At 52.2% G+C, this 71,304-nt stretch overlaps 4 protein-coding genes across 4 annotated transcripts; 1 reads left to right on the top strand and 3 right to left on the bottom strand.

The window, feature by feature from the left end:
* Nucleotides 1-9,721: 9,721 nt before the first annotated feature.
* LOC133348321 (formyl peptide receptor-related sequence 4-like) lies at nt 9,722-14,924 on the bottom strand. The gene is made up of 2 exons (XM_061561064.1): nt 14,791-14,924; nt 9,722-13,170 (listed from the first exon to the last, which is right to left on the bottom strand). Exon 2 carries the CDS (start codon nt 13,139-13,141, stop codon nt 11,903-11,905), a length of 1,239 nt encoding a protein of 412 aa, XP_061417048.1. The 5' UTR covers nt 13,142-13,170; nt 14,791-14,924; the 3' UTR covers nt 9,722-11,902.
* Nucleotides 14,925-19,790: 4,866 nt separating this feature from the next.
* On the top strand, nt 19,791-30,888 carry LOC133348328 (NADH dehydrogenase [ubiquinone] flavoprotein 1, mitochondrial-like). The gene is made up of 11 exons (XM_061561070.1): nt 19,791-19,968; nt 21,579-21,688; nt 22,206-22,288; nt 23,226-23,396; nt 24,002-24,185; nt 26,210-26,399; nt 26,923-27,135; nt 28,465-28,631; nt 29,150-29,231; nt 29,664-29,805; nt 30,040-30,888. The coding sequence occupies exons 2-11, from the start codon at nt 21,584-21,586 to the stop codon at nt 30,131-30,133; spliced, it is 1,431 nt and encodes a 476-aa protein (XP_061417054.1). The 5' UTR covers nt 19,791-19,968; nt 21,579-21,583; the 3' UTR covers nt 30,134-30,888.
* Nucleotides 30,889-55,261: 24,373 nt separating this feature from the next.
* Nucleotides 55,262-58,566, bottom strand: LOC133348319 (apelin receptor A-like). The gene has a single exon (XM_061561062.1). The coding sequence runs from the start codon at nt 57,970-57,972 to the stop codon at nt 56,674-56,676; it is 1,299 nt and encodes a 432-aa protein (XP_061417046.1). The 5' UTR covers nt 57,973-58,566; the 3' UTR covers nt 55,262-56,673.
* A 5,048-nt stretch (nt 58,567-63,614) lies between these two features.
* Nucleotides 63,615-67,061, bottom strand: LOC133348318 (apelin receptor A-like). Its single transcript, XM_061561061.1, has one exon. It carries the CDS (start codon nt 66,742-66,744, stop codon nt 65,197-65,199), a length of 1,548 nt encoding a protein of 515 aa, XP_061417045.1. The 5' UTR covers nt 66,745-67,061; the 3' UTR covers nt 63,615-65,196.
* Between the last annotated feature and the right edge of the window lie 4,243 nt (nt 67,062-71,304).

The following is a 71,304-nucleotide window of genomic DNA, read 5'->3' on the forward strand; positions in this document are numbered from 1 at the left end:
TCCCCGTGGTCGTGTGGAGTCTTTCTCCGGGTTCTTCCTCCACGTTTAGAAAACTAATTTCTTTGACGCTGCTTTTTGAGTGTTAGTTTGTTGTATTTCCCCCGCACCGCCGATTCGCATGGTTGGCTACGTACGGTGCGAAAGAAGTTCAACAAATCATTTGTGGACAGGGCGCTTCTGAAAAAAAGCTATGTAGCTGAGTGGGCCTTCCCTGGTAAAATAATCTAGTTTTTTGTTTGTTGCAATACTATACAAGTAATAGCCCCTTTATTACATAGCGCATACAATCAAATAATTTAATCGGCTATGATTTAGTTTTACACTGATTTTGTGTATTTGCAAACATCATGTTTACGTGCATTGTCTGAAACGTTCCCTGTTCTATATACATCCGTTCATGGCCAGAGTCTTACACACACGGTGCAATGTCTATCTCCCCCCCCCCCCGTCACAGGTGAGCCGCAACCTCCCACCTGCAGAACCTCGAGACAACCTTGACTCTTCTGATCCAGTGGTGGAAATTCCACATTCCTATGGCGGGGACAACCGCGGTTTACTCGGCCGGCTACGACAACAATGCCCTTTATCCAGCAAAAGCCTCAGTGAGTCTCAGTAATCATTTTTTACGAGAGGGATAGCAACTCAAAAGCTCCGCACAGATTGACTCAAGAATCCCACTCCTGGGCACCTCGCATCCCACCGAAGTTTTGTAGTTTCGCTCAACCTCCACGTGATCCACCACCCCCCCCCCCCCCCCCCATTGCCTCCGAAGTTCTGCATCGCAGACCAGTCGCGATCAGTTGCGACCGGTCGGGTATAGGACTCCAACGCAGACCTGAAATCCGCGGCCATGTGGGATGATGGCGGGGGTATGGGGGGGGGTGTGGGCGACTTCCACGGATTTCCATTGCACTGTACCCGCAGTAACCGGAGCGTGCAGGGGAATGCGCTCTGGCCGTCAGAGACCACAAGCTTCCCATGACCGCTTCTCAGAAAGTACTTTACGTCTCTCGCTTCCATTTTTTATTATATTTGTCCCCCCCCCTCTCTCTCTTTTTAACCGCTCCTTGTTTGGCATTTCTGGCTGACCTCCCACCGCCCACGTGTACTCACTCACCTGTCTGCTCTGTCCAACCGCGGGGCGCCACGGTGCCGAGATGTTAACTACCTCGCCTGGTACGCAGGAAGTCGTGGGTTCGATCCCGATTCTGACGCCTGCTGCTGTATTTTCGGAGTTTGCGTGTCTCTCTCTCTCTCTTTTTTTCTCCGTGGATTATTCTCCGGGTCATCCGGTTTTTCCTTCCACATTGAGAAACGACATTGCGCGTTTAGAGTGTTTGGCTGCTGTGATTTCCCAACACGACAAGCCACTTTCGTTGAGCTGTCATTTGTAGCCAGGTCGCTTCTGAAAAAAAATCTGTATAGCTCAGTGGGGCCGTAACCTGGTAAAATAAAACAATAGTTGAGCTTTTCGGATTGTCGGCCATGAACCTTGCGGCTTTTTCCATCATCTTCGTCATCTTTGCTGCTGTCATTGTATCGGTCATCATTGCTGCTGAAGTCATCATCGCCATCATCATCATCAACCACTGCTAACACTCTTAATTATTAGCAGCACGTACCCCCATGCCGTCACCCTTCATCATCCATGATCATCCACCCCGCCACTCGCATCCATAATTTATACATCAACCCACAGCTGCACGACGCATCATCGTCATCCACCTCCTTCACCATTATTTGTTTTGATCAGCATCAGCATCATCATCAGCAGCAGCAGCAGCATCACATCTATCACGACCCGTCACAATCACCATCATCATCAACCACCATCATAATTTCCATCATCAACCACCGCCATAATCACCATCATCATAATTATCCTCCTATCCACCACTACCAGCACCACCACCACCACCACGCATCAATCATCTCGTCACAAATATATCAACCCACATCCATCATCATCATCATCCCCACCCATCGCCACCATCGCCCCCTCATCCACTTCCTCGTTTGGACTCTCGCGTGCAAACACAAAACGCACGCGATTGCAAAGAGGAGGAACGCGATCGCTGGGGACGTTGACAAAGTCACGAACCCCGACTCAGGGCGATTGCGTGACTCGGTGAGCCAGGCCACGGCACGCACTCTCAAGTGAGCCAGACCACGGCACGCACTCTCAAGTGAGCCAGGCCACGGCACGCACTCTCAAGGAGGAGTAGACTAAGACACTCACACTCGGCACACACGTTAATCGTACAGAAAAAGTTTGTTTGGCTGGCTGGCTGCAAATGACTTTGCCCGCCCAGAGGAGTAATAACAATAGACGCGCTGGAGATGGGGGTCTTCCATTGGTGCAGAATTCAAGAGAGAGATGCGATGCAAAGGAACGTGGCGATGCAAGAGAGGCCTTTATCCAGCAGTGGAGAGATCATGACTGATGATGATGACGATTTTGGAATGGACAGCTGTATTATATACTATATATATACGTGGCGTGATATCAATTCCTGGTCGGAGGTCAACCAACTCATCCAATCCACCAGCAACATCATCATCATCCCCTCTAAAATCGTCGGTAAAACGAGTCCACTTCGTGGTGAAGGCCAAAACGGTGCGGTTCGTCCTATGGAGGGACTTGTTCCCGGTCAGGGGAACGTGGAATGTCCACGAAGGTCTTAACACTCCACCGAGAGCGACGGGTGCACGTGACTCACTCGCAAATGCAACATCTAAAACTTGCTCGACGGGAGGAGGAGCCGTGCATCACGTGATCACTACCTGGGATCTTGGGGGGGGGGGCAGGGGGGGTTAGGGGGGCGGGGGGAGGTAGGGGACGGGGGGATAGGGGTGTCTACGGATTCGCCCGGTTGTAGACTGGGAACCCAAATGGTTGGTGACCCCACATTGTACATTGAGAAGCAGCGTGCGTTCAGAGTATTTGGCTGCTATACATTTCCACAGGATGATAAGCCACTTCGTTGGGCTATCATATGTGGCCAGGGTCGCTTCTTAAAAAGAACAGCGATATAATAGCTCAGAGGGCATTACCTGGTAAAATAAAATAAATTGTCCAGTTTATTATCGAACAATACGACGAGCTTGCTGTACGATGGTGCAGAATGATACAAACCCGCATGGCCGTGTCTTCTCTCAACTCTCTGCTCTCTTGCCTCTTCTGCTGCTGCTGCTGCCCTCTGCCGCAGCAACACAGGTGGAAAGCACCACCCCAGTCGCCTTTGTCTCCCCAGTGGCGACACTTACACGTCCCACCAGGTACTCATTTTAGGTTTGAGTCGACCTAGGGGAAGCCCAGGACCGGCTCAAATAGTCGTCACTGGTGTTGGCCGCGAGCGGGAATCCAACATCGGGTGGGCGGGTTCGTAGCGCAGTGCGCTAACCGCTACGCCACCGCTGCCCACATCATCACCATCACCAACATCACCACGAACATCACCATCACCACCACCAACATCACCACGATCATCGCCACCAACATCACCACGAACATCGCCAACACTGTCCTCGCGTTGTGCCATCGTCGGCAGCGCAGTCCCTGGGTGGTGGTGGTGGTGGTGGCGATGTTTGTGTTCTCCTGGCCACGCCGGGGTTTGTCGTCACTGGCTGCTTTGGTTACAATCTGCGATTGTAAAGCGCGTAGTTGTGATTTTGAGATTTGTTTTCGTCTGGGGTTTGTAGCGATGATGGTACGAGCAAACGGAAAACAACACAAAATGAAAATGCGACGAGCCAGCATTTCATTGTGACTGGAGGTCAAACGTGAATGGCATTTTGCTCCCACCTTTATTTATCCAACCACGGGGTTGGTTTTTTTTTCAGTCGAGATCCGTCCATTCAAGCCGGCGAGAACCAGTCGGAGATAACGAGACAGGCATTTATCGCACGTTCGTAGCGACAATGGAAACGCCGCCTGATGACGACTCAGCACTTGAATCATCCCCGCCGTGAATTATTATACTTTGATGAAACTCACCGGTCCATTAATTATCTCCCTTTCTCTCTGCCCCGCTCTCAACGCCATCTCAACCCAGGCAGGTCTCTGCTACTCACCTCTGTAATCTCTCACAGAGGCCTTGCGTCCTCTCTTCAACTCCCCATCGTTAGTCGAACCAAACCCATTAAGCGGTCAACCATCAACTCTATCACGAGCGCAGCTGACGTCTGTACGCGACGTGAGGGTATCCGACAAGGATTGTTGCTGTGAATTATTTAGATGAATGTAAATATACAGAAACTCCTCTACTTACCAACATTTGAATTTTCAGAGATACGAACAAACCTGGTCCGTATGTCCAGTTGCCTGTTCGGACCGAGAGTCGTAAGTTCAACCGCCGCGCAATAGATGGCGGTGGTGGCACCTACATCTGCAAAACGTGAAGAACCAGTTGCATCTACAGAACATGAAGAACCAGTGGCATCTACATCTACAGGAGATTACACAACGTTTAACGCCATGCCCGTGTTGAGTGTACATACCATATAACATGTTTGGAATCGACAGGAGTAAAGTTGGACTTACGAACAAATCGACTTACGAACAGACCTCTAGAACCAAGGTCGTTCGTAAGTAGAGGCGTCTCTGTAGGTGCAGTTTTTTTTTTCTTTCATTCAAGAAGTGCCCCTTGCTCGTTACGTAAGCGTAACTAAAACAACATAATTGCGATCGTTAAACGCGCACCATTCTGGGCCAGTTAGTAGAACCCGTCGCTGGAGGGGGGCATCGATGGCTCAGAGGCAGCCACGGGAGGGAACGCGCTCGAGACTGCAGGCGCTGCGTGGAGATGGAGCGCGTGACATCAGCTCGTGTGCCGGTGCTGGCTGGACGATGTATGTTATATGTGGAACTTCTTTCGCACCGTGCGTAGCCAACCGCGCTAGTCGGAGGTGCTGGGGGAGGAAAACAAACTGAACGGTAGAAAGCTGTTCAAAATTTTTTTTAAAATATAGATTTTTTTAAATCAATGAGAGATCAGTTCACTTGCAGCAGTGAGATGGATCGTTCCATCGCGGTGTGGGGTGGTCTCTATCCAGCAGTGGGTAGAACATGGCTGATGATGATTCGTAATATTTCTTCAGATTTTTTCGTACGGCTGCTGCTGTAGATGGAGAGCAACAGCTACAATGTCACACGCACGTCGCCAAGCCCAGGCAGGTAACCAGCGGGGTCGTTCATCATCGCGGTGATGTCCACTTCGTAGCTGTGGATCGGGCATTGCGTCATTTACACGTCGTATGGTGTCTGTTCTGGATGAGCGCACACGACGACTGTAGAGTTTTTACGTCTCTACGAGCGAGTCAGATATCCGCATCTGCTGCCATGGCTCGTGCAGTGGATGCGATTCAGTGTGGACCACGAGCTTCTTGGAAGATCGTAATTTTGATGGATTGTCATGAAGATTGGTTTAACACGTAGCAGGCTTTCGCGACCAGTATTATTCGTAATGACGTTTTTTGGGTTAAATCGCGTAAGTATAAATGTGTCGCTACCCTCCACCACCCGACACGGCCAATCAGTAAAAAAATGTGTCACGTTAACAAAACGCGAATTAGTTACTTAGCGCAGCCTGGAAGCGTATTATGAAGTAATACAAAAAAACATTACAATTCCTTATAGAGGAATCACATACTGATTAACTGATTGCTAATCGATTATATAATTACAATATCCCCCACCTCCGCCTCTGATCTCGAAACCTGATGGGGTTCAATGATGACGTCATCCTGCTGCTCTATTTAACACCGGAAGCAGGTGGATGGCTTCACTGTTCTGGCAAATCGCCCGAAGATGCTGGATGCAATTACCAGCGAAACGTCGGACTACTCAAATTCTAAATGTTGTGGATTCACTCTTCAAACACACCGGTGGGCTGAAGAAGTAACTAAGTGGCGTTTTGTCAACGTGACACATTTTTTACCGATTGGCCGATTGGCCGTGTCGGGTGGTGGAGGGTTGCGACGCATTTATACTTACGCGATATAACCCAAAAACATTTATTATGTGATGAAAATAATTTATCGATTTACAAATTATTGATAATGAAGGTGACGAGTATGTTTGATGATGATGATGATCCAGCGTTTGGCTTGCTCAATAAAAATGACAGATGCTTCTTCGCTCGCAAAACTGGAATTTGTCAACAGTCTCAAGAGGTCAAATAGCTTCAAGTTCGCCTTCGCACTTCACGATTTGGCGTCGCTCAGACCACAACGTTGCACAATGGGGGTTGTGAGATCTGTGGGTTGGTTAGCGAAGGGGTGTTACATCTGATACGGTGACGTCGAAATGCGAGCCCCCACTCCCCCAAGCGCGGGGCCCGGGGCAGTCACCCCCAATTCGCCGTGCACCCTACGGACGGCTCTGAACACACCCCTCACCCTTTATCTTCCTCCCCCCTTCCATCTTGAACACCCCCCCCCCTCCTGTGTGACCCCCCACGAGTTTAAATATAAGTAAGTCCGACCTTGTAAATTCCCAATAATAGATTCCAATGCCAACACAACTCATGATAAAATAGATTTTTATTTTTATTTCACGAGGCAAGGCCCCACTGAGTGAACTACGTAGCTCTTATTCAGCAGCGAACTGGCCACAAATGATCGCCTAAACGAAGTTGGTTTATCGCGTGGAAATTTATAGCAGCCGAATACCCTAAAGGCGCGATGTTGACTCTCAATGTGGAGGGAAAAACCGGAGGACCCGGAGAAAAATCGACGCGACCACGGGGGGAGAGAGACGCACGCAAATTTCACAAACACGGGCGAGTAACGATAACTATTGTTGTAAATGAACCATATTTTTGGAGAAAGAAAGTAATCAAGGAGATTTGCTAACAACAACAAAAACTAAACGGTACAACCGTGAAAACCTACACAGTAGTAAAAAAATAATAATAATCACTTTTTATAACAAAATAATCTTCAACCCAGGTGGAGGATTTGCTGAACTAACCGTTCCGTGTGGGGGGGGGGGGGGGACCCCCCTAAGTTCGGTGGCATAGAATTCGCAGCTGTTTCGTTACTGCCACCGCTCTCTGCGCTGAGTCACTTCACCAGGTGGAGCACCGCACGGACACGGCGGCCAGTGATGACGGTGACGATGAGTCACCGTGGCAGATTTGGCAATGCCAACATCAACACGAGAAGCGACGGCTTGGGCAGAGTATTGGGACGAGGCTATATGGGTTGGATAGGAGACGCGAAGAAGAAGACCATCGTAGCAGCAGCAGCACCAGTCTCGTAGCAACGCTCTCAATATTTAGCCCAAGTCAACGTCGCCTCGCCTTCCTGGCCCAAACGAGTCTCGTCTGGCGGTGGCACTTCCACATTGCTATGGCGGGGTCAGTATATACACACACACACACGTATGTACGCTGAACTCTTTTCGTGCCGTGCGTAGCCGACCGCGCTAATCGCAGGCGCAATTGGACCCGCCTGTTTCGTCCATTTGTTGGCAGCAAATGCTCTCGGAAATGTTGAATTCACAAATCGCTGTCACCCGTCACGTGCGCTCCGCAGACTCCATGAGGTTCGAATTCATCTCAGACCTCTTGGCAGGCATCCGATCGGGTATTGACGTTTAGCTCCATTAAGGCGCGATGCTTATTGCGATGTCCATCGCTTCTTGGGCTCTCTCAGCACAGAACTATTCTCTTGCTATCTCGCCTGTACTTTGCGTTTTCCAGAAATCACGGGAGTTTGCCCAACACTTTTGGTCACATATTGATCGGAAAATGTGCGCACTTATTGGGGATGATATCCACGCTGCTATTTAACAAACAAACAAACAAACCCGTGCCTCGAGTTTTCTGGCTGGCTATCGGCTGCGCCACCTCTCCACCCCGACGATGACCTCTGTTGTTGTGAGTGGCTGCTGCGGGCTCTTGTCACAGAAACTAGCTGGGTAACTGGCTGCACGGGATTTCCCGTGTAACAAATAAACATTGCGCCGACTTCAAACGGTGCAAGGAGCTCGGGAGTAGATGGACAATGACGAGAGTTGTGCGGACAACGAAGACAGAAGACCGGCCGCGGTGCATTTGAAATCATCCTCAGTAACAGCGAAGGGGAGTTCACCCAGATCTGGGGCCCCCTCGTGAACGCCACCCCAGAGACCCTGAGTTTACTTGACTGAACTTGAAATGAAACTCCCCCCCCCCTTCCTTCCCCGAATAAAAAGGATGCATCGCGCACCACAGAACGCTACGATCCTGGACGTTCTCGTTGGTTGCCTGTCCGAGCCGCGTAACCCGCTATGCACCACCCGCCTATCGCGGAAGTTGGACACCCCCCCCCCCACCCCGTGGAATGGATCAATAAAAATTATTTACAAAATTTACAAAATATTCTTGAAATCCGAAAGAAATATTGACGTTGTTATTAAACCCACATCACAATACATATTATCTTCACATTTTATTATTACATTTACAAAGATGATTACTGTACCATGTGTGTATGTATGTAGAACTTCTTTCGCACCGTACATTGCCAACCGTGCTTGTCGGAGGTGCGGGGACAGCACCCTGGGTACAGGGGGGTTGTGGGAAGAGCCACGAGCAATGACAGCCGTCTCTCATTACGAATTCTCTCCTCGCCCCAATATTAGGAATGATCCCAGGGTTACCTCTTCATTATATTCTACAGGATCGGCCTCCGATACTCATCTGTGAGCATCCGCCTGCAACGTCTGTCGCCTAGGCTCGTAGTTTGCCCATTTTTGATGACCCAGGTAAGGTCCCGTATAAAGAGAAAATAATACTAGTAGTATACTTAGAAATGTAATGTAATGTTGACTGTTATGTTATCCGACTCTCTGTTGTATTACATTACATTTCTAAGTATACTAGATTTGTGTTTCTATTTCATTTATACCTGATAATGATTGCTTGTGTTGCAATCGAAACGTCGTATGCTAGTATTTAATTTATTATTTTCTCTTCATACGTGACTTTACCGAAAAAACCAAAGAGTAATTCCTGCAGTCACGAAAGCTCCAAATTAAGTATGACCCAGCCTCTTCACGTTCTCATCCAGTTGCGAAAATAACCTCGACTTGTATGGATCGTTTGATTGATCGAGATGATCTATCGTAAAAGGTTCGCCGCTATAACGTGCTACTTTCACTTTGCTTCGTACGTACGGTACGAATGTTGACCTTTTTTAGTCGCGCCGCGCTAATCCGAGGTGCTTTCTGCCGTGAGCACGACTCCGCGTTGTGTTGTGTGTGCGCGTGTGCTTGCGTGCGTGCGCGTGTGCATGCGTGCGTGTCGTGCGTGTGTGCGTGTGTGTCGTGCGTGCGTGTGTGCGTGCGTGTGTGCGTGTGTGTCGTGCGTGCGTGCGTGTCGTGCGTGCGTGTGTGCGTGCGTGCGTGTGTGTCGTGCGTGCGTGTGTGCGTGTGTATTCGCGTTGTCGCACGGCGGTCGCAAAGGCAACGCACACAATCAGTATTCGCGAGATACCACGTGAAATGCGTGGGGGGGGGGGATAAACAATCGTCGCTGTTTCAACCTACTCAGGACCACGTGGAACGTCGAGGCAACGTTGGTCCAACGGTTCCAACCACATGCCAACGTTGTCATGTTTTCCCCAAACCCTTGCATGTTTCGGTGGTATATAGTCTCTTTGGGTACCATTTGTTTATGGAACACCGCAGTGTCTCTTGGGTACACTGTGGTTTTTGATTACCCCAACCCTTTCCTTTTTCCTATGTGACAACAACGCCCCCCTGAGGTGGAACAACGTTGGCTAAGGACGTTGGTTAACCACGTTGGCTAACCACGTTGGCTAACATCCTTTCTGCTCGCATCTCCCGGGTCTTCACGGCACCCAGGCCTGGTCTCCGCTTCTCCCTTTGGCCATGATACCGATTATAACCCTAAAGTTGACCCTGTTCTCTCCAGTAAACATGAAAAGTGGTCCAACGTTGCTCCAATGTTGTTGCAACTTCGGTGGAACATTGCTGCAACATTGGTCCAACGTATCCAACCACCGCAACGTGTCCATGTAAACCGGCGTATTACAGGGACTCCTCTACTTACGAACGGGTTAAGTCCCAGAGGTACTGTTCGTATGAGTTGATTTGTCACGAGAAAAACTTTACTCCTGTCGATTCCAAACATGTTGTACGGCGTGCACACGAAACACGGCTTTAAAAGTTGTATATTCTCCTGTAGATGTAGATGCCATTGGTTCTTCACGTTCTGCAGATGTAGATGCCACTGGTTCTTTGCGTTCTGCAGATGTAGATGCAGCTGGTTCTTCATATTCTGCAGAAGTAGATGCCACTGGTTCTTCACGTTCTGTAGCTGTAGATGCCACTGGTTCTTCATGTTCTGCATATGTAAATGCCGCTGGTTATTCATGTTCTGCAGATGTAGATGTCACTGGTTCTTCACGTTCTGCAGATGTAGATGCCGCTGGTTATTCATGTTCTGTCGATGTAGATGTCACTGGTTGTTCACGTTCTGCAGGTGTTGATGCCGCTGGTTCTTCACGTTCTGCAGATGTAGATGCCGCTGATTCTTCATGTTCTGCAGATGTAGATGCCACTGGTTCTTCACGTTCTACAGATGTAGATGACGCTGGCTCTTCATGTTCTGCAGATGTAGATGTCGCTGGTTCTTTATGTTCTGCAGATTTAGATGCCACTGCTTCTTCACGTTCTACAGATGTAGATGCCGCTTGCTCTTCATGTTCTGCAGATGTAGATGTCGCTGGTTCTTCATGTTCTGCAGATTTAGATGCCACTGCTTCTTCACGTTCTTGCAGATCTAAATGTCACTGGTTCTTCATGTTCTACATACAGTATTTAGATACCACTGGTTTCTTCACGTTCTATAGATGTAGATGCCGCTGTCTTTTCACGTTCTGCAAATGTAGATGCCGCTGGTTCTTCATGTTCTGCAGATGTAGATGCCACTGGTTCTTCATTTTCTGCATATTTAGATGCCGCTGATTCTGCAAGTTCTGCAGAGGCAGATTCCACTAAGTAGATGCCACTGGTTCTTCATTTTCTGTAGATGTCGATGCCGCTGGTTCTTCAACATCTGCAGGTGTAGATGCCACTGGTTCTTCATGTTCTGCAGATGCTACTGGTTCTTCATGTTATGCAGATGTAGATGCCACTGGTTCTTCACGTTCTGCAGATGCCACTGGTTCTTCACGTTCTACAGATGTAGATGCCACTGGTTCTTCACATTCTACAGATGTAGATGCCACTGGTTCTTCACGTTCTGCAGATGTAGATGCCACTGGTTCTTAATTTTCTACAGATGTAGATGCCACTGGTTCTTCACGTTCTGCAGATGTAGATGCCACTGGTTTTTCACGTTCTGCAGATGTAGATGCCACTGGTTCTTCACGTTCTGCAGATGTAGATGCCACCACCGCCATCTATTGCACGGCAGTTGAACTTACGACTCTCGGTCCTCACAGGCAACTGGACATTTGGACCAGGTTTGTTCATATCTCTGAAAATTCGTAAGTCAAATGTTGATAAGTAGAAGAGTCTCTCGATACCTCAAATCATAACCCTAAACCGTAACATTGTTTTTATCATCACCACCATCATGGCCGCCACCACCACCTCAATAATCCTCAATCATGGTGTGTGTCATCATCATTGTCACTATCACCACTACCACCGTCATCATCATTATCACGACCATCGTCATTTTTATCAACGTCACTATCACCATGACCACCGTAATCATCATCATCACTACCATCATCATCAATCATCATCACCACTAATTGCAGCAGCAATCCTTCATATCATTCAGTAGAAGCGAGCTTGTCAAACAAACAACACCCAGGGGTGTCGATTTGATATGAAAACAAATGGAATTCTCGTGGCGCAGATCCCTCAAGGTGGCCACCCCTAAACCCGTTCCTCCTGCACCAAGGCAACCCGCGTCCCGTCAACGCGGCCGCCCTCCGCATTACCATTGGAGTCACTGCTGATGTTGGTGCTGATCACGTCGGTGCTGACCATGGCGATGTCGACGAGGTCCCGCGACTGCGCCGTGTGTCCGCTCCTGCTGTCCTGCCCCGAATCCAACGGCTCGTGGTCTCTGAACGCGTTCTCGATGGCGGCGACGAGCGAGCGCCTGAAACGGGCTTTGAGATCCGAGCCGCTGAACACGTAGAGGATCGGGTTGATGCAGCTGTTGATGAACGCGAATCCCCAGATCACGGGGTCTGCCCATTCTGCCGCCGTCAACAAGCTCTCGTCGTCCTGAACGTAGGAGGCGGCCTCCATCAGTCCGATGGCGTGGTACGGCGCCCAGCAGACGGAGAACGCCACCACCACGACCACGATGATTCTGAGCGAGTTGCCGCGACGCGTCTTGTCTACGCGCCGCAGCCTCGCCCCGATGCGACAGTAGCAGAAGATCATGACGGCGTACGGAACGGCGAAGCTCGCCACGAAGGAAATCCCGATGGCGGTCAGCATGTGCCGCGTGTGCTCGTGGACATCGTCGCTGTAACCGCTGCAGCAGTAGACGAGGCCTTCGTCCGACGCGTCCAGGTTGGAGAAGATGAGAGGCGGCAGACTCAGCAGCAGGGCGAGGAGCCACACGGCCAGGCAGAGCCGCCGGGCCACGCGCAGATGACGCAGGGGCAGCGAGGACACGGGGTGCAGCAGAGCGGCGTAGCGGTCGACGCTGATGAGCGTCAGGAAGTAGACGCTGGCGTTCTTGTTCACGGCAAGGGTGAACCACACGAGTTTGCACGCGACCGCCCCAAGCACCCACTGCGCTTCCATGTAGACGGTGACAATGACCAGGGGGATCTGCAGGACCAAGATGAAGTCGGCGATGGACAGGTGCAAGAAGAAGAGGGTCACCACCGTGCGCTTCATCTTGAAGCCCAGGATCCAGATGACCAAGAAGTTGCCGATGCTGCCCAGGACGAAGACGATGGTCAAGATGGTTATGGCCGCGTATATTAAGGTGGCAGTGCTGGTGGAGGTTTCCGGCGTCTTGTCTGTGCTTTTGGAGAGCCGGGTCACGATGGTTTGGGAGGTGTTCCAGGCGACGTAGTTCCAGACAGTGGTCGTGTTGAACTGCAGTGTCGGGGAGAAAGAGGAGCTCGGGAGATGGGTGGTTGTGGCCATCCTGATGGGATGAGCGATTGTGTGGTGCTCTGCAGGAAGACATTAACAACATCATCATCAATCATAGCAATCACCAGACAGATGCAGAACTTTGAGTCAGATCATTCTCATCATTAGTATTTTCTTCATCTCAATGTACCCGTACAGCCCTTTTGTCAAACCACGGCTGAATGCGGGGACCTGCCCATGTGCTTGCTGGTCGTGGCGGGTCTTGCCACCATACTTCACCAAGCTGGTCAATGTGGGTTGGTGACTATGGTGAGCATAGATGTGGAAGCTTAGAAATTGAGCACTGTGCACAAACTATGGACTGGACTACGTTGCATTGCCCTCCGTTGCCCGCCGGGTGATAACCTAGGTCGGTCATTTTGAAACTGTGGTAAGCGTAACTCCGGGGGGTACGCGAGCTCTCGTTGCGGTGGTACAGCGATAAAAAATCGTGTAATGGTGGAACAATAATATATTTGTTATTGTGCTTTGTGCCTTTGAAAATAAAATACACATACTACCATCATTGGTTCTGCTCCGCCATTTTGTTCAAACACCAAGACGAGCTCTTAATGTGTCCTTTTGAAACTTGAATGTATGTACTTTATCTATCTTTATTTAACGGGCGCCACTGTGGCGTGATGTTATCTTCCTTGCCTGGTATGCAGAAGGTCGTCGGTTTGATCCTGACGATGACGCCTGGTGTACATTTGGAGTTTGCATGTTCTCTCTTTCCCCGTGGTTGCGTGGATTTTTTTCTCTCTGGGTCCTCCAATTTCTCCCTCCCGCTTAGAATTAACATGGGTTCAGATTATTTGGCTGCTATAAATTTCCACGTAAGGTAGCTACTGAAAAAGAGCGATATAGCTCAGTGGGGCTCACATCGTAAAATCAAAACGTGCAAATAAACTCAGGTCGCCGATAGGTTATATAGCACGATGTGTTAACCGCTGCACCACCGCTCCCACCTCCCATGGTATTCTCACGCGTATTCCCGTAAAATAGTGCACATATGGTGACAAACTAATAGCTACAAGGTGCTTAAAAAATGTGTTAACCCTTATATGGGATTATCATTTATAATGGGAAACGAACGGATAATACACTGTAACATGATGACAAATGTAATGTTAATAGCTTCAAAAAGTCAAAACGTCTCCAATTGTTCGCCATCATTGTCAACAGATGCCTGGAATTTTCTCCAGGTGGTCTCCAGAGCCCAGAGGCACATTACTTGTGGTATTGTTGCAAATTCTCAGAAGTGTTGACATTCTTTTTAAGCACACTGTATTATGAGTCAAGAATTAGATGCATCCTTGAATAGACCACAGTAGATTCCTACGGTCACGATACGTGCATTGCAGAGAATTGTTTGCGCACTGCGCCACCAATGAAGCCGCCTGTGTTGTATCTTGGGCCACGGCTGCAATACGTGGCATCTGAACCTGTTCTGGCCTCCAACACCCCCCCCTCCTCCCCTTAATTTTCACTAAGCCACACTGACCAGTGCGGTTAAGTATAGGTCAACCAATCTCTGTGACCGACAAGGCATGTCAAGGCCACCATCTACAGCAGTGGATTGACAAAACATGTGTTATTTATTATTGCTGTTGTTATTATGATGATGTTGCATGTGTATATGCTACTCGACTGAAACTTACCAGTCCGTGAATCCTCTCCCTTCTTCTCTCTCTGTCTCTGTCGGGCACTCACTCCGTCTCGACCCAGATCGCTCCCACTTCTTCTCTTCTCCGTCACGAGGTTCCCCCCTTTCCTCTCTTCCACTTCCCGTGTTTCCGTCACCAAACCCCAACATCACAGTCACCCCCATCCACCCACCCCCGCCTCTGCCTCTGTTACCGCAACGGATGCCTGCAACCACTCGGCTGTTTTGACAAATCCTGAGATGATGTTACAATTGTAGTCGATGATGACGGGGGTAGCAATGTGTTCAGAAGCTAATTGCCAATTTTGAGGTCTGCCAGTCAGGACGAGAGAGACAGTGCAGTTAGAAATAAATTAGATAATAAAAGCACGCTTTTCAATGCACACACTTTTATTTGCACTCAAAAGTAGAAAACAATTTTTTTATGCCCAGAATTAATCAAATTTGATGTGCTGAATAAAAGTGGGTGGCTTGCATACTGTATAGAAAATTAAACATTTTGAGCGGATACTCTTTGGTTCTTTCGGTAAAGTCGATCGAAACGTCGTGATTTATTTTATTTTATATCTACGTGACTTTACCCAGAACCAAAGAGTATAGATTCCTGCAGTCACGAAAGCTTCAAATCAAGATTTATATCGAGAGGAAACGCCTCCTTTTATTCAGCACATTACATTTTTATCAATTCTGGGGTGCAAATAAAAGTGTGTGCATTGAAAAACTTGCTTTTTACCATGTTAATCTTGTAAAACTAATATATGCATGTACATTTTGATCCTAAGGCGGAGGATAGGGCAGCATGGAGAAGGTTGGCAAGGCCAGTGGACCCCCCGTGAGTGGGACAGACACGTGGAAGAAGAAGACCTCAATCCAGACAAGAACAATAGTTCATTATTGTCTGGATAATTAAAATATATTTTAAATAGTGCAATAAAAACATTAAGCAAAAAACACGAAAAGGCCCAGGATTGGCATGACCTGGACCAGTTCTTTAAATGAAATCTTGAATTGGCACGCGAGACGATGAGTCTGTGTACAACATTTCAGCTCGTTAGGCTCCGCAGATCCGAAGATATTAAGCGTCAATGATTTGAAAGAATATAAACAGACCACAGGGGAAGTTAAATAAAAGTGTGTATATAATAATAACATTGCTCCTGTTTACGACATGAGAAATAAGGACGATGTTGTTGAAGTTGCAAAATAAAGTTAGATGCACTTAAAAAAATGTTTTAAAGGATCGCAGCGGGAAACGAGTTATTATCGTCAGATAAGTATCATATCATTAAGTTAATTACTCAACTGCACTAAATATACTGACGATCGTTAAAGTAAATAGCCTTGCGCAGGGCACGTCGTGGATAGAAGGGATGGAGGCCGATGGTCGAGCGACGGAGTGGCGGCACAAAGAGTGAGAGGCTGAGCGATGAGCCCCAAGTTCTCCAACTCCACGTGTCACGCTCTATCTTCCTGTTATTCATCCTTGTGTCACAGCAGTGATTATTCGGGCATTAATATATAGAGAGTCTCTTCGATAACGAGGAAGTTGCGTTCTTGAACAACACCGCTTTATGGGAAAATCGCGCTATAATGAATAATGTATGGGTAAAGCACAGTCCGCGGTAACACGTGAGATGCGTACGCAGGCTGAACGAAGACTGAGTGAGTAGCATCTTGAAGCATCCAGCAGCATCCCAATGCCGTGTGTGATGCTACACCGAGGCAGCCGTACAACCGCTTATTCCTACCCGCGCTGCGACGTGGTTCTGTTCATTCGATCGCGTTGAATAAAATTCGCATCCGCATTATAAATACTGTGTTCACTCATACATTCATCGCATTATATCCAATTCGCCTTATGAAAAGAACACCGGGCGTTCTCGGAGAACAGGACTGGACTTCTGAGGACAAACGCATTTCGGAGTATTATAGAATCCATGCGTATGCGTGATTTTTCTTCTTTGTTTACACTGCCGATGACCGACTACCTCTACGAAATAAACATGGCCATTATTTCTGTACAACGTTTTGAATGTAGATGCCACATGGACACAACTTGTATTTAATTGTCGCTGCCATCACCATCATCAGCCATGCCCAATCCACTGCTGCCTGCCACGTGCTTAATGTGCAGGGTAAATTTATATCTCGGAAAACAGAGGATGGCAGAGGGAGATTATAATATTGACGGTCGTTTTTTTATACTGCCAGTAACGCCTATGGAATAATACTTGTGTAGAAAATGTACAATCTAAGGATTGCCACTTCATATCCCAGAGTGGAATAGCAGGGGGTCCTTCATCCTAAATGGGCGGTGAACTTTGATGTTATAGCAATTGCAGGGCTGCGCCTTTACCAAGGCAAACAAACGAGACGGAACAATACAAACAAGACAGAACAATACAAACGAGACAGAACAATACAAAGGGGACAGACAATACAAAGGAGACAGACAATACAAAGGAGACAGACAATACAAACGAGACAGAACAATACAAAGGAGACAGACAATACAAACAAGTTAGACAATACACACGAGGCAGAACAATATAAACGGGACAGAGACAGAACAATGCAAACGAGGCAGAACAATACAAAGGAGACGGACAATGCAAACGAGGCAGAACAATACAAACGGGACAGAGACAGAACAATGCAAACGAGGCAGAACAATACAAAGGAGACAGACAATGCAAACGAGGCAGAACAATACAAAGGAGACAGACAATACAAACGAGGCAGAACAATACAAACAAGACAGAATAATACAAATGAAACAGACACTACGAACGAGGCGGAACAATACGAACAAGTTAGACATTACAGACGAGACAGAACAATATAAACGAGACAGAACAATACAAACGAGGCAGAACAATACGAACAAGTTAGACAACACAAACTATTTATTGAAAAATGTTGGACGGGTTAGATTGCCTAAATATAAATGTGTCGTGAACCCACCGCCACCCGTCACGTGAACGAAACGTGTCAATCAGCTATTACGTCAGCACCTCGGTGTGATGGCGATGGGAACGTGAGAGAGGTCTTAATGGGCAGCTTCGCACGCACAAAAGCTGGAACTTGTCAACAAACTCTGATTCAAATCCGCCAACTTCCCTTTTGTGATTTCCACTCCGTGCCGCTCGGGAAACACAAGACTGTAGTTTCGCAATTAGTATCTTGAATGTGTTTTTGGTGGGGGGGGGGGGATTTTGGTAAATAAATTACGCGTCTTTCAGAGCGATGCCAATTCCGCAACGAGTTGGAGATCCCGCGTTGGTGCACTGCGTGGAATGCTTAATAACAGTGGAAGAAGAATAAAATCTTCATATTTTCATACACGGGCTCATCGTGATTCGTTTGTTATATCTCGGATCGCGTGAAGGCGTTTAGGTCATAGAGAGATCTGCGGAGCCTTCGCCGCACCGTGTTGGAGTGGGAATTGCCGATGGAATTATTTTTCTTCAGCAAAACCGGTTATATCGCGTTAACACGTCGTAGGCTTTCGCGACCAGTATCATCCATAATACAGTTTTTTTTGGGTTAGATCGCGTAAATATAAATGTGTTGTTAAACCCGCCACCACCCGACACAGCCAATAAGTAAGATTGTAAATGTTGTGGATTTGCGCTCCAACACGCCGGTGTGCTGCACTAGTAACGAATTGGCACGTTCTGTTTACGTGACAACCCTTACTCTGCCTATGAAATACTATATCGCTCGTGGGTAAACTATTAATGTTGGGTAACTTGTCATGATGTATGTATGTTGAACTTATTTAGCACCGTAGATAGCCATCCGTGGGATATTATGCATTATTCCATGGCTGTCGGGTACACTTATTTTTGAGCGGCCAGTGATGTTTTGGTACGCCCTATGCATCCAGGGTACCCTGCTTGTGAAACACCCTGTCTCCCGGTGTACGTTGTGATTTCTGGGTACCCTGTGTATCTAGCGAACTCTTGTTTATAAAATACGACGTGTTTTTAAATAACGATGGGTTTTTTTGTACACGATAGGTGTTTTGTGTACCCGATGTTTTTTGGGTACATGGTGGTTTTTGAATACACGATGGGGTTTTTGGGGTACACGATGTGGTTTTTGGGGTACACGATGGGTTTTTTTGGGGGTACACGATTGTTTTTTTGGGGTACACGATGTGGTTTTTTGGGGTACACGATGGGTTTTTTTGGGGTACACGATGGGTTTTTTTGGGGTACACGATTGTTTTTTTGGGTACACGATGGGTTTTTTGGGGTACCCGATGGGTTTTTGGGGTACACGATGGGTTTTTTTGGGGTACACGATGGGTTTTTTTGGGGTACACGATGGGTTTTTTGGGGGGTACTCGATGGGTTTTTTGGGTACACAATGGGGTTTTTTTGGGTAGACGTTGTTTTTTGGGGGATACACGATGGGTTTTGTAGGGTAATGATGAGTTGTTTTGGGGTACACGATGGGTTTTGTAGGGTAATGATGAGTTGTTTTTGGGGTACACGATGGGTTTTGTAGGGTAATGATGAGTTGTTTTTGGGGTACACGATGGGTTTTGTAGGGTAAAGATGAGTTGTTTTGGGGTACACGATGGGTTTTGTAGGGTAATGATGAGTTGTTTTGGGATACACGATGGGTTTTGTAGGGTAATGATGAGTTGTTTTGGGGTACACGATGGGTTTTGTAGGGTAATGATGAGTTGTTTTTGGGGTACACGATGGGTTTTGTAGGGTAATGATGAGTTGTTTTGGGGTACACGATGGGTTTTGTAGGGTAATGATGAGTTGTTTTGGGGTACACGATGGGTTTTGTAGGGTAATGATGAGTTGTTTTTGGGGTACACGATGGGTTTTGTAGGGTAATGATGAGTTGTTTTGGGATACACGATGGGTTTTGTAGGGTAATGATGAGTTGTTTTGGGGTACACGATGGGTTTTGTAGGGTAATGATGAGTTGTTTTTTGGGTACACGATGGGTTTTGTAGGGTAATGATGAGTTGTTTTTGGGGTACCCAATGCCTCTCCCCGCGTTACCACTACGCCCCCACGAGGTGGCCGCCTGCGTCGACTCCCCTCCTTGCCGCGCCTCCACCGGGGAGAGCTTCCCAGCACCCAGACCTCGACCCCCTTCTCCCTGCGCCGTCTTTGTCTCCCCTGCCTCCAGAGACACCGCAGAGGTGAGACCCTCCCCCTGCCGAGCCCCACAGACCCCGGTTGAACCCCTGAGCCGGGACCCCCGTGACGGTGACACCTTGAGAGGTCAAACGGAGGCCTGCGGCCTAGCTAGGCGGAGTCGTTGGCGCGCCTTTATAAGAGGCGACTTTGAACGGTACATTAATACACTTTCCTACACCTGTAGTTATTGTTAACGATGTACGTGTTTTATATTTTTTAAAATTGTAGAATGGAGTTTATTTTTAAACTAAAGTACGTTGATGCGAATGTTCGGGCCTAGCTTTAAGGCTCGCTCTAGTGCCCTTTTAAACGCCGCTATTAAACCACTGTTACGCCTGGACACGTACGTCAAAGGGGATTGTTTCGTGCCGGGAATGTTGTGCTTATCTATCGTGGGCGTTTATAAATGACCATCAAGCTGGAGTGTAAACATCAAAGGAGTATAAACATCAAGTGAGTGCAGGTCTGAGGGGAATTCTCCCCCCTTATGTCGCGTTACACAACACGGTTTTTAGGCTTAATTAGGCGCAACATCGTCTAAAAGGTCGTCGAGTGTTCATGTTCATGGCAGCGATTGGTTGTGGCGTTTTAAAATGCCAGTGAGCTTTTTAAAACGTTTAAATGTGCTTTATTGCACCTGGTTGAATAATGAATTGCCTCTAAAAATGCTGACGTCTCGCGGGTTACATAAGGGATATAACTTAAATCACTTCCAGCGTGTAAGGGATTCCTGAATCATAGTTATCTTCCGAATCGACACGTTTCAATCATTGTTAATTTTGTCTTGTTTGATGGGCAAGAGTTGTGGAGCCCTAACCGTGATTCTCTAGTAACCACTTAAGGCATTTCCCGTCCATGAGCTGTTTTTTTGCACAAACGTGTTATTGAAACAGCAGTCAAAAGTCGCTTTGCAATAAGATTTAGATTTTTAAAAGTAATTTTCCCATGTGTTAAACTTAAGGGAAACATTGGGTCATCAGCAGTGCTGACCATCAACATTGCAGACCATCAACATTGCAGCTTAGTGGTGATGATGTTAAGAACCTCCCATGCAAGTGTCTCTCTCCATCTGAAATGTTGTTTTTTAATACAACTGCTGTCTCCACAGATGAGATGTTGGGAAAGAAACCCAGGTCCCTCTTGCAAATGAGACTCACCTGGTCTCTTGAGAGAGTGTGTGTGTGTGCAGACGTGTCCGCAAGTCAGGGGGGAACGGTAGCGTAAGGGTTAGCGCGAACCCGGCGACCCGAGTTCGATTCCCGCTCATGGCCAACACCAATGACGGATTATCTTTTTCGGTCCTGGGCTTCCCCTGGGTCGGCTCAGCCTCAAGGGAGTATCTGCTGCTATGTGTAAACATCGCCACTAGGGAGACTAAGGCGGCCGTGCGTGGTGCTGGCAACCCACCCCCTCGTGTGCCGTGCCGGCCTTCATAGGTGCTACTCGCTAACAGCACCTTGCGCCCAACAATCTGTTATGGCTACACAGGGGGGAACTTTGTCCTTGGCCGCTAGTCAGCGTCCATCGGAAGGCTTGTTCATGTGCAGCCCGCTAACAGTGTGTACGACCTACAGCGGGATGTTCATTATCTCGTCTTGTTTGCTTGCAACAGAAGCCATGTGGACACTCCGCCCAGTGCTGAACCTGGGCATCAGGTCGGGTCCCGCGAGCCTGAGTCCAGTGTGCGTCGCACGCCTCAGCGCCGCTGCAGCCCCTGAACAGGTGAGACCCCCCCATGCACCCCCCCCCCTCCACCTCTTGATTGTTGCTATTGGCACCTGTCGCCAAATTGCCTGGAACCAGCCCCATCTCATTAGATTTCAGCAGCTAGGTTTGAGCCCGGACAGCGCTTGGAAGGGTCGACCGCCGTGCATAACAGGGTTGTTGCACGGTAGGCAAGAGCGGAGCAGTACGGTCAAAATCCATTCCTGTACTCTACTTATATGCTGCCGCATCTATGCTGCTCCACCACCACTCCACGTTCGCACCTCTGATTAGCACGATTCGCTACGCACGGTGCGAAAGAAGTTCAACAAACATATGTACATCATAGTTGAAGTGCGGTCAAATAATCCCCACGGCCCGCGCTTATTGATGAGGTCCTCATCCAGCGGTGGAGTAACAAAAGTGCTTGTACAGTGTGCGATGTCAACAGTAATGGCGTGCGTGATGTAATGTCCGCGATGTTGTGTCCTGCCCCGCTCAATAAATAAAAACCCTCTGTGTGTTTGTTCGATAGCAAAAGCCGAAGAAAACCAAGTTTGGCCCTCTGAAGGATGAAGACCGCATTTTTACGAACCTCTACGGCCGCCATGACTGGAGGTACTGTCACTGTGGCCTCGATGAAGCGCAGGATACAGCCTCAGCATCCACAACTCAACGCATCCGTCCATAGCACGGTCTCAAAATAAAACACAATACAGTAAAAACCTTGGATTGCGAGTAACTTGGTCTGCGAGTGTTTTGCAAGACAAGCAAAAATTTTAAATAAATATTAATTTGATAAACGAGCGAGGTCTTGCAATACGAGTAGTACGTATACGCTTTGTCTGCCGAGCGTCACGTGATCACAACTGATATACGAGTGCTTTGATATACGAGTGCTTTGGATTACAAACACATTTCCGGAACGAATTATGCTCGCAATCCAAGGTTTTACTGTTTAGCGTATAATTGGCTATGTGCTGTGAAGAACGGTCATTCCTGGAAACGTCGCCTATTATATTTTCGTATCAAGTCACAGTGTTGTTGACAAATGTGTTGATTTATTTTTATTGTTAATTGTGCTCGTGCACCACCTGCCAACGCAGCAGAATCTCTAAATTGTTACAATGCTCTGTGCAGTGTGGCGTAGTTGGACTTGTCCGACTGGATGTAATAGACAGTAACTGCAATAATAACTACACAGGGTGAGCCATAGAATTCCCTCAGTTAATGCTGTGCAGAAACCTTTTTAAAGGTATTTTGAAAAAATGTCCTTGAGCTTCGGCCGCTCCGAGTCTACGTCCGGCAGGGGGCGCTAGAATGGTACGGACGGTGGCCGGCAACCTGCGATTCCTCAAGGTCTGCTTCGTGACGTTTTTGATTAAGGACCATCGTCCCGTATTAACATCCATTGCGGCTCTCGATCAATTGAGTTGTTTACCGAATTCGAAAAAAATGGCCGCTCTTGTTATTTTGGTTGCCGATCCCGTAAGAGCAAAGGCGCGACCATGCTGTGATTTGTCTCGCGTGCGTGCGTGCGTGCGACTGCCGCCAGGCTGAAGGGCGCCATGGCACGGGGAGACTGGTACAAAACGAAGGAGATCCTGCTCAAGGGGCATGAGTGGATCCTCAACGAGGTGAAGGTGTCGGGGCTGCGAGGACGCGGCGGCGCCGGCTTCCCCACCGGCATGAAGTGGGGCTTCATGAACAAGCCCTCCGATGGACGGTAACCAGTGGCATATACGCACGAGACAAAGATGCTGCCCCCGTATCATCATCATCATCACCATCACGATCCATGGGCGGATAGCCCGTAGGTGTCCACTGCACATTTTTTTCCTTTCTTTCCACTTTTCTCTGTCTTGAGCCAATATGCCCAGGTAGCGCACATCTTTCTGGTGCGATTCCGCACCAGGTAATAATTTGAGGCTGAGTAGACCGAGAGGAGGCCCAGGACCAGTTCAGATAATCCGTCACTGGTGGTGGCCATGAGCGGGAATTGAACTCGGGTCGCTGGGTTTGTAGCACAACGCCCTAACCGCTAGACTACCGCTCCCCATGGCATATACACACGAGCACACGTGCACGCGTGTGTCAGGCGGGCGCATCTGCATGCACCCAGACAGGCTAGCTCTCACTGTAAACGGAATCCTGGGTGAACATTAGTTTCCCACCCCTGAGAGGCCGTCCTCTAGTAATAACCCTTCCGCTCGTTGTCATTGGTTACCCGCCACGTGACTCGTGTGCTCATGCATCGGGCCATCAACGTGCACGCATGCATCTGCGACTGCGCATCTGGGTAAGAAAATAAAAATTCGTGCAACGTTTCAGGCCCAAGTACCTGGTGGTGAACGCAGATGAGGGCGAGCCCGGCACATGCAAGGATCGAGAGATCATGCGCCACGACCCGCACAAGCTGATCGAGGGCTGCCTGGTGGCGGGACGCGCCATGGGAGCGCGCGCCGCCTATATTTACATCCGCGGCGAGTTCTACAACGAGGCGTCCAACTTACAGGTTTGTGCGTCCCAGCCAACGTATTTACGCCATGGCGGCGTGCGCCATAAACTCCTGCCGGATGGCGGTGGCGTACACCTGCACGCCTCAAATGAACCTCTAACTGTTGCAGGCTATGAACATAATTTTTCCGTATTCTTTTTTTCGTGGTCGGTTCTTACTCTGAAATAACGATAGAATTGTAATCGTACCGTGAAAGTATTTAAGTTGCGCCGTGTTTCTTTAGGATTATCCTTTGCCACAGCTTCGTGCCACGGTCGTGTACCACAATCGCGTGCTGCATCAAACCTCTTAGCACAAAGCTATATTGTGGTCTCACTAGCAAGCACTAGCGGTTCCTGTGTATGTACAGTTTCCGAGTCTGTTCAATAATTCATTTATGTAAGCTCAATGCCAAATTTAAAATGTAATAGTTTTTAAGACTCCTCAATTTTTTTTGTATTTGAAAACGGTTCCATTTTTGTAATATTTAACAGATCAGAAACACAGACACTGATAAAGAACAAGAGACAGAGCGGTGCGTCGATGGATGATTTTGCAAATCGGTGGCTGTTAAGCAAAGTGGGCTTTGGGCAGGACACATCGCTCGGTGAGATTACGGGTGATTGATGAGACCCGTGATGGTGTGGCAGCCGATGGAAAGGACACTCTTTCGAGGAGAACCGCACCACATGATGGAGCTACGAGATCAGTTGATGTGCAGAAGTGAGGACCGTGACAGATGACGATGTTGCTGGGTGCATTGTGGGGCTCCACAGTGGGGAGATGTTATCTCCCTCGTCTGGTATGAAGGAGGTCGTGGGTTCGATCACGACCTTGACATCTGTATATTCAGAGTTTGCGTGTTCTCCCCGTGGTCGCGTGGATTTTTCTCCGGGTCATCCGGTTATTTTTCCTCCACATTTTTAATCAACTTAACACGTTTAGATGAGTTGGCTGTTATACATTTCCACACGAAAACTCACTTCGTGGAACTATAGTTTGTGGCCAGGTCTCTTCTGAAAAAGTGGGCCTTACCTGGTAAAATAAAAATTGTTTAGTGTGTCATTTCCCTGGAATAAATTCCGATTTCAAATGTAACCAAAACTGAATGAAACATATAATTTATTCTCTTCACTGAAGTCTTAACATATCTCTTTTGCACAAGGGATAATCAAAGTTAGTGAATGCTCACCTGCTTAAAACAATGCTGCATTAATGTTTTACTGGTGGTCATTTGTGTGGTAACACACACATAAGCCTGCGGGCATTGATAATGCGAACACGTGTTTTGAGTGCACACAATGCGCGTGGGTGTTTGCGTGTTCACACACGGGCACAAAACTAATCTTGGTTTGATTCCCCGCTATGGGGAATCAAACCAAGATTACCAGCAGCAGGTAAAATCTGAACCTCCTCTGGGCCTTTCCTAGGTTGCACACCTTAAATGAGTACTTGGTGTGTGTGTGTAAACATCAGCATAGGGGAGTCAAATGCGGTCTGGTATTGTTATGTCCACACCACCCCTTAGTGCGCCAGCTTCAGTAGTCGCTCGCCAACATCGGCTGCCCCCGACAGTCTATATGGGCATATTATTTGTCACAGTCGTGCTATCAGTGTCATGTCATGAAACACACATCTATTATTCGGATCTCACACAGAGCAGTGCTCCCCTGTGTTTGTTAGAGAACGTCCCCCTGAAGCGGATCTCGTAGAGCTGCTTCTGAGGTCATTTTGAAGTGAACTCTGATCCATACCAGGATGGGGCAGCGCTTTCTCACCTGCCCTGACACAGAGTGTAATGGTCTTCGCATGATACGCAAAGTGATAGCTTTAAGTCTTGGAGCTGGGAGTTTATCCAAATTAAGTGCAGTAATTAAGTGTGATGGTGGCGGCGGGGGTGGCTGGGTTTTGTGTAGTCATCATAAACTCGCTACCCTAAAGAACCCCTGTCTAATTAAAGAATCGCAGCGGTGCCAGCAGTTCTTTGCTCTGACCTCGACGCATTTCCGTGTGTACCCTCGTCTCGCCGCGTACGCGCGCAGCTCGCGATCAAGGAAGCGTACGAGAAGGGGCTGTTGGGGCACAACGCGTGCGGCTCGGGCTTCGACTTCGACGTGTTCGTGCACCGCGGGGCCGGCGCGTACATTTGCGGCGAGGAGACGGCACTGATCGAGAGCCTGGAGGGCAAGCAGGGCAAGCCGCGTCTCAAGCCTCCCTTCCCCGCCGACGTCGGTGAGCGTTTTAGAGAGTTTATCCGGCCACTGCTATGTAATTGTCCCCGTGGTGATAAGCCACTATGTTGAGCTGCTATCATTTGTACGCCAGGTGGCTTCTGAAAAGTGGCCTTAATCTGCGAAGAGAAAAAATAGTTTCGTTTATTTGTATTTTTTGAAAGTGATTTGTTTACCTTTCCTCTACCTTGCACTTCTATCGTGCTTTTTGTGTTGTTGTTGTAACGTTCTGACCCCGTGCCCCGACTGGACGTCTGTGAAAATGAGCTTTATAGCTCATCGGATTCCTCCACTACAACTAAGTATTCTGATTATGATTGAGCTCCCGTCAAGCCCATGTGCGAGCCCCTTTGCGAGAGCCCCTGGCTGGGCCGTGCAGGAGAGCGGGAGGCGTGGGCGACGCTGCGCGACGTTCAGCGTGGATTTATGTAACGCCCCGCCACGGCCGCATCTTGAGACGGACGCTGCGCGGAAAAAGGTGTTTGACACGTGCGCCGGCACGCGGCTGCGGTTCTGCCCGTCAGGCGTGTTTGGCTGTCCCACGACGGTTGCTAACGTGGAGACGGTCGCCGTGGCGCCCACCATCTGCCGTCGCGGCGGGGAGTGGTTCGCCGGGTTCGGACGCGAGCGAAACTCCGGGACGAAGCTGTTCAACATCTCGGGCCACGTCAACCACCCGTGCACGGTGGAGGAGGAGATGTCCATCCCGCTGAAGGAGCTCGTCGAGAGACATGCCGGTGCGTCTGTGTGTGTGGACGTGTGTGGTGAGCAGGGAGCGGTGGTTGCAGTGTTTAGCGCCACTGCGCTACGAATCTGGCGACCTGAGTCCGATTCCCGCTCGCGGCCAACACCAGTGACGATTATCTGAACTGGTCCTGGTGTGTCTCCCCTAAGTCGACTCTGGCTTAAAATGATTACCTGGTGCGGTGTGAAAACATTGCTACTCGAGAAACAAAGGCGGCCAGGCGTGGTGCTGGCCACCCACCCCCTCATGTGCTGTGGTGGCCTTTGCAGGTGCTCGCTAACAGCACTTGCCACAAAAGTATGTAAAGACTATACAGGGGATCTTTGTCTTTTTTTTGGTGAGCGGTAGTGTATTGGTTAACGTACTACATTACAAATCTAAATTCTATCTCTGTTCACAGTCAACGTCTTGGGCTTACCCAACGTAGACTCAGCCTTAATTGAGTACCTGGTACGGTGTGTAAACATCTGCCCTGAGAAAATAAACCTGGCCACATCGCCCAGCTGTGTGTGCCATGTTGGGTTTCTAATAGGCACCCGCTAACAACAACTGCCCCAGCGGGTCTGTCTGTAAGGCTGGCCTTGACACTGGACTCAACTTACGGCTGGAGGGGGCGGGGGGTGGGCCCCAAGGCTGGCCCTCGTTGGTTCTGGCCTTGAATCTAAGACTGCCCTGAATCAGGAAAATTTATGGGACTAGTGAGGGCGGAGAATCATTACACACTCACAAAGCTACTCCCCCGCTCCATGCCTCCACAATGTAAAACACGGGATAGATTTCTAGATCAAATTGTGACCTTGAATCTTGGAAATTAATCAAATCATGTGGGGATTGGGCAGGGATGATGGGGAGATGGGGGGCTGTGGAATGTTTATTCCGCGGGGCACCGCGGTGACGAGACGTTAACTCCCTCGTCTGGTATGGAGAAGGCCCTGGGTTCGATCCTGACCCTGACGCGTGCTGTATATTTGGAACTTGAATGTTTTCTCCCTGCGGTCGCGTGGATTTCTCTCCAGCTCCTCCGGTTTTTTGCCTCCACATTTAGAATCGGCATCACACGTTTAGATTATTTGGCTGCTATAAATTACCATACGATAAGCCACTTCGTGTAGCTATCATTTGTGATAGCCAAATTGCTTCTGATAAATATCTAAATATCTCAGTGAGCCTGACCTGGTAAATAAAAAAAAGTTGTTTCGTTTTTACCACTGGCTCAGGGCGAACAATGGATATGAGCAACCTCTACCCATGAATCGTTACACAACTGACAGCCCTCCCTCCCCATTGCCCCCCTCCCACCATCGTGTCTCTGTGGTGGTAGGCGGGGTGCGTGGCGGCTGGGACAATCTGTTGTGCATCATCCCGGGGGGCTCGTCCACGCCGCTCATCCCTCGTGCCGTGTGCGACGAGGTCCTCATGGACTTCGACGCTCTCGTCGCAGCGCAGACCGGCCTCGGCACGGCCGCTCTCATCGTCATGGACAAGTCGGTACGTCTGTGGTGGTGACGGTGGTGGTGGTGGTGATGACGATGATGGTATTAATGCTGCTCGTGATGATTGTAATGACGGCAATGATGGTGATGACAATGATGATGAAATGGCTTGTTTACTTTGGGGTCTTCACCCACGATACATTGACCACTTCTGCATTTAATTTGGCTTAATTCCACCTTCAGAGAAGCAAAGCTGTCGAGGTTTGTGTGTCATCCGATGACTTTCTGTCCTGTGGCAGGGTGGTTAGAGAGTGCTTAGCCCCCCTACTGTGCGGACCAGAAGTTAGTTGAAGGGATCTCGGGAGGTAGCTCTATGATACCCTCTTCCGTGCGCTATTCTCATGAAAGGTTTCCTCCGTTCGGCTCGGCGAGCGATGCAAATTTATTTTCTCGTCTCTCAACGCGACGCCGTTGGCACAGTCGTCAGGACACGGCTGGGGTGGGTGGGGGGGAAGGCGACGGAGCGCCAAGTTCTGTGGCTCAGGTGGCCGCGCGTTGTTGCTGGGTTCACAGACGGACGTCGTCAAGGCTATCGCTCGCCTCATGGAGTTCTACAAACACGAGAGCTGTGGGCAGTGCACACCTTGCCGGGAAGGCAAGTGCACGCGCGCCCGCACACGCACGCGCCTGCCCGACAACCGCCATTCGCCACTAAGTGCCGGTGATGTTGCCACGGCACTTGTGCCAGGCTCTGTGCACTTTAAGGCCACATGAAGTGTCGAATGCCCGCTGGCAGGAGGTCACGGCACAGGCCCAGGTGCCATGGGTCGACTGACTGAGATGACTGGTTGATGCACCACCTGTGTCCCCTATTGTGCGAACTTGCTGTATTTTAGCCGCCCAGCCGCATGCACGTTGCGCACACCCACATGGGCACACACGCAGAGGTACACTCGTACGCCAGAGCACGCACAACTTGGTCCGATTCTTAAGCCTGCTGGTGGGTACGATGAAGACCGTGGAATTGTTGAGGACGTTTACAGGAATGATGATGACGATGATGGTGGTGGTGGTGGGGACCACACAGGCACGGGCTGGATGAACACGATGATGTGGCGCCTGGTGGATGGCAATGCGCGGGCCGAGGAGATTGACATGCTGTGGGAGATCAGCAAGCAGATCGAGGGACACACCATCTGCGCGCTGGGCGATGGAGCAGCCTGGCCGTTCAGGTGATCTCTCGCTCCTTCGTTACATGCCTTTTTTTTCTTATTTCTCCCCACTACTTTTCATTTTCCAAATGTGCTGTTTGCCTGCTCGGTGTTTCTGTCACTATATGAGTGACCACCTCCTCACACTCCCCCTCGCCCCCCCTACCGGCTGGCGTTGATTATGAGGTTCTGTCTGCAGCTGGCGCGTGACTCGTTCGCCTCTCCCCCTCTTCCCTCCCACGCCGCTCTTCCTCAGGGCCTCATCCGTCACTTCCGCCCGGTGCTTGAAACGCGCATCCAGCGCTACCAGGAGGCCGCCGTGCGGAAGGCAGCGTCATCGTCATAACCTCGTCACTGCCACCGCCCTGTTCCCCCTGCACCCCCCATCTCCCCCCCCACCTGGCATGGCAGTCCATCAGCCAGCGGTGGGAGGGGAGGGAGTGGAGAGTTGGGGAGAGGGAGGGAGGGTGGTGGCGCCCGCTTCCAAATTACGGAAAAGCAGAACACCACGCACGAACGCACACGCGCATGCACACGTACGTTGACCCAAATATGCACGATTCCAGGCCCTGGTGGGGAGAACGTGACAGTCGTGTACAGTGGAAAGAGAGAGAGTGACGCCAACGCTTTAGGTTTGCTTTCGCGGATTCTCTCCCGTGCGTGTTTATCCTCTGCTCGTCGACAGTTGCCCCCGCGGTGTGTGTGCGTGTGTCGCGTAAGTAGAGCCGCTAGGGGCACCTTTAATTTCGTGTTCGTTTGGTTTGGGTTTGTTATTGCGGAACGCGCGCCCGGCACAGCTCGGCATGCACGTGCTCCCTGGACGGTAGCGATCGTCCGATTCCATCAGAGTGCCAAGCCGCGACGTAACCCCAACCCGGGTCCAGTCTGCGGTGCCGGGGGCGGTGTCAGCCCCAGGCTACTTTAACTCAGCTCCCTCCACTGCAGCCACTTCACGCCCTGCGGTCGCGTCTGATAAAGAAGTCGCAACCCAAAAAAACAAATGGTTCTTATCTTGTGGACAAAGAGGCCTTTCAGCTGTTGGCAAGCCGTGCGTGGCTTGATCCACCTCGTTCTGTCCGACACCCGAGTTTGGTGGGGGGGGTTGTTTGGGGTGATTTATGCCCCCCAAATAGGGGGCCCTGTTCATCCCCTGAGTGATCGTGCAACCTGCTCCTTGGTGACGTGGGGGGGGGGGGGGGTGCTTTGTCCGCACGTGGTGATGTTCATCCTTTGGTTATTGACAGCTCTGGACCCTGAGTGCAATAATAAAACGGCGCTTACACACCGGCCCCCTACGCGCGCTGCTCATCCTCTTGGTTTTAGGAAGTTGGTGACCTCGCTCGAAAAAATAAGTCGTTTGTTCCTCGGCAACTTTCTGCTGTTTTGCTCGAAGCAGCTGATGTGTGATCCAGATGCGGGGGAGCGCTTGCTGTTTCAACTGGAGATTCGTCGAATCCTGCGAGTTATTTTTACCTTCTGAAATTGACGATCGGGCAGGTGGGAAGAGGGCTACCCCACGCGGTTGTCTCGCTCTGCAAGGGATCCAAAGGGTTTTTTCTTTTTTATCTCCTGGCGTGGCGCCTACGGCATCATCGGCATAACTTTCTGCTGTGACCAGCCATACGCCCGTTTGTCTCATGCCGAAATCCAATGGAATCGTAGTTTACCCTCCCGCCGAATAGAGCGAATGGCAGGTCTTTAAAAAAAATCACATAAATTAGACTTCCCTGCAGTACTGTACGTACAGTGTTTACGGCTGGGTGTCTGCTGTGGATCTGGCCACTCGGAGCGCCCCCTCCCCCCGACCATCGGGACTGCAGAACCTGAAATCGAGCACAAGTGGTCAAGTTCTTGGGTGTTTGGCCATTCTTCACTCGGGTCAGTACATGTTGGTGAAGGGAGGAGCACATGTTGATGTCTCGCCTCGCTGGTACATTCATTTATATAGCGCCCTGCTCGGCACCCTGCACAGGGCGCTTTATGCATCCCCCTATCCCAGGGGACGGCAACCAAAATAACAAGCGCAATTTGTATTCGATTTCGGTGTATGAATTTTTAAAAAAATTCAATGCATGTGAATACGGGGGACGGTCCTTGATTAATCACGTGACAGCAATCGTTACGGAGCCGCACGCTGCCAACCCCCTGGCCTATCCATTATAACGCCTCGTATCTTCAAGGTGACGAAGCCTCCTGGCCACGTCCGAGGGGGCGGAGGCCCCTTTGAAGAAGCTGTCGCCACCTCTGCAGTCGTCGTCATCACAACACGGTCGCGCAAATCGGGATTCGGATCTGTACGAGAGCAACAGGAAAAAAAAGTGGAACAAACAGAAAAAACAAACGAATGTGGGAAGCTGGCCACGTTCAAGAGGCACGTCCATGCCGTGGCTGGGTGGCATGGATTCGTTTTTGTTCTCTGACCACCAAGTTTAAACGGCTCCATTGACCGCAGGCCTGTGGCTGAGATCCGATCGCCCAGCAGCACTGCCCGACGGAGAACATGTGCTATCACGGCGGTAGCAGCAGCAGCAGTCACAGCAGCGATAGTCCGAGGTTGTTGGTGGAGTTGTATGGGAGATGGGGGGGGTGGCGGCATAGGGTTGAGGGAACACAATGCTGTGGGGGGAGGGCGGGGTTGTGGTGGAGGGAGGCGGGGTGGTGGGAGTTGGTGTGTGGGGGGGTGGTCGGCGTTTGTGTAACTGTCCGCACGTGTTCGAGCGTGGTGCGTTGATTTTCCACGTGATTGCGTCTTGTGGCACATGCGCTCGAGTTGGCCTTTGAGACAGTTCTGTGATGATTCCACCCTCCACGGTTGTGTGGGTGCCACGGTGACGAGATGCTATCTTCCCCGACTGGTATACAGAATGCCGTGGGTTGGATCCCGACCCAGACGCCTGTATATTTGCAGTTTGCGTGTGGCTCTCCATGTGATCGCGTGGATTTTTCTCCGGGTCTTCCGCTTTTTTTCTCCTCCACATTTAAAATCAACATCACGCGTTTAGCGGATTTGGCTGCTGTAAATTTCCACTTGATAAGCCGCTTCGTTGAGCTATCATTTGTGGCCAGGTCGCTTCTGAAAAAACAGTTGTATAGCTCGGGGTGGACCTTACCTGGTAAAATCTAAATATGTTTAGTTTGATGTAAACTGGCACTCGCCACTGTCGACACGGCCGCTGTCACCGCCAGTAACAATCAATTTAACCTTCCTCACCACCACCTTTATGGTCAGTCATTACACCATAATTGCCACAACAAAAACTTTCCATCACCACGACAAAACGCGGAATCACGAATGATCGCGACTCTTGGGGATCGTCACCGCAATCACTGTCATTGTTTTTCGCCACCAACGCTGCCCCTTTCGCTGCCGTGACAGTTGCCACCACGATCACCGGCACCACCACCACGGTCACTACACTCGGCACCACCCCATCGCCAAGCGGTGGTGCCACGTTCGCCGCTTTTTGTCGCAGAGCTTCACGGTTCGATCCAAGCGGCCGCCCTGATTCAATACTGCGGCCCATGAGGCATACGCGCCGTCTCCTCCACGGTACGTTCAGCGTGCCCGTGGCGTCACGGTACTTGAAGTATGCCTTGTGGCGTCATTTGCAAATGAGGGATGCCGTTGTGTGGCTGCGTCATTGTCCACATTTGAAAGATGAAAAATCGGCATTATTCGATTGGAATCTACTTGGAAAACCACTGTTGTCCTTTCCCCGCACCTATTAGCTACGTACGGTGTGAAAGAAGTTCAACATACATTGCCCCCCCCCCCACCCTTTACTGCGAAATATTGACAGGACCCTCCTGAAAAAGAGTCCTGAGACTGCTGCTGTGTAACTAAGCGTGATACTAAATACACCAACCATCACAGCCACTCCGATCACGATTGGCACCACCACCACCACAGCCTTTCGTACCATAATCTCGACACCACAAACTACCCCCACCACCCAACCACCAAAGACAACGATCCCCGTGTAGCCTTAACAGACTGTTGGGGCAAGTGCTGTTAGCGAGTGGCACATGAAGGCCGAAACGGCACACGAGGGGGTGGGTAGCTAGCACCGCGCCCGACCGCCTTTGTCTCCCTAAGTGACGGTGTTTACACATCTCACCAGGTTCCTATTTTAGGCCGAGTCTACCTAGGAGAAGATGCCCAGCATCGGTTCAGACAATCGTCACCACAAACACCACCTCAATGACGAAGCATCGCGGTCTGCCACCACCACCACCGCCAACCTCGGCACCCTCCTCCCATCGACCCGTCCCCAAGAGGCCCTAGCTCACGTAGGATGTTTGTTACATAAAAAATCGAGGGCACGTGCATCCTGGAAACAACATTTCCGCGAATTGTGGCGCACGCACGCACACGCGCGCGCCCGCGCGCACAGCACACACGTGGCCGCGCGCCTGCGCCACGCACGACACGTGCACGCGCGCGCACGAAGCTCGCTCCCAGTCGAAGATGGGGTCCTCGTTCAGATGAAGGCCAACCCCCACCCACCACCCAACTCGTCCGCTCCCCCCACTCATCCCCCAACACCACCGCCAACCACCTCGCTTCCACCCCCCATCATCACAACCCCATTCTCGCCTATTGCGGATACGCCGTCCTCAGGGTCATCATTCGTGTCATCTTCATCACGATCGTCATCATCATGGTTCGTGTTACTATTGGCCGGCGTCATCTGTGCCATCATCATAATCACCGTCGTCATTACTGTCCTAATGTGCCATTAGCATCAGTGGCAATGTGTCGTGATTCATACCAGCTTCCGTGCCATCGCCATCCGTTTAATAATAAACAGCAGCATCACGGTATCGTCGTTATCATCACGTGTCATTGCCATAATATTAATTATCCATTAACACGTCAGCATCATTATTACCGTAATCGCCTGCACCATAATTACCACACATTTGTCATTCATATCACCTTCATCCCCCGACTCCACCGTAATCCGAACGGATGAGTGAAACCCATCACACTTCCCCCCTTCACCATAATCATCATCAGCCACGATCAATCCACTGCCGGATGAAGGCCTGCGATGGCATCAGTCCACCCCACGAGCTGATCTCTTCGCTCTATCTCCACACTCGACCACCGGCTACCATCCCTTCTCACAGACACACGCCTTCGTTGTGAAAGGTCCAACGCAGAAGATGCCTGGGGTTTGATCTCCCACGAAGTTGCTCACGGTCCACCCTAAACCGTATCCACTGCACAAACCACGGCGGCAGTGGATGCGTCGTGGTGCGACTGTGCTCATCCAGAACAGAGGCCGTACGACGTGGAACGACGCAATGCCCCGATCCACAAATACGAAGGAGACATCGCAGCGATGATGATGATCCACTACGACCACTCCGCTTGCTCCTGACGCGGTGATATCTGAGCTTGACCACCTCAATGTGACATCGCAGTTGTTGATGTGCATCTACATCAGCATCAGACGTGCGATAGAAGAAGAAGATCCCTTCTATCGACGTGTCCTGCCCACGTGCACCTTCCCTAACAGGCTAGAACGATGCCATTGACCTGAAACATGTTCTCAAACACACGTGTTCATTTTTAACATGTAGGCTTTCGCGACCAATATTATCCATAATACATAATAGAGGGGTTTTTGGGTTATATTGGTCTTGAAAGCCTACGTGTTAAATTACCCATAATACGTGTTTTTTTGGAGGGGGGGGGGGGGGGTTAGATCGCGTAAATATAAATGTGTCGTTAATCCCGGCGTGCTGCACTAGTAAGAAACTTGCATGAATTGTCTACGGGTGGTGGCGGGTTTAACGACACATTATATATATTTAAAAAACCTCTTCTGCACACGTGCGCCTATTTCTGCGTCTCGGTTGTGACCCCAGGCAGCGTGCAGTCGTCTCGCCTCCCGCTTGGCGCGTCTCTCATCTTCCGTCCCGACCATTGTTGGGTTAACGAGCGTGCCCCTGAAGCCATCTGTCGCGACAGCCAGCGTCGCACCGAAGGCGGAATTTTTTTGTGCTGCGCGTTACTTTTTACCATCGATTTGAGATTTCCAAAAGCACTCAAAACCCCCGCTGGCATCGGCTTCGTTAGCTCGTCGTTTTACAGTCCCGTCAGCTTTTCAACAGCTGTCCACCTACAGGTACAAATAACTAAAACAACAGCAACAACAACACATTCGTCAATAGCACGTGCAGCGAAGAAGGACCATTGCCCGAAACGTCGCCTATACAATTCGGTTTACTTTTCGAAGGGCCACAGTGTTATTGACGAATATGTTGAAATTTCTGTTATTTGTGCGCTCACAGGCAACGTGGTATCACCCAAATAATGTTTTCTCGGTGCAAAGACAAAGACCCCTCGTATACCCTTTAATAGACTTGGGCCAAGTGCTGTTAGCGAGCACCTATGAAGGCCGGAACGACACACGAGGGAGTGGGTGGCTAGCGCCACGCCCGGCCGCCTTTGTCTCCCCAGTGGCGATGTTTACACACCACTCCAGGTACTCATTTGAGGCTGAGTCGACCTAGGAGAGGCCCAGGACCGGTTCAGATAATCGTCATCGGTGTTGGCCGTGAGCGGGAATCGAACTCGGGTGGCCGGGTTCGAAGCGCAGCGCGCTAACCGCTACACGACCGCTCCCCACACACACACGGCACGGAGACACACACGCACGGACTCACGTGCACATTCTGCTGAATCGTATTTCGCGAAACGAAACTCACGCGGAGTTCACTGCCGCCAAGCGGGCCGAGGTGCTCGCGCCACGGTGATTCATGGAATCGGCCAGACCCGTGGCGTCTGGCTTTACGATGTTGCGCACGTCTCGTTATTTATTTATTTATTTTAATTGTTGTTATTGCTGCTGCCACGACGTTGCTATCAATGTGGAATGACGGTCGCCTTAATCATCGCTTGTTGTCGTTGTTTGCCCCACTATCTCGCCGTGACGTGGGTGAGTGATTAACAACTCGGGGAGTCAGAGCAGCAGCAACAGCAGGAGCAGGGGACACGTACAGCAGTGCTCTGTGTGAGCCCCCCCCCCCCCCCAGCTCCTGCAGGAACACACGACTCATTCACTCGCGACCGCCACTCGTGAGATCGACGATGAGCCTCCTCGCCACGCGGGCATATGTCAACACGTGCCACCCCCACCCACCTTTCTACTCACAAGGAGTGGACAGTCTCTAAGGGTCCGTTTGTCAATCCATTGCTGGATGAAGAATCCCCCCCCCCAATCTCCGTGTAGGTCATACGGAACGGAATGGGGGGGGGGGCATAATTAGAGTATGTCGCTGCTCTAAATGTCCACGTGATTCTAAGCTGCTTCGTTGGGGCTATCATTTGTGGCCAGGTCGCTTCTGAAATGGATCTTGAAAGAATATAAAAAAATATTAATTACTTTGGTCATCTTAATGATTTTATGATGACGACGACTAGAGAATGGTGCCGATGAGCTGAATTGACCGCAGGCCGATATCGAACTCGTTGTGTTTGGCAGCCGAGTGGCTCGGAGCTTTGCGTCGCACGTGGTGCGGCGAGGCGAGTTACTCGGTCCACCCGTCATGGCTGCCCTGTATTTGCACCACGCGGTATCGTCGAATCAACAACAACAAAAAACCCCGCGCCGTCAATGTTGTTGATCAAAGACTGCGTTTGTTATTATTGTTTCACCTTCAGGGTATTTCTCGGCATGAGCACGCAGTTCGCAACATTGTGTCCCGGCGTTCAGGTCTCGCTCAGCTTCCAGCAGCATCACTGGGATTTTACACCAGCGACTCACCCCCCCCCCCCCCTCGTGTGCCGTGCAGGCCTTCACAGGTGTTCGCTAACAGCACTTGCACCGAACGCTATGCTGAAGGCTATACGGGGAATCGGTGTGTGAGTGGTATGTACGTGTGTGTTTTGATTTATGAGTTAGAATTCTATTAAAACTAAATAAAACTATTTTATTTTACCAGCTAAGACCCACTGAGCTATACAGCGTTCTATTTTTTTTTAAAGCGACCTGGCCACAAATGATGGCTCATTGAAGCGCCTTTTCTGCCTCTTGTTGTGTGTGTGTGTTGGGGAGTTTAGCGGTGGGCCCGCGGTTAGCGCACTGCGCTGTGAACTGGGGCAACCCGAGTTCAATTGCCCGCCGCGCAAAACGTCGATTGATATCCGATCGATTATCGATATCTGATCGATATCTGATTCGAGTGACATCTGAACCGGGTCCTGCGTTCCCCATTCACCCACCTTGCACAGACCAGCGTGGTGAAGGACAGCTAATGAACGGCCTTGACCGACACGGCGTGGGAAGCCTTCATCCAGCAGTGGATTGACGCAGGGCTAAACACGCCGTGGTTGTCATCGGTTATAGACGCAGCAATCAAACCGCAGCAGCGTCACTGACGGGGGGGGGGGGGAGAGACATTGTTTGTGGCACGGGGCGAGCGTCAGTTACCGTGGAATGGTGAGTGAGAGGGGGTGAGTGAGTGCGTGCGTGGGTGAGTAAGTGGGTGATTGAGTTGTGCGGGTGGATGGTTGGCTGAGAGGCGTGTGAGTAATGAGTGCGTGAATAAGTGAGTGAGTGAGAGGGTGGATTATTGGAAGGGTGGATTAGTCGGTGGGGCGAGTGGTTGAAATGGGGGAGGGGTGTATAGGAAAGTGATCAGCTGGTGGGTCGGTGAGTGGGTGATCGAGGGAGGTGGGTGAGCATATGAGCCAGAGAGGGAGTGAGGCCCCGAGTGAGTGCGTGGGTGAGCGAATTGCAGTCGCTAAACGCGAGTCCGTGGGTCGTGTGCGTGGGTCGTGTGCGTGGGTCGTGTGCGTGGGTCGTGTGCGTGGGTCGTGTGCGTGGGTCGTGTGCGTGGGTCGTGTGCGTGGGTCGTGTGCGTGGGTCGTGTGCGTGGGTCGTGTGGCGTGGGTCGTGTGCGTGGGTCGTGTGCGTGGGTCGTGTGCGTGGGTCGTGTGCGTGGGTCGTGTGCGTGGGTCGTGTGCGTGGGTCGTGTGCGTGGGTCGTGTGCGTGGGTCGTGTGCGTGGGTCGTGTGCGTGGGTCGTGTGCGTGGGTCGTGTGCGTGGGTCGTGTGCGTGGGTCGTGTGCGTGGGTCGTGTGCGTGGGTCGTGTCCGTGGGTCGTGTGCGTGGGTCGTGTCCGTGGGTCGTGTGCGTGGGTCGTGTGCGTGGGTCGTGTGCGTGGGTCGTGTGCGTGGGGGTCGTGTGCGTGGGTCGTGTGCGTGGGTCGTGTGCGTGGGTCGTGTGCGTGGGTCGTGTGCGTGGGTCGTGTGCGTGGGTCGTGTGCGTGGGTCGTGTGCGTGGGTCGTGTGCGTGGTCGTGTGCGTGGGTCGTGTGCGTGGGTCTTTGATATGAACGCTGCATCCGCCAGTCATCTCAAGTCGGGCAACCCGTGGCACCCGCTGGGTCTGTTCCGTGACCTCCTGACGGCGAGAACTTTGACACTACACGTGGCCCAAAAAGTGCGCCTAACATGGCACAAGCGCCGCGGTGACATCACCGCCACTTCGTGGTTGTTGTTCTTGTGGGCGGGTGAGTGACTGGGTGAATGTCTGAGTGAGTGACTGGGTGAGTGAGTGACTGGGTGTCTGGCTGAGTGAGTGAGTGAGTGACTGAGTGACTGAGTGAGTGACTTGGTGTCTGGTTGAGTGAGTGACTGGTTGATTGACTGGATGAGTGAGTGTCTGGTTGAGTGAGTGACTGAGTGACTGGTTGAGTGAGTAGCTGGGTGACTGGTTGAGTGAGTGACTGGTTGAGTGAGTGACTGGGTGAGTGAGTGACTGGTTGAGTGACTGAGTGAGTGTCTGGTTGAGTGAGTGTCTGGTTGAGTGACTGGATGGGTGATTATGAGTCCACCCATTCAATAAGCACCCTTAACTCTGGCCCCCCCCCCCCCCCCCCACTTCTCGTGCCCCCCCCTTCCCCCGCTGCCCGCCCCCCGCCTCAGGCACCCACTCCTCACCACCTCCTGCCGAGCGAAATTCGAGTCATGGGGCCCCCAGACCCCCGACTCCCCGTGCGTGCCCCCCCCCCCTCTCGCCTCATTACTCCCACGGGACCCCCGCGCCGAGGAAGGGGCGCGAGGAGGGGGGAGGGGGATATTTAATCGGATGAAAACAAAAAAACAAACCTAACACGTGCACACACGTTTCACTAAATTCTGTCATCCATTAACACACAACGCTCACCCCCATCTCGACCCCCATCACGACCCCCATCTCTACCCCTTTATACCCCCCTGTACCCTGAGCCTACCCCACGTGTGCCCCTTTGTATACCCCCCTCTTTTACAGCGTTTTGCCTTTCCACATATCCCTCTGCACCTTTGCATACCCGAAAAACTCCTTCTCAATCGCCTCTTCCCCCTTCGCCTCTCTCCTGTAATACGAGCGCAGCCATAGGCCCCCCGCCCTACCCCCCTCTGCCCCCCCCCTTTCCCTGCCCCCCTGACCCCACCAGCTTCTACCCCCCCACCTTCACCACCACCACAGCCCCCCCCCCACCTTCACCACCACCACAGCCCCCCACCCTCACCCCGTGTTTCCTTTGGCTGCCTCCGCGTCTCTTTGACCCGCGGGGGATGAGACGTGACCGCCCCCCCCCCACTCCACCCCTCACCCCCACCCCTCACCCCCACCCCTCACCCCCCACCCCTCACAAAACCCCTCGGAGTCGACTCGATGGGGGGTCTTGGCTCGTCTGTGCCGAATCAACAACAACAGCAGCAGCAACAGCAGTGCCCCCTATCTTTTCTCGCGCGCTCTGTCTCGTCGGGGTCACGTGGAAGGCGCTCGAGTCCAAGGTCAAGAGGTCACCACGGACAACGCCCTCGATTCCACCACTGCACCTCGCCATCTCTCCCTTCCTTCTCACGGATCCATCGGCTGTAAATAGAAATCATCGCTTAGATGAGAGATATAGAGCAACTTTGTGAGTGTCGTTTTAGTTGTAAGTACGTCGCTTTGAGATACTTCAATATGAAAGGCGCTTTATAATCGAGAGATTGTTATTGTACATAATACAGGTTTTGTTGGGTTAGATCGCGTAAACATATATAAATGTGTCGTTAAACCCGCCACCACCCGACACAGCCAATTAGTAAGGGTTGTCACGTGTACAGAACGTGGCCAATTCGTTACTAGTACAGCACGCCGGTAGTGTGTTGGAGAGCCAAGCCACAAGATTTACAATCTCAGGACATTATAATAATTATTATTATAGTCGACACCTTGTGACCCCCAAGATCTGCTGGGTCAGTCTCACCCCCTCCTCACGGAGTCTGACACTCAGCGGGTAGGGGACGGGAGCCCCCTAAATAACCCCCCCCCCCCCTTCCACCTCTCTCTCCGTTCACTGGGACGTTTGTTAGGCATGGCGGTGATGCTGGTGATGATGATGATGCCTAAATGATGACGATGCTTCACTGGTAACAATGGTGATGATGCTCCCCCCCCTGCCCCCCTCGCCTCCCCATCTCGTCTCCCTGCATCTCCCCACCTGTTCCCCAACGACGACGCCGCTGTTGTTCCGCTTGTTTTTCACGGAAATCGAGACCCAGAATTTCCCACGCCTACGCCGGACAAATTGATGTTTTTTTTATTTTTCCCGTGGACATTTTAAGAGCGACCCTGGCATTATTAGCGAGCTCCTATTGTTATCCCCCCCCCCCACCAGCCCCCCCTCCCCCCCACGTCGTCTCTGTACAGGTGTCGACGGAAACCGACAGGACCGCTCTGACGTCATCAGGAAACCGTGGAGATGTCGGCAAAGTCCGGAGAGTGATGAGGGGGGGGGGGGCGTCAAACCCCCCGCCCCCCTCCACCCCCTCGTCCCAACCAAGCTACCTGCTACCCATGGGGAGCGGGGGGGGGGGGTCGAGAGGTCGCCGGAGGGTCGAGGGAGCCATCATCTTTAGGAGCGCTCGGGTTTACGATGGTTTGGAAAGAGGATGGAGATGACCATTATGGGCCATTGTGTCTCGGGATCGTTCGCCGCGTCAACACTCGCAAGCTGTTGCCTCAATCCTTGCACCCCCCTCGCGCCCCCCCCCCCTAACAAACAAAAGACAAAGGTCACCCGTATAGCCTACGCATACTTCGGGGGGTGGGGGCAAGTGCTGATAACGAGCACCACCGATTTAAGGCCCGGAAACGGCCCACAACTCTTGATCGATCTGAATCACAAGCGGGGTGGTGTGGTCGTCACCACGCCCGGGGCGGGGTTGTTGGTGCACCGGTTCAGATAATCGCCGCAGCCGACGCAAGCCGCCGGCTGGAATCTAACTCTGAGCGCCGCGTTCGTCGCAGAGAATGCGCCAACCACAGCGCCACCGCTCCCCGCCAACTAACACCACCCCCACCCACCCGATCCCCTCGTTCCCCTCGTCTTACATCGCCCTCCTCGATCCAACAAGCCGGCCTCCATAAGAGGTCACAGCTGTGAGAGTGCTCAGATTTCTCGAACGGGTGGGCGGGGAGGGGAGGGGGGCTGGGGAGGGGAGGGGGGGTGCGAGGGGAGGGGGTGCGAGGGGAGGGGGCGGGCAGAGTAATGGGGATGGAGTCGTGCTGGTGGACGTGGTAGTGGCTATTAATCTTTACGACTTGTAAAAGGGACTCAACCCACATAACTTGCAGGAACTAATACATTTGAGATATTCCACAAAGCGCCTTAAGATCTTCTGATCTCCAACTGCTCAGCACCTTGCCACTTGAAATCAGGGCAATCCGAGTCGGTAGATATAATACTGGTAGGAACCTCCTGGTTACACCAGCCCACAGGGGATTATTGTGTCCGTCCGTCCGTCGTGCATCCAAACATGGGAGGGGTGGGGCTGGGTGGAGAGGGGAGGGTGGGGAGGGGCTGGGTGGGGAGGGTGGGGAGGGGCTGGGAGGGTGGGAGGGGCTGGGTGGGGAGGGTGGGGCTGGGTGGGGGGTGGGAGGGGTGGGGCTGGGTGGGGAGCGGCTGGTCACCCCGTGGTGCCCATATAAAACTCAACGTTTAACCTACTCACGCCGGCTTGCGCCCGCCCTCACAGTCGGGCATATTTGCGGAATACACCACGCCGCCGTTGACCCTGGCCATTGACCGAGCAACCCAACGTTCCTACCAGCTCCCTCCGCAGGAATGTGTTTTAATTCCGCTTTGAGAACCCATCTCTTTAAAACTGTCTTCTCCAACTTTAGTTTGGTCGGTTGCCCCTGGTTCGGTTTTTGTTTCCTGCTTTTCATGCGTTGGCGCATTGGGATGCTAGGATGGAATGCGCACTATAAGTTTTAATTTTTTATTATTATTACCCGTCTATGATTCATCGCACAGGCGGCTCCATGGATTGTTCATAATAAAGGTTGCTGGGTTAGATCGCGCAAGTATAAATGTGTCGTAACCCTCCACCACCCAGCATCATCGGGCGATTTTCCAGAATAGTGAAGCAATCCACCTGCTTCCGGTCTTAAATCGAGCAAGATGATGTCAACACTGAACCCAATCGATGGATTGTCACAAATTCCCGATCGCGATTCGATTCAAGATTCGATTAATTGCGTTGCCTCGTCCGCGGTGTCTGCAGCGTTAGGCCCTCTTTGTCTTATGGGTCGTTTGCATAATCATTTGCACATCCGTTATAGCAATCATTAGTTCTCAGATACACCGATATGCCACATGCACGCAAGCAAGCATGCACTGTGACGTTGCAATCGCTATTAATCGATCAATCCACGATTGATTATCTGCCTCGCGGCTATGAGTGTTGTGATAGTGGTGCAATGTGGTGATAGCGCAGGTGGTGACATTGGTTGTGGTAGTGATGGTGGAGTCGCGGTGGCTGTGATGGCAGTGATGGTGATGATAGTGGTGATGGCTGCGATGGTAGTGGTGATGTGAATGATGGTAGTGGTGAAACGTGGACCCCTCTAATGGAACATCTGCGCCGGTTATAAACATTCAAGCTGGCCTGCCTGGGTTAAACCAGGCGGAATTGTGTGAAGAGCTCACATATCATTGAAAGATCTAGACACATTCCCATCAGTGAGCTCTTCCGGCGGGCAAGGCTGCGTTGGCTGGGTCATTGTAGCCCGCATGTCCAGCCACCGCATCCCCAAACAGCTTCTCTTTGGCCGGATAGAGGGGGTTTAAACGGGCACGACACGGGCTGGAAAAGAGATGGACTGATGCGGGACAAGGAGGACGTGGAGCTGAGTGGATTTGCAGAAGACTGGTACCAACGGTGTCAAGATCAGCCGCTATGGAGGATGATGCTCGTGAAAGACTCTACTGGTCAGTTGGAGGAAGTTGCCCTCCAATAACAACGGATGGCAGAGGAGCGACGCTCACAACAATGCACGATTCGCCGTGCGACTGAAATGTAGCAAGTTGGCACAGTAGGGGTCACAGGTGGTGCATGTGCCAGTCATCTCAGTCAGCCAACCCATGGCACCTTCGACACTTCACGTGGCCTCTAAGTGCACCTGGCCTGGCACAGGCCCCGTGGCGGCTGTTGCTGTTGATGGCGATGATGGTGGTGGTGGTGATAGTAGCGGTGGTGATGGAAGTGGTGATGGTGGTGATTGCCTCCAATCTGAATACGCTAGAGGATGTGATTGGGAGTCGGGGTGAGGGAAGTGGGGGGAGGTGGGGGAGGGGAACATCGGATCACCCAATACAATCAGCAGGCGGTGGAGGGGGTCATTCGGACAGCTGGCGAGACGAATTCCCGGGTCAATTAATGTCCATTTCCGAACGCGACGAGGGTGGAAATTGAATGACGGAGAGGGAGGGGAGGGAGGGAGGCGAGGTCGGGGTGGAGGAGTTGGCCGGGGGGGGGGGGGGCTCTGGCACGGCACGGGTTCGGCTCGGCGTGGATCGTTAACACTCAATTATGAATCGCTTATTGACCCATTCGATCGATGTCACCAGGCGATTCACGCGAACGCTCATCCGAACCGGCGAATCGATGTGCTAATTGATTAACAACATACTCAATGCATCGATCAATACATACTGCGTGGCCTGAAAATGGACTGATATATATGATGGGCACACTATGTGCTCTGAAGAAGGACTCAGTCACGAGGGAGACAAAGACGGTCGGGCGTGGTGCTGGCCACCCACCCCCTCGTGTACCGTGCCGGCCTTCATTGGTGCTCGCGAACAGCACTTGCCCTAAACGTCTGTTGAGGCTATACGGGGAGCTTTGTCTTTGAAATAAGCGGTAGCGCGCTGCGCAGCTAACCCACCGACCCGAGTTCGATTCTCGCTCACGGCCAACACCGGTGACGATTATCTGAACCGGTCCTGGGCATCGCCTAGGTCGACTCAGCCTCAAATGAGCACCTGGTACGGTGTGTAAACATCGTCACTAAGGAGACAAAGGCGGTCGGAAGTCGTGCTGGCTACCCACCCCCTCATGTACCGTGCCGGACTTCATAGGCACACGCTAACAGCACTTGCCCCTACAGTCTGTTAAGGTTACACGAGGGATCTTTGTTTTTTTTCTTGAGTGGAATGAGCCCGACAAGGGGACCAGACGATTTTTTTTTAAGTGCGTGCAAGTTAATTAAAGCGTGCGCGCTAATTAGTCACCAGGTAACCGGAAGCATTCACCGACTTCCTTAAAATTTATCTGCGTTTAACCCCTCCCTGCAGGCTTTACAATCTCGGTTTATTCGGTGAGATTTATTTACGCGCGTAACATCCTGGTTCAATGTCCGGAGTGAACCCCGGGGTATATCTAACTCGAGTTATGTTTCTATACAGCGCCGCGGCTCACTGCTCTCGACAACAAAGTTTAAAAGCGGTCACACACGTGCGGCAATTTAGATGACAAGGAGCGTACGAGGGTTTAGGAATGGGTGACCGAAACATCGGGCACGTTGAGGTCACGAAAGGGCAGAGGGAGGGACGGGAAGGAGTGGAGGGGCGATGGGAGTGTTTGTAAGATCAGAGCCACCGCTCTCAGCAACTCCGACGCAGTGAAATACCCCCCCGCCCCCCCGAGTGAAACTGACTGCGAACTCAGAGACCATGCCACTTAAGACGGAACTGTAGTATATGTGGTTGACCACTGATCCCGTAAATCACGAAGGGACACCAACTCGCCACGCGCTGCCGTGTAACATCGTAGATATTCGTGTCGGTGGAGTGGTGGGTGAATGAGTGTGCGTTTGTATGTGAAACTTCTTTCGCGCCGTACGTAGCCAACCGTGGATTGATCGCGTGGTTTGGATTGAGAGAGTGGGTGGGTGACGTGGGTGGATGGGTGACGTGGGTGGATGGGTGAGCGGGTGATTGGGTGAGCGGGTGGGTAGTGTAGCGGTTAGCGCGCTGCACTACGAACCCGGCGTCCAAAGTTCGATTCCCCTTCACGGCCAACACCGGTGACGATTATCAGAACCGGTCATTGGGCCTCCCCTAGGTCGACACAGCCTCAAATGAGTACCTGATTTAGTGTAAACATCGCCACTGGGGAGACAAAGGCGACCGGGCGTGGTGCTGGCTACCCCCCCCCCCCCCTTGTGTGCCGTGTCGGCCTTCGTATAGTCTGTTAAAGGCTCTATGGGGAGCTTTGTCTTTCGGATGGGTGGGTGAGTGGGTGAGTGGGTGAGTGGGTGAGTGGGTGGGTGGGTGGGTGAGTGGGTGAGTGGGTGGGTGAGTGGGTGGGTGAGTGGGTGGGTGAGTGGGTGGGTGAGTGGGTGGGTGAGTGGGTGAGTGGGTGAGTGGGTGGGTGGGTGAGTGGGTGAGTGAGTGAGTGAGTGGGTGAGTGAGTGAGTGAGTGGGTGAGTGGGTGAGTGGGTGAGTGGGTGAGTGGGTGAGTGCGTAGTTGAGCATGTGGATTAGTAAGTGGGTGGGCGGTTGAGTTGGTGAATGAGTGAATGTTTGGGGTTTATGTGTTTTCTTGGGGGGGCGGAGGATAGAGGGGGGCCGTGTCATCTCGTACGGGGGGAGGCACACCTCCCACCCTCGTGAGGGGGGGCGGGTTGCGAGGGGTGGTGGTGCTCACTCACCCCCGTCTCTCTGCCCCTATGTTGCTCGTTTTGGCTTCACGGTTTAACATTGCGACTATTATTATTTTTGTCTTTTCGCGGCGACAACAACAACAACAACAGCCAGATTGCGTGAAGCCGGAAATCCTCGGGAACCTGGCACGGAGGTGCAGGTGGAGCGGCGGGGGAGGGGCGGGGTAGGGGGGGGCACGAGGTGGGGGGGGGGGGGTTTAAGGGATGAGTTTAGCGAGCAGCGGTTCTTCTTCTTAGCCTGTGGTGCACACAAAACCCTGGGGGTGCGAGATGCCCTGTGTGGGGGTGCGAGACATGGCCAGATCAAACCCGATGTCGTTATTAATGTTATACATTTGTTAACGATTTAGAACCAAAGGGGTGCAAGGCTGCAGTAAAAGGTTAAGAACCACCGAGTTAGTGAATAATGGATATGGTCAGGATTAAGGGTTAGGGTTAAGCTGAAGGGTAATGAGTTAAAGATGGCATTGGCTATCGGGGCGTGTTCGGAGTTTGCAATGTGAGTGGGTGGGTTGAGTGGACGCTTTGGTAATCCGACGAGTGATTGTGTGGGTATGGTGAGTGAGTGAGTGGCTGGGTGGTTGATGGGTGTGGCGAGTGAGTTGACGATTTAAGATTTAGTGAGTGAATTAGGTGAGTGTGTAGATTGGTGATTTCGTTGAACAGGCGAGGTGAGTGAGTTGGTGAGTGAGTTGGTGAGTGAGTTGGTGAGTGAGTTGGTGAGTGAGTTGGTGAGTGAGCGGTCGGTACGGCGAGGTGAGTTGAGTGGATGCGGATTCTTGAAGGGTGAGTCAGTCCCTAGCCACGCAAGCCCCCACCCCCTCCCCTTCCCCCCTCCCTCCCCCCGACTCCCCCTCACGTCCCCCTCCCCACTGCCACGAGATTTGTCTTGGAATCCAGAACAATGCTCCCCCCACCACCATTCGCTGCCAGACCGCGGAGACTCAACGCGAGCGAGCGCATAGAACGGAGCGGGCTGAGTGGGCGAGTGGGCCGAGGGGTTCAAGTGAATGGTGAATCGAGGAATGTGTCTGCGAGTTCGATCAACGTCGGTGGCGATTATCCGAACCGGTCCTGGAGCCTCGCCTAGTTCGACTCAGCCTAAAATAAGTTCCTGGTGCGGTGTGTAAACATCGCCACTAAGGCGGTCGAGCGTGGTGCTGGCCACCCACCCCCTCGTGTGCCGTGCCGGCCTTCATAGGTGCTCGCTAACAGCACTTGCCCTAACAGTCTATTAAGGCTATACGGGGGAGCTTTGTCTTTGTAAATGAAGCTGTGAATGACAGTGGGGATACATTTGTGAATGACTTCGCGTGGGTAGATGAGTGAGCGGATGAATGAGTGAATGCGTGCTCGGAATAAACTTATGAAAGAGTATAGGATGGATGAATGGGTGCATGGGTATTTAAGTGAGCGAATTAATTATATTAATTAATTGGTTGATGAGTGGAGTGATAAAACGAGTTGATTCATTATTGAGTAAACCTGTCAATGGGTGCATCAATATGTGGATAAATTAATGTATGTACAATATGAGTGGGTGGATGAACGAGTGACTTAACGAGTGGATGAATGAGCGAATGCGCGTTTAAATTAATGGATGAATGAGTGGATTAATGAGTGAAATTGTGAGTGAATGGGTAGATGAGTGAATGAATGGGTAAATGAATGAGGGAATGGCTGGATGAATGAGCGAATGTGCGTATAAATAAATGGGTGAACGAATTAATGAAGGAGTAGAGTATGAGTGAGAGAATGAGTGGATGTGTGAGTGATGGTGTAAAGGAATGAGGGAATGGGTGAATGCATGAGCGAATGAGCGTATAAATGAATGCATGAATGAGTGAGTGGATGTTATGAGTGGATGAATGAGCGTGGGCCCGTGAACACGATCTCCCTCGCGGGTCCAGAAGTCGACGGGGGTGCAGGTGAAACAGGAATCCAGTGTGTGTGTGTGCGTGCATGTACATATATGGGAGCGGTGGTGCAGTGGTTAGCGCGTTGTGCTACGAACCTTGCGACTGGAGTTCGACTCCCGCTCACGGCCAACACCGGTGACGGTCATCTGAACCGATCCTGGGCCTCCCCTAGGTCGACTCAGCCTCAAATGAGTACCTGGTGCGGTGTCTAAACATCGCCACTGGGGAGACAAAGGCGGTTGGGCGTGGTGCTGGCCACCCACCTCCTCGTGTGGCGTGCCAGGTCTGGATAGGAGCTCGCTCACAGCACTTGCCCCAAACAATTTGTGAAATGCTATACAGGGGAAACTTTTATTTGTATATACAGTGCTACACGTGCATATCGTTTTATATATATGGTTATTAAAATATGTATAGCGACAGGATGAAGATTCGATTTAAAATAATTAAACGGTTAGAGAGAGAGAAGCGGGTGAGAGAGGGAAGAGAGGTCGAGGGGAAATCGAGACTTTGGGAGGGAGAGAGGGAGGGGAAGGAGGGAATTAAATAATCAAGCGCCCACCTAAACCATCAGTCAGGAGTAGCTCGCTCGCAGCTGCACCTCACCTGTGCAAACATCTCGAGGAGCGGAGTGGGAAGGAGTAGGAGAGGAGAGAGGGGGGGGGGGGGGTAAGTGTGGGTAGTGGGGGAGGGTGAGAGGGAGGGGGTGCGATGTGAGCCCCCCCCTCCCCTAGCCCTGCTGGGTCAAGGTGACGGGGGCTGTGAGTGGACCTCGGCTCACCTCCCAAGCGGCTCCACGTGGACTCGTTGCCAGCCACTGGTCACGGTGGGACGATGCCACGATCCAGCCAGGAAAGTCTGAGTATCGACGCTTCGTCAGCCGGGCACTGAGTAAGTGGTTCATTATTTTAATTTCCACCTCGCTCCGCATATTTGAATTATTATTATTATATATATGTACTTTATATACAAAGACACAGATCCCATGTTGTGGCCTTTAACGGACCTTTGGGGCAAGTTTTGTTCGCGAGCACCTATTAAGGCTGGCCCGGCACACGAGGGGGTGGGTGAGTAAAACCATCCCCGGCCGCCTTTGTCTCCCCAGTACGGATGTTTACACAACACTCCACTGAAGACTGAGTCGACCGAGGGAAAGCCCCGGACTGGTTCAGGTATTCATCACTGGCCTTGGCCGTGAGCGGGACTTGAACTCGGTTGGCCCGGTTCAGAGCGCAATGCGCTAACCACTACACTACCGCTCCCCAATAACAATAGACGCACACTTGTGTGTATACACACGCTCCCTCACATGTGTACACACACGCGCAGATGTGTGTACACACACGCTCCCACACATGTGTGTGTGTGTGTACACTCTCCGAACGAGGCTGCGTGGCTGATATGAACTTTCACAAGACCTATTCCCCCCCCCCCCTCCTGTACCCCCCCCCGCGCCACGCACCCCCACACCCCCACACCCCCCGTACCCCGCCCCCGTGAAAACTGATATTTAATTCCGAATTTCTGTTTTCATTCGAGGAAAGCGCTGATGATGTGATCCGCTTGAAGTCTTCTTGGCTGCAATAACATCGCCACCAGCACAATGCCCCTCATTTATCCGGGAATGCCTCGCCGAGTCTCAAGGCTTCGCTGCCGCGAGAGTCCTGCCCCGGCTCGCAGTTCAGAGGTCAACGCTTCCGTTCGATCTCCCGGCGCGGCAGACGACGGCTTAAACAATGGGGAGGGGCAAGTTTTGTTTAAAATCGCCCCGACCGTCCGCTGCGGGGTCCTACTCAGCGGTGTCAATGAGTGCGCGGCTACAAGTCGCTATCGGCAGGTAGTGTGTGGTCGGGTAAAGTGTGGGGACTTTTACTCACCAACTCACTCGCCTCGCCTACCCGACCGCTCGCTCACCAACTCACTCGCCAATTGGAATACAAAGGAATGCGGCTGTGGTGCTGGCCACCCACCCCCTCGTGTGCCGTGCCGGCCCTCATAGGCTGCCACTCGCTAACAGCACTTGCTCCTCTAGTTTGCTAAGGCTGTACGTGAGAGCTTTGTCGTTGTCGTGATGATGGAGGAGACGTGGGCGCGACTTCGCCCAAAGTCACACGGAAAGGAGGAGGAGGAGAAGAAGCATTAGCTCGGACCGCGTGGATCGAGCCCTGGGGGTAGGCGAGTGATGTTTGACTCCAGCACGTGGTGCTCGAGTCAAACGGAGTGGTGCCACGTGGTGCGTTCATGAGTGAGGGGGTGCCCGCGGAGTGGTGCCACGTGGGGCGGGTAGGTGGGAAATTTTGGGGGAGAGGTGGGGGGCAGAGGGAGCGGGGGGGGGCGAGAAGTGCTGAATGTAGAGATCATCATCAGCAGTAGCAGCAACATCAGCAGCAACATCATCAGCAGCTGTAACAATAGGGAGCATCATCACCACCATCTCCATAACAAAGTTGGAGTTAGGGCCATTGTTTAAACTAAGGTTACATAGGGTTAGAGTCCTAGTTGAAGCTAGTTTAATGTTGGTGTCATGGTTTAAGCCAGGGGTGAAGAACCCAAGCCTGCGAGATGGTAACTCTTTCGCCTGGTCTACAGGAGGCCGTGGGCTCCAACCCGACCCTGACGCCTGCTGTATATTTGGAGTTTGCGTGTCTTTCTCCCCGTGATCGCGTGGATTTTTTCCACGTTTAGAATCCACACGCGTTAAGACTATGTGGCGGCTATAAATGTCCACGTGAAAATCCACTTGGTTGAGCTGTCATTTGTGATAGCCAGGTCGCTCCTGAAAAAAGAGCTGCATAGCTCAGTGGACCTTACCCTTGAAAACAATAAAATAGTCGTAAAACAAATCTTGTATCATGTCGTTACACGCACTTGCCAGTCGGAACGTGGCCGTGTACCGGCTGTTAGTGAATCGCTTTGATCGCGGGTGTGTGTTGCCGTATTCACCAGGTAGAGCACGTCCAATAATCACCCATTGGGTTGTTGTACCTGTGCCAACGAGAGAACACGACCTGACCCACGGCACCTTGACTTCATTCAACACGTCCCTGCACCACGTGAATCCTTGCTAAGGTCGTGGAGGCGACCCACAAACTGCTGCCAGCATCTTCGCCGCACTAATCGGGTCCTGCAGGGGGGGGGGGGGGGGGAGCATACGCCCACCCTGGCTAACGCCACGCACGGGAGGAGCCTCTGATGGTGATGGAGAGGTGTCGTTCGTGTGTCGGCTCATTCGTAGCCGGCAAAATTAGTCCGAAAGTTCTCTTCGGGCACCTTCGTTAAATGGAATGTTGCCACGCTGCTGTTTTGACGATGTGTCAGTGTTAGAACCATTTGTTAGAGCCAAAGTTTACCGCACCTCCGATTAGCACGGTTGGCTACGTACGGTGCGAAAGAGGTTCAACATACATACAATGTTAGTGTTAGAATGATGGTTTTTAAGCAGTGGTTCTGGGGTGCGAGATGCCTTGTCTGGGGGTGCGAGACACGGCCAGACCTTGTTAGAAGGTAAATCATAGAAGCACAAATTAAGCACGGACACGGATGTCACAACTACTACTTTGTTTCATCAAACCCTATGTTATTATTAACATTATACTTTTGTTTTACTTTTGAGAGCCAAAGAGTTGCAAGGCTGCAGTAAAGGTTATAAGCACCATGGTTTAAGCAGTTAGGGGTCTTAGTTTAAGCTAATGTTGGTGTCCGGGTCACTGCATTCTATTGTTAGGGTTAAGGTTCATAGCGCTGTGATTATCATATTTAATGGCCTGCACGATGTTACAGTTACGCCTTAGAGAAAGCGACTCATTCATCAAGTTGACTCCATTCATTCCTCATCGCGATGCCATTCATTCCACAACCTCGCCGGGTCATTAACTCCGAGCGAAGGGCCTCCTGCGTCTTCCTGTTGGCCTGCACCCACCCGGAGTGAAACCCTAAACCCAGAACGTCCGCGGCTCGTAAATCCTCGTGCCTCGTGAAACACCGCACGCGTTTGCATGTTTTGGTAAGAATTATTATTTTATTTGAAACTGTGTTTTTGTGCGCGTGTCAAACGAATCGTAAAAGCCACACAGTTTTAGAATACACGATGCATTTTGTCTGGGTTTATAGTTTACTGAGTTTGTGTGCGTGACGTGTGTGGTGGTGTCTGTGTGTCTGTGTGTGGGGGAACGGTAGTGTAGTTGTTAGCGCGCTGCGCTACGAACCCGGCGAGCCGAGTTCGGTTCCCGGTCATGACCAACACCGGTGGCGATTATCTGAACCGGGAATGGGCCTCCCCTAGGTCGACTCAGCCTCAAATTAGTACCTGGCGCGGTGTGTAAACATCGACACTGGGGAGACAAAGGCCGACCGGGCGTGGTGCTGGTCACCCACCCCCTCGTGTGGCGTGCCGGCCTTCAAAGGTGCTCGCTAACAGCACTTGTCCCAAAAGTCTGTTAAGGCTATACGGGGGATCTTTGTCTGGGATCGATTACCATCTCCGGCTTACGTCAGTGGTCCTGGTCCTGGGCCTCCCCTAGGTCGACTCTGCCTTTAAACGAGTGCCCGGTGCGGTGTGTAAAACATCGCAGTCCGTCAGCGGAGCGAGCAAGGCTGATGATCGTGATGCATCAGTTGGTGATGCTGCTGCAGCTGCGTTGGCAGGGGTGCACAAGCATAATTAACACATTCGTCAAGCAAAATATATAACAGGCGACGTTTCGGGAAATGCCCCTTCTTCATAGCAACGTAAATCAATGCATTAGTTTCGAAGGCAGTGTTGTTGAGGAATGTGATGAGTGTTTTGTTACTGGTGTTTGATTTAGATGCGCGTGTCTGTGCGTGCATAAATTAACAGCACTTGCCCCAACAGTCTGTTAAGCCTATACGAACGTGGGATCTCTGTCTTTGCATAAATCATGTATTACGTGAGTATGTTATTGATGTGTGCATGCGTATGGACATATACGTGTACAGCTAACATACACAATTAACACACATGCTGTACACAACGACACTAACCAATTCAAGGCCAACACTTTACATCATGCACCATTGTGTAGCACACGACACGTTACGGAGACTCTGCGTGGGTTTGTGTGTCTCTAAACTGGGTGTGCAAATGACCAAATCACTCGGCAGGCGCTCCATCTCTCGAGCGTGGCTGGTTGAGTGTTGGTTAGGAGAGGTGACCCGTATGCGTGACAGGTGCTATCGGATTCGGGATTTCGTTGTATAGGAATCAGAGCGCCATAGGGGGAAAAAACCCCCATTGTACTCTAATGTAGGTCTATACTGTCATGTATACCCCCCCCTCCCTACCCCCCCCCCTCCCCGGACTGACCGTCGTGGTGAAGTATGCTCAAAAAAGTCTCCCCGATGGTACGGCGAATCGGGGCGACTGCCCCAGGCCCTGTGCTTTGGGGGGAGACGGCGGGGAAGGGGGGGGGCTTCCACGTTGCGGTGTCAGAAGTAATACTTCGTCTGGTTTAGTTTGAAGGCGTTGGGGGGGGCATTGTGGGGGTTGCCCCGGGCCCCCTCCGCCCCCCCCCCCCAATGACGAATCTGGTGGTCAAATAACCCCAATGAACCGCACGGCGTGGGGAGGCCCTCATCCAGCAGTGGATTGTTATAAAGGGCCGTACATGTTTACGTGCACATGGGGAAATCTATGCTATGTGTGATGTGCTTACATGTGTATACATCCTGAGTTAAATTCCAGGTCACGGCTTGCAGCGGTGCACATTGGGATCCTCAAATGGAAATGGCCATCATCATTATTATTATTATTACATCTGAATCGGTTGCTGGCCGCCGCCCCGAGGCCGACTCCGCTTTTGCACGAGTAGCCGGTGCGCTGTTTCACTCATCGGCACTGGGGGAGACAAAGGCGGCCGGGCGTGGCACTGGAACACCGCGTTCGCTCCTGCACGCTGGTCTCTGTGCCAGGCAAGTGCTGTTAGTGAACGGCACACGAAGGGAGGGGGTAACCACCACCACGCCCGACCACATTTATTTCCCCCGAGTGACGATGTTTACGCACCGCACCAGCTACTCATTTGAGGTTGAGTCGACCTCGTGGAGGCCCAGGACCGGTTCGGATAATCGTCACTGACTTTGACCGTGAGCGGGGTAATCGGACCCGGGCCGCCAGGTTGGTAGCGCCAGCGCGCTAACCGCTCCCCCGTGCCGCTACCAGCACCAGCAGCAGCAGCAGCAGCACCAGCAGCAGCACCAGCAGCAGCACCAGCACCACCAGCAGCACCAGCAGCAGCAGCAGCAGCACCAGCAGCAGCACCAGCAGCAGCACCAGCACCAGCAGCAGCACCAGCAGCAGCAGCAGCAGCACCAGCACCAGCACCACCACCAGCAGCAGCACCACCACCAGCAGCAGCAGCACCAGCAGCACCAGCAGCAGCACCACCAGCACCACCACCAGCAGCACCAGCAGCAGCAGCAGCCCCCCGCCCCCCTCCTCCACTCGGCGTTCCCACGGGCGACCCGGCCCTGTCGCGTGGTCCGCCACCTTCCTCATTCTTCATGTAAAACTCATCAGCTGCGGTCACGTCCCTTCCACAACGGCTCCACTTCCCCGATTCGCGAGATTCCTCAATGGTCACTAACGTCCCCCCTCCTCCTCCCCCCCCGGGCAATAAATAGACAGGGCGTGGCGGTGTGGCAAAGAGGGCACGTGCCAGGTGCGAGCGTGGCAAGAGTGTGGGGGGGAGCGGTGGCGTAGCGGTTAGCGCTGCTGCCGCCGCTGCGAATCCGAGGTTCGATTCCCGCTCATGGTCAACGCCAGTGGCGATTTATTTGAACCGGTCTTGGGTCGACGAGTACCTGGTGCCAATGTGTAAACATCGCCACTCGGGAGACAAAGGCGGCCGGACGTGGTGCTGGCCACCCACCCCCTTGTGTGCCGTGCCGGCCTTCGTATGTGCGCGCTCAGAGAACTTGCCCCTACAGTCGGTTAAGGCTACACGGGGGATCTTTGTCTTTGTTGGTGTGGACTGGAGCAAAACTGGTCTCAACTCTGAAAACAATTCCACTGTATCCCATGCACAATGACGATACGAAAACGACACGATTGATCGATTGATATAGCTGAGCTCACGATACATGCATCCAATCGACGTTATTGGATTCGTACATATTGCATACAATGGACAAACCTAAGCCTCGTCCCTGCAGCCACGAGTGGCCGCTACATTCACCGCAACGTTCATAGAAAACCTCACAGAATCGATTCTTAAATCGAATGACCGGGAGTTGATCAATACCCCCATCATCAATAAACAAAACGAAACACACCTCACCAACACGTGATTACATTATCAGCCCATTCACACGGAAAATAATCGTCACAGAATCTCAAGATCCCAGCTTCAGGAGGGCCCTGCCACAGCGGAACGATTGGCCACCGCTGGCAGCTTGGTCGAGATTGCGTGGGCTGACCACCCTACAAACCGTGCCGAGCCGCGCCGGGGCCGTGCCGAGACAGCCCGGCACGGGTTGGTTTTTTGCTTTGTTTCCACCACTGCAGAAGTCGTCGAGCCGTGCCGCTGACGTCGTCGCGTTCTACTGATTGACGCCAATTGCAACGATTAGCCCCTTGTTTGGCCACGAGCCGAATTCAAGTTTCCCCCCTCCCTCCGTGATGCCAACGTTTCACGGTTTGCCTCTGGTTCGGCTCGACAAATCGCCAGTGGAAAACCACCCGTGCTGGCTCGGCTCGGATGCGCGAGCGGGAAATTCTTACACGAGGGCGCCCTGGCCCACGTCGCACGCCGGCGCTGGCCTGGCCCCGCCCCTGGAGCCGATCGTCTCCAGGCTGCCCGTGAAGAACCCTCGAGTCTCCTCGCTCCAGAGCCGCTCCGCGCTACCGCCCCCGCGTCTCTCCATCGACGACTTGACGGACGCGCGCCTCGCGCGTCACGACGACGGTGGCGACGGCGGCGACGGTGGACACCTCCGCCACGCGTTCCTAGATGCTCGTGGAGACGGAGCCGGTCCCCGAGCGGCTGCGCTCCCCGGACGATCCCGACGGCGGCTCCTCGTGTCCTCGGCACCCCGAGCGCCCAGTCGTGGGGGGCTCTGCCCCCGTCCGCGGGGGGCACGCGAATCCCAGGGCGCTGGCGCAGCGCGCCCTGAAGTCGACGTCGAAGTAGGCGTAGAGGACGGGGTTGAGGCAGCTGTTGACGAAGCCCCAGCAGAGCGCGAAGGGCAGCCCCACGAAGATGGCGCGCTCGAGGCCGCATCTCATGGGCAGCAAGTCGAGCCACACGAGTGCGTCCAGCGTCTTGAGGAGGTGGTAGGGCAGCCAGCAGGCGAGGAAGGTGACCACCAGCGTGGCGATGACTCGCAGCAGACGGCGGCGCTTCCGGCTCTCCCTGCGCACGTGCGTGAAGTGGCTCTGGATCTTGGCCATGATGCGCGCGTAGAAGAAGAGCAGCGCGCAGCCGGGCAGCACGAAGCCCAGGCCCGTGGAGGTGAGGCTGAGCCCCGCCGCCCACAGGTGCTCGGTGTCCGGCGACGCCACGGACGCGAAGCTTGCGCTGCACTGGATCGTCGTCGTCGTCGTCATCGCCATCGTCATCATCGCGGCGTCGGACATCGTCCTGTAGGAATCGTCCATCTCCTGTCCGTCGCCGTCGCTGTTGTAGCTGTAGTCCGTTTCGTTGCGACTGACATCGCCGCCGCCGCCGCCGTTGGGGTGTTCCACGGCGGACACGCCGCTGAAGATAATCGAGGGCAGCGAAGCGACGAGGGCGCTCAGCCAGATGACCGCGCAGCGTCGCAGCGCGGTCCTCCTGCCGCGCGGGCTCCCGGCGGGCCGCGAGCAGACGACGGCCTCGTAGCGGTCGAGGCTGAGGCAGGTGAGGCAGAAGATGCTCGCGTACATATTGAGCATGACCACGCAGCTGCTGAGGGTGCAGAGGAAGCCCCCGAAGGGCCAGTGGTAGCCCAGGGCCGTGTAGGCGGCCCAGAGGGGCAGCGTGAGCACGAACACGAGGTCGGCGGAGGCGAGGCTGGCGATGTAGAGATCCGTGTTGCGCTTGCGCGTCTTGAGGCGCGCGATGGTCCACACCACGAGGCCGTTGCCCACGAGGCCGCACACGAACACCAGCGAGTAGACGATGGGGATGAGCGTCGGCGTGACGTTCCACTCGCTGTAGTCGCACTCCGCGGCGGCGGTGGTCGTGGTGGCGGTGTCGTTGAGATTTGTGAAGTCGGTGGGGGTGACGGCACCCCCATAATCCGACTCCAAGGATGATGGATCCATGAGAGGTGGAGGCGAGAGGTGGGAGATGCGGAGAGATGGGAAGGTGGGGGGGATGAAGGTGGAGAGAGGTTGAGATCAGAGAGAGGCTAATCAAAGAATGACTTCAATGAGATGCAGGGAGACACGAAGTGGAGAGTGGTGGAGAAGATTGAGTCGTGGAGTGGAGTGGCTATTGAGAGGGTGTCAGAGAAGATGCTGCGGAGGATGGAGACGAGAGGGAGTCGGGGAGCGCGTGGGAGGATGCTGATTAAGAGACACAGAGCTAGAGAGAGGATTTAGGGAGAGGGGTTTGGAGAGCGTTGAGGGATGAAGAGTAGGAGGCACCGTCGTGACAGATAGAGAGAAATAGAGAGAGATAAGATAAATCGTGTCGAGAAGGGGAGTCCTGGAAATCGTGCAGAAGATAATAAGTGGATGGCGAGAGGAGAGAGAGAGAGAGGTGGGGTCAGGGAGAGAGCGTGCGGAGAGTTCGGGAAGAGTGAAAGAGGAGGATGCCAAACTTCCACGGATGCCGTTCGCTTCCTCTCCGCTCACCTCCCGTGGGATCTCACTGCTCGCTCCTCCTTCCCTCCCCTCTCCACCTCTCACCCCTCTCCTCCTCCTCCTTGTCCTCTTCTCTTTGCTCTCTCTTCGGTCAACGAGACGCAGCTTTAAACGTCGGCGCACCGAGCGCACGTGACACTGCGAGCGTGAACGCGCGTGACACTGAGCGAGACGCGATGCGTTGGTGTGGCCGCCTCCACGTGACACTGAGCGAGACGCGATGCGTTGGTGTTGCCGCCTCCACGTGACACTGAGCGAGACGCGATGCGTTGGTGTTGCCGCCTCCACGTGACACTGAGCGAGACGCGATGCGTTGGTGTTGCCGCCTCCACGTGACACTGAGCGAGACGCGATGCGTTGGTGTTGCCGCCTCCACGTGACACTGAGCGAGACGCGATGCGTTGGTGTTGCCGCCTCCACGTGACACTGAGCGAGACGCGATGCGTTGGTGTTGCCGCCTCCACGTGACACTGAGCGAGACGCGATGCGTTTGTGTGGCCGCCTCCACGACAAACGGAGTGCGTGGCACGCGGAGGCTATCGCCGGCAGATCTGTTCCCTTCTTCCCTCTTAAAATCAGTCCTTCCCCAATCCAATACCAACTCGCAGCTGGTATGGACCAGGAGGCGAGGAGAGGGGGGCCTGGGTTGGGGGGGTGGGGAATGGGCGTGGGGCGGCAGCGGGTGGGATGGGTTGTGTGTGTGGGGGGGGGGGGGTGTAATGGGTCCTTGTGTGGAAGCCGGTAGGGGAGGAAGGTGGGTGCGGGAGAATGGTTCTGTGGAGTCGGGGGAAGAGTTCGATTAGCACGTGGTGGTGGTGGGTGTTGTGGGTGGTGGTGGGGGTTGGGGGGGGGTCAGGATAATGGGAGGAGGTTAATGATGGAGGTGAATCCATGTGCCCAGTAACGAGTTCATTTCCGAAGCCACGCGCTATCTGCGCCATCGCTTAGTGTGAGTGACCCCCAGGGGAGGGTGGGAGGGTGGGGGGGGGGACTCCCACCCATGCCCGCACAGTGACGTCGCTGCTCGCTGGCTTTCTCACTGATTGATGGGAGGAGAGGTCATGGAACGGGGAGGGGCGGGTTAAGGGGAGGGGCGAGATTGGAGGGAGGGGGAAGTGGGGGGGTTGGAGAGGTTTTGGTTGGGGCTATTCAACTTTCGGTGTTTGAAATTCAACCCTGTCCGATTGAAAGTGCAACTTATGGGATTAATAACAGCTCCAAAAGGCAACCGCAGCTCAGTCCAACATCGCTTTGGGTCTCTCCGCCGCGAGGAGGCCTCTCCGCGTCTTGCCGGGCAGAATCAGAATCTATATTTAGATTGCAGGAGGAATCCGAAGAGCTATAAAGCTCTTTTTTTCCCACAGATGTTCCAGCAGGAGCACGGCGTCAGAACGTTGCACTAACAAAAAAAAACCGATGCAAAAACACGATGGGAGTGCAGAGTATTTGAAAGGTAAAAAAAAATAACATCGCTTAATAAAACATACAAATACAACTAAACAATGTTTTATTTTAACTTGTTTTTTTTAGAAGCGACCTCGCCACAAATTATGGTTCAACGAAGTAGCTTACCGTGTGGAAATTGATAGCAGCAACAATAATCTAGAAGCATGTCGTGCAGGATAGAATCTTAGACTATACTTCACTGCTTTTGGTGAAGGTGCGAGAGCCGTGGATTAACCTCCTCCGATATCGTTCTGACGATTGCCGTGGCCGGGAAACGAACTCGGTCAGGCATTAGCCGAGTTCATAGGGCACGGCGCACTAACCACAGCGCCACCGCTCCACTCGAGGTCACTATGCATAATGTATGTAATTATATTCGTGCTGTGTACTGTGGGGAGCGGTGGTGTAGTGGTTAGCGCGCTGTGCTACGAACCCGTCGACCCGAGTTTGATTCCTGTTCACGGCCACCAGCACCAGTGACCATTATCTGAATCAGTCCTGGACCTCCCCTAGGTCGACTCAGCCTCAAAAGAGTACCTGTTGCGGTGCGTAAAAACATCGCCACTAGGGAAACAAAGGCGGCCGGGCGTGGTGTTGGCCACCCTCCCCTTCGCGAGCCTTGCCGGCCTTCATAGGTGCTACTCCCTAACAGCACTTGCCCTAAGAGTCTGTTAAGGCTATACGGGGGATCTTTGTATTTGTGTCGCTGTGTACCGTTTGTGTCTGTCCGTCTGTGCCTGCGCACCTGTCGAATCGACCTCAAATGAGTACCCGTGTGGCGGTGTCAACATCATTGGGGGAAACAAAGACGGCCGGGCGTGGTGTGCTGGCTCACAACACTTGTGTGCCGTGCCGACCTTCCTAGGTGCTCGCTCACAACACTTGCCCTGGATTATTGAATGCGTCTGTGAGGAGCTGCGATTGTTTCGCCCGCGCGAGTGCCGTGCCGGGTTTTATATTTTTACGATCTCTTCCCCCACATCCCTCCTGCTCCTGCTTCCACCCTCCCACTCGAAACTCTCATTTAGGGGATTTTACAACAACAGTAGCAAAAAAACGTTTCAACGTGTTGCCAACTCTGACTGAAACTGCTATTGCGGGGAATTTTAATTTTGAGTCAATAAAAAATATATGAATTAAAAAACTGTCTTCTTATTAAATTCTTCCCGGATTGCGTTCAACAGTTACCGGGAGACCATTGCTGATTCCAGTCGACATTCCCGGCCAATCCGGAAGGGTTGGCACCACACAGACTGACACGGGCTCACAGACAGACACGCGGGCTCACAGACAAACACACGGACAGACAGACACACGGACACACAGACAGGCACGGGCTCACAGACAGACACACGGACACACAGACAGACACACGGACACACAGACAGGCACGGGCTCACAGACAGACACACGGACTCACAGACAGACACGGCGATTTTGCAAGTCTAAGGTGTACCTTGACACCACGTGAAGTGTCTCAGGCTCGCTGGCAGGAGGCCACGGGACAGACCTATGAGTGCTGTTGGCTACATACGGTGCGAAAGAAGTTCAACATGTATACATACAGGGAGGGGCCCTGGGTTGACTTGACTGCGGTGACTGGGCGATGCACCACCACCCTGTGCTCCCCACTATGCCATCTCGCTGCTTTTTAGCCGCCCGGCACTCCGCTCGTTGTTGTGAGCGTGGTTCCTCTGCCCTCCGCTGTAATCGAAGGGCGAATTACCTCCAACTGCCCAAGCAGCGTCCTTCACGAGCCTCCCCCACGGACACACGGACCCACAGACAGACAAATGGACACTTCCTGCATCCCCGTCTCGTTTTATTCATCGGATCGGCCGCTGCTTCATGTCACAGCCATAGATCGCTCACGTCAATCAATCAGCGCAGAGGAGCACCCATCAATCACTGCAGTACATGCATACTGTACAAATGAGTATATATTGCAGGTCTATAGCTGTGTGCGTTTGGGGGAGGGGGTGGGGGTGAGATGGGATGGGTATGGGGTAGAAAAGTTAATCACAGTCCAATTCCCACCGTCAATTAAGCCTCGGTCACGTGACCAATGGTTAATTGCACTGAGGAGCGGGGAGGGGCTAGGAGGAGGAGGGGCGGGGCGCGGTGGAGGCGAGATGTGGAGGCGCGTTAATCCATCATCACAAATCGGCGCTTATGTTCATAACAAATATCCAGAGCAACAACACACACATAGCCAAGAAGCGAATTCTAAATAACGGCAGGCACCCCACGCGTCCTTTGGACGTCACCTTACGTCCCTCCCTCCCTCGGAACGCAAAATCCAGCCAGCGAAACTTGTTTCTAATCAAGTGTACCGTCGCAATGAAAGTGTGAAATGCATCTCAAACTGCGGGGGGACTGTGATCCTTTATTACGTTGGCAGTGGAGCACGAGCGCAAACAATACAGACGTCAGGAACACATTGTCCCTGAAGAGGAAGACAATATGGAATAGACGACGTTTCGAGGAATGATCCGCATTTATGTGCTATGAAGAAGAGCCATTGCTCTTTCGGCCACACGGTGCTTTGGATTCGTAATTATATTTACTGTTGGGTTAGATCGTGTATTGGTATCATGCCAATGTTTAGCTATAGCAGTGTTCGACAACCAATATAGAACTGTAAACTATTTTAATTTTGCAAGGTCTCGTGACCCACTGAACGAGGTAGCTTTTTTTCAGAAGGGACCTGGCCACAAATGATAGCTCAGTGCAGTGGCTCATTCATGTGGAAATTTACAGCAGCCAAATACGATGAACGCGTGATGTTTCTAAATGTGTGTGGGGGGGGGGGGGGGGAACCCCGAGGAACCGGAGAAAAACCCACACGACCACGGGAAGAGAGAGAGACGCAACCTCCAAATATACAGCAGCAAGCGTCAGGGTCGGAATCGAACCCACGACCCCCTGTACACCAGGCGAGGAAGTTAACATCTCATAGCCACCGAGGAATGTTGAATAACGAGCACAAATGTTCACAGTTTTGTCCGACGTTTCGCTGGATATCACATCGAGCATCGCCAGGCGTGAACAGCAGCTCGGCTCTCGCGTGAACGAGCTTGGCAGTGTCATCGACGATTGTGTTGAAGTTTGTTGTTTTTATACTGACAACAACAAAAATAAGTGTCGATTTAAATTCTTCGATTGTTTGACTGAATTCTCACAAGTGTCGAAGATAATGGAGTTCAGTCGGAGAGACGTGTTCGTCGTCACGTGACACACTCGCTAATACGTTCTTCTTAGCGCCTCCGATTGTCTGCCACCACCGCTGCAGGTGAAGCAAGGCAGGTGAGCCCGGAACACGGGTGAGTGGGAAAGGTGAGTGGGGAAGGTGAGTGCTAAGGCTATGCGTGAGCAGCGTCCAGGTGAGTGAGGCGGGTGGAGCGGGTGGGGTGAGGAGTACAGGTGAGTGGGGTGGGTGGAGCAGGTGAGGTGAGGAGTACAGGTGAGTGGGGTGGGTGGAGCAGGTGAGGTGAGGAGTACAGGTGAGTGGGGTGGGTGGAGCAGGTGGGGTGAGGAGTACAGGTGAGTGGGGTGGGTAGAGCGGGTGGGGTGAGGAGTACAGGTGAGTGGGGTGGGTAGAGCGGGTGGGGTGAGGAGTACAGGTGAGTGGGGTGGGTGGAGCAGGTGGGGTGAGGAGTACAGGTGAGTGGGGAAGGTGAGTGCTAAGGCTATGCGTGAGCAGCGCCCAGGTGAGTGGGGTGGGTGGAGCAGGTTCAAGGTGTTCTCAAGTGATGAGCAGCGACGCTTTGTTTTGCACAGCAGTGGCACAACGAACCAACGTAACGACAACGTTTCTATGGGACAGTCTTTCCTAGCGTGTGGCAGTGCGCATGTGTGTCGGTGTATCTCAGTGCGCGTCTGTGTGTGTGTCTGTGCGTGTGGGGAGTGGGTAGCGCGTTACGAGACCGGCTAGCCGAGTTCGATTCCCGCTCACGGCAGGCACCGGTGACGATTATCTGAATCGGTCCTGGGCCTCAGCTAGGTCGATTCAGCCTCAAATGGGCAAGCTAGTACGGTGTGGAGTAAAATAAAATTAAAACATCAGCACTGGGTGCTGACCACCCGTCCCCTCGTGTGCCGTGTCGGTCTTAAGAGGTGCTTGCTAGCAGCACTTGCCCCAAAAATCTGTTCAAGGCTACTTGGGGAATCTTTGTCTTGTGTGCCAGTGTGTATCGTAAGCCTCGACCGGGTCACATAAAGCAGAGGCGGCCGCTTGGGGAGGACGTGGCGAGATATTTTTGCGATGGATTTTATTTATTTACAGAAGTTTATTCATTAAAATCACAATGCATTCCGAGAAATCCATGACCTCCTTCCCTTTCGCAGTGCCCGACTTTGGAATGTCCTTTTGACCAATCTTAATATTCCACTTTTACCTTCTCGAGCCACGGATTAAATCTGTCACGATTGCGATCGCTATAACTCGTGCATTTGTTTTTTTACGTTTATTTTTTAAGAACTATGCCATTGTGTATCCTGATTTACAGAAAGTTCTGGCTTGGGCGGCGTGTAAATGAACGCGGCCTGTCACATTCACTCCCGGCAAAGGACATCTGATTTTCTCCAGGATAAACACAGATACTCTGATTTCGATTTAAAGCTTTCGTGACTGCAGGGATTCATCTTCTTGGTTCTTTCGGTAAAGTCACGTAGAAGGGAAGTAATAAAATAATAAAAATAAAACATAAAATATACGCTCCAAGCTTGGTGGTGCTTCATTCTTCGCCTGAGGACGGCTGCTTGCGTTGTGGCCGAAACGTCGTGAGAATTGTTTTATTATGTTTTATTTTTATTATTTTATTACTTCCCTTCTACGTGACTTTACCGAAAGAACCAAGAAGACAGATACTCTGATTCTCTATCGCCACTGCAGACCGTCTTGCGCTGTGGTCACTCCTTGGAATTGAGTCGCTTAGCTCCACGGAGCCTTGGCAGCTGGGCAAAATAAAGCCTGGAGTCTGAAAAATCGATCCCGATTCCACACGAATAGCAATGCAAACTCAATAAGTCTTAATGCAAGCGGATATAAAGTCCGCTTTACGGCGGGAACGAAAGCACGACATTAAAAGTCAAAGCCGGTGGGTTCCCTTGACGCATCTCTCCTGGTCACAGTTCACCACCCCACCTGAGCCCGTGGTGGACATTCCACGTTACTACGACCGGGGCCGGGACATCCGAGCCGAGAGCGCGAAAGTTCACGTCCGTGGCATCGCGTTACTTATCGCCACGAACGGGCGACTCGTGCTGGAATCGAGTCGGACTTTTGCGCAAGTCCGACGTTTCGGTCTCCGTGTGCGCGCGCGCGCCCGGCGGCGCCAGGAAGCGGCCGCAGCACAAAGCGGCGGCGGCGTCGCTCGCGTTCGACTCCTTGGCGGCGGCGCCGCCGCACGCGTCGGGGGTGTCGGATCGGGACGAGGGCTCGTCGCGAGACGCCGTCGCGGCGCCGGATCCTCCCGCCGAGCTGACCTGCGCGGCCATGAGCGCCTCGAGGGTGGCGCAGCGCAGCACCCCCAGGCACGTGGACCTGAAGTGCGGGTCGAAGTAGGCGTAGAGGAAGGGGTTGAGGCAGCTGTTCACGTAGGCGAGGCTCACCGTGTAGGGCAGCCCCACGAAAATGAAACGCTCCAGGCCGCAGCGCGTGGGCAGCACGCCGAAGTGAACGAGCGCGTTCGTGACCTTCACCGCGTGGAAGGGCAGCCAGCAGACGGTGAAGGTGAGCACCAGGTTGAAGATGGTCCTCAGCAGCCGGCGACGCTTGTCGCTCTCCCTGCGCACGTGCGTGAAGTGGTTCTGGATCTTGGCCATGATGCACGCGTAGCAGTAGATCATCACCACCTCGGGCAGCACGAAGCTCGCCGACGTGTGGAAGAGGCCCGCCATGGCGTTCCACCAGTCGGGAGACATCTCCCCGTTGCTGCCCAGCGAGGAGTACTCCACCACGCACACCACTCGGCCGCCGCTCGCGCCGTAGCCGTCGTCGTCGTCGTAGCTGACGTCGTCGGCGTCGGCGGGATCTTCGGCGATGGTCTTGGTGGTGGCCAGCGCGGCCGTGAACAGCGCCATGAGCGACGAGAAAGTCCAGACGCCGGCGAGCAGAGCCTTGGTCACGCGCGCCGTGCGGAACGAGTGGGACCTCAGCGAGCAGACGACGGCCACGTAGCGGTCGAGGCTGAGGCAGGTGAGGCAGAAGATGCTCGCGTACATGTTGAGCATGGACACGCAGCTGCTGAGGGTGCAGAGGAAGCCCCCGAAGGGCCAGTGGTAGTCCAGGGCCGTGTAGGCGGCCCAGAGGGGCAGCGTGAGCACGAAGACAAGGTCGGCGGAGGCGAGGCTGGCGATGTAGAGATCCGTGTTGCGCTTGCGCGTCTTGAGGCGCGCGATGGTCCACACCACGAGGCCGTTGCCCACGAGGCCGCACACGAACACCAGCGAGTAGACGATGGGGATGAGCGTCGGCGTGACGTTCCACTCGCTGTAGTCGCACTCCGCGCCCGCGGTGTCGTAGCCGTAGTTGTAGTCGTAGGGGAAGCCGCTACTCGTGTGGTTGGAACTCCCGGACGCGGTACTCGTCTCGTTGAACGATGGTGATGACGATGGTGATGCCGATGGTGATATTGGTGCTGATGATGTTGGGGAGGTCGAGTGCAACTCCGGGTGTTGATATGCCACCGTGATGCTGCTGGCACTGCCGCTGCTGATGCTGCTGCCGCTGGTGATGCTGATGGTGACGGCGGTGACGAGGACGACCGAGACGATATCCATTTGTGTGTGCGGGGAGTGGGGGTCTCTAGCAAAGATGGGGCTCAGTTGGAGCGGCAGGGTCCGCTTGTACGACGAGAGCTGTGGCGTGGGGATGGGGGGGGGTCCGTGTCGCTCAAGTCGTCGCACAGCACTCGCCTCGGATGATGCTGCCGCTGCTGTTTATATCAACGTCCGTGTCGCCTTCGCAAGGTCCCCAGGGCACCTCGCATCTACGCACAACGCTCCAGGTGTTCAAGAAGGAGGGTCAGCGCCCCCCCCCCCCCCACAAAGCTCCCTTCCTCGATTCCCAGCGTGCAGCACCCAAACAGAGTGGGGTGGGTGGGTGGGTGGAGATCTCACAAAACACAACAACAGCAACACAACAGCAACGCAACAACACAGAACGACACAGCAAACCAACACAACAACAACACAACAACAAGAACACGACACCAGAACAACAACACAACAACAACAACAGAACAACAACAGCACCACAGCACGCGCGCTCACGAATGGACCGCGCGCATGAAACAAGAGGCGAGTTTGCGGGCAACTCAGATGAGGAGGAGGAGGACTACGGCGAAACGAAACGCTCGCCCTAATTTATTCCGCTGGGAATAGCGGCGGAGATGTGTGACTGTTATCGCGACTCATTGCATGGAGCCAGTGACCGCAGGCCCTATGAGTGAGATTACGGTCACGGGGTCGAGTGTTAGGGGTAGGGGTGGAGGAGATGGGGGGAGGGTTAAGCAGCATGAGTCGTGTTTGGAGTTTACGCTTTGGGGTTTGGAGGGGGGTTGATTGGTGGAGGGGATTATTATTTTTTTTTTAAACGATATTATTTGGAAATTCTAATATTGTTACGAAACCCCAACTGCCGCTACTGTTAACGTCACGAGCTCTTTGATGTGATGATGATGCTGCTGCTGCTGTTGTTAATGATGGTGGTGATGCGTTGACTAATTTATTTTACTGTAAATAGCCGTGCTGGTTTCGTGATAAGTCGTTGGTGGTGGTGGCGGCGAGTATTATTATTCACGTTAGCCTGCGGAAAAGTCAAGACTCACACATTATCTCGAGATTTATATATTTATATACGCATGTGAATTATGGCCTGTTGCCACCCTCTGCCACTCCACTGCTGGATGAAGGCCTCCCGCCACGGCGCGTCGGACTTGGTAGGTTGTTTTGGTCATACTTCACCATCGCCGGTCAGTTGGGGATCGGTGAAGGGGGCTCGCACGCAAGGAGAAGGCTCATCACATATCACTCGCCACGTGGCATTGACCGTTGCTCGGAATATAACTCCGGTAGAATATCGGCCTAACCTTGCACGCTGGCCATTCGTCCTGAGCAGTTGATCCCACCAAATGCGACTTATACCCATGTATACTATTGGTTCGACAGAGGCAGGCAATTTAAGACACTCGCCCACTGCTTTCATTACCGCGCCGGGAGAATTAAAACTATTAAACTTTTATTTAATTTTGCCAGGTAAGACCCCGCTGAGCTACGATGTAGATATTTTTCAGAAGCGACCCGGCTGTCACAAATGATAGCAGCTCAACGAAGTGGCTTCTTGTCACGTGGACATTTAAATTGTCACGTGGACATTTAAAGCAACAGCCAAATAATCTCTACGCGTGTTTCTAAACGTGAAGGGTATAACGACGCCACCACGGGGAGAGAGACAACGCAAACCCCAAATATACAACAGGCGTCAGGGTCGGGATCGAACCCACGACCTCCTGTATACCAGGTGAGGTCGTGAAAACCTACGCCACCGAACCAGCGACCTCTGCATTGAAAGTCCAGTGTGCTGACCATATCACCCACAGCAGCAGCATCATCCCCTCGTTGTGATACTGCAATGTAGGAGGAGGAGGCTTCGACTTGTTTGGGGCATAGGTCAAGGGGTCAATACATTAGGAGGTCAATACGGCCAATGTAATGAAGCACAGTCGTTACGCAGCACTACCTCGTGTATAAGGGAGTTGAGGTGCTACGTGGTCCAGGGTGTGGCACCACATCGGGGGACTGCAGGAATGCGTCTCTCGACTCACGGTACTGAACGTGGACACCAACAGCACCACTTGAGTGGACAAAGCCCTGGCCCTCCAGCTGTCGTGGGTGGCACGTGGAGTGTGATGAGCGGGCAGACACGTGGCTGTCAGCTCAGGGCAGTTAACGGAGTTAAGGGCAGATACAAGGGGTGAGAGGGAAGGTCAGGCAGTGAAGGGAGTTGTTGAAAGGCAGTTAAGGTCGTTCAGTGAGTTGAATGAAGGATAAAATGGGGTGCCACCAGTCCCTTACCTCTGTAGAGTGTTTTGCTTGGGCACAAATAGAAAGATCCCCCCATAGCCTTAACAGACTGTTGGGGCAAGTGCTGTTAGCGAGCACCTATAAAGGCCGGAACGGCACACGAGGGGGTGTGTGGCCAACACCACGCCCGGCCGTCTTTGTCACCCCAGTGGCGATGTTTACACATTTGAGGCTGAGTCGACCTAGGGGAGGAGCCTCAGGACTGGTTCAAATAATCGTCAGTGATGTTGGCCGTGAGCGGGAATCGAACTCGGTCGCCAGCTTCGTAGCGCAGCGTAGCGCTAACCACTACACCACCACTCCCACGCGTACAGACATACAGACATACACACACGCACGCGCACGACTTCACAAATGAAAGTCAGGACGTTTCATCTCAATTCCTTTCTCGTGGTCAGAAATTTAAACATTTTATATCGAACCATCGTGGTTTAATAAACAAAAGCCGCAACAGCCGTACGACTGCGATAGTATTTATATTTTTTTAAGAACTGGAATACGGTCAAACCCCTCTTGGCGACGGAAATTGCCTGCACGAAACCGAGTTTAGCAAATACCCGTTAAAGGTTTAATTAGCTCCGATGGCATCTAAAGTTACCTTTTGTCACCCAAAAAAACGTACTCGTCTAATATTTAAACGATGGATATTAAATACGTAAAAAATACTACCAATATTATAAACACATACTGTTGAAAGAAACGTGGTCAATCGATGCATTAATTAATATTGACTGTACCCACAACAGCCCGTCGTTAACCTGGGAATGTTCGGTAAGTGAACACTTTAGGCTCATACGGAAACACTACACTACTATACACTACACTATACACTACACTATACACTACACTATACACTACACACTACACTATACACTACACTATACACTACACTATTACACTATACACTACTATACACTACACTATGCACTACTATACACTCACTACACTATGCACCACTATACACTATACTATACACTACACTATACACTACACTATACACTACACTATACACTACTATACACTACACTATACACTACACTATACACTACTATACACTACACTATACACTACTATACACTACACTATACACTACACTATACACTACACTATACACTATACACTACACTATACACTACACTATACACTACTATACACTACACTATATACTACTATACACTACACTATACACTACACTATACACTACACTATACACTACTATACACTACACTATACACTACACTATACACTACACTATACACTACTATACACTACACTATACACTACTATACACTACACTATACACTACACTATACACTACACTATACACTACACTACACTATACACTACACTATACACTACAATACACTACACTATACACTACACTATACACTACACTATACACTACAATACACTACACTATACACTACACTATACACTACACTATACACTACACTATAAACTATACTACACATTGGGCTCTATTAAGACCCGTCGTTACGCCATTAGTCGTTAACAGGGGTGGTCGTGATGATGGGTTCTACAAAATGGCCTTAAAAGTAAAAATATATATCATTTGCAACGTTTCGGGCAATGGACCTTCTTTATCTGCGACGAAGCGAGCATGTGCCACGCAGAAGGGTCATCGCCCGAAACGACGCCTAGTCTGTAGTTTTCCTTTCCGAGGCGACACATCCAGAGTTCTCGTCGCCTTCAAAGTTGTGAGACTGCCGTTGTTGAGTGTGCCTGTGCACCAGTGCCAACGCAGCACCCAGCCGTGTGGCGATGGCAGTGGCAGGGCCTTTGGTGGACAGCAGGGAGCGGTGCAGCGATCGTCTCCAGCAACAGAACCACTCAATTGTATTTGCTGGCGAAACGTCGGACTTCAGATTGTAAATGTTGCGTCTTGGCTCTCCAACACAACGGTGTGGCTGGACTAGAGACAAATTGGCCACGTTCTGTTTACGTGACAACCCCTTACTAACTGGCTGTGTCGGGTGGTGGCGGGTTTAACGACACTTTTATATATTTATGCGATCGAACCCAAACAACCTGTACCTTGCATGATATTGGCCGTGTTATACAGCCACCCCTGTTGTGTTGTACTGTACGCCTATGTGCTGTCACCTACACAACCCCCCCCCCGCCCCCCCAGCTGTCCAGCCTGGTGAGGTATGGTCAGAATAACCCCCTCGACCCGCAGCAGGGCGTGCAGATGCCCTGCGGTCTATCCAGCAGCAGATTGGCCAAAAGGGGCCT

This window comes from Lethenteron reissneri, chromosome 27 (assembly GCF_015708825.2).
Source record: "Lethenteron reissneri isolate LAM-NWPU_2019-01 chromosome 27, ASM1570882v1, whole genome shotgun sequence".
In the NCBI taxonomy this organism is placed as follows: domain Eukaryota; kingdom Metazoa; phylum Chordata; class Hyperoartia; order Petromyzontiformes; family Petromyzontidae; genus Lethenteron; species Lethenteron reissneri.

What these genes read in the sequence shown, in the direction of transcription:
- LOC133348318 (XM_061561061.1), bottom strand. Translation starts at nt 66,744, where the DNA reads ATGGATATCGTCTCGGTCGTCCTCGTCACCGCCGTCACCATCAGCATC.
- LOC133348328 (XM_061561070.1), top strand. Translation starts at nt 21,584, where the DNA reads ATGTGGACACTCCGCCCAGTGCTGAACCTGGGCATCAGGTCGGGTCCC. An exon ending in TACGGCCGCCATGACTGGAG is followed by an intron (nt 22,289 to 23,225) that starts GTACTGTCACTG and finishes GACTGCCGCCAG; the next exon opens with GCTGAAGGGCGCCATGGCAC. An exon ending in ACGAGGCGTCCAACTTACAG is followed by an intron (nt 24,186 to 26,209) that starts GTTTGTGCGTCC and finishes GTACGCGCGCAG; the next exon opens with CTCGCGATCAAGGAAGCGTA.
- LOC133348319 (XM_061561062.1), bottom strand. Translation starts at nt 57,972, where the DNA reads ATGGATCCATCATCCTTGGAGTCGGATTATGGGGGTGCCGTCACCCCC.
- LOC133348321 (XM_061561064.1), bottom strand. Translation starts at nt 13,141, where the DNA reads ATGGCCACAACCACCCATCTCCCGAGCTCCTCTTTCTCCCCGACACTG.